The 62,818-nt window shown below is 37.0% G+C and overlaps 1 protein-coding gene across 1 annotated transcript; it reads right to left on the bottom strand.

The window, feature by feature from the left end:
* Nucleotides 1-2,081: 2,081 nt before the first annotated feature.
* Ermp1 (endoplasmic reticulum metallopeptidase 1) lies at nucleotides 2,082-45,701 on the bottom strand. Its single transcript, XM_053743300.1, is given in 22 exon segments — nucleotides 2,082-4,554; nucleotides 4,556-4,651; nucleotides 4,735-4,829; nucleotides 4,832-4,897; nucleotides 14,299-14,414; nucleotides 14,934-15,160; nucleotides 17,155-17,307; nucleotides 20,156-20,220; nucleotides 20,223-20,345; nucleotides 20,811-20,840; nucleotides 20,843-20,908; nucleotides 20,911-20,983; nucleotides 23,867-23,985; nucleotides 23,988-24,086; nucleotides 25,567-25,725; nucleotides 25,728-25,778; nucleotides 27,621-27,713; nucleotides 28,399-28,545; nucleotides 38,419-38,524; nucleotides 39,137-39,264; nucleotides 43,588-43,889; nucleotides 45,290-45,701. Coding segments are annotated over 22 exon segments (2,718 nt in total). The 5' UTR covers nucleotides 45,625-45,701; the 3' UTR covers nucleotides 2,082-4,485.
* Nucleotides 45,702-62,818: the final 17,117 nt, after the last annotated feature.

Here is a 62,818-nt window from a genome sequence, read left to right as displayed (position 1 = left end):
GTCTAATTAATAAATTAAAAATTTATCATGGGTGTGTATATATAGGAAAAAACAGTTTAAATCAAGTACCATTGATGAAAAATGAAAAGGTCATTTATTACTGGATTGCATGAGTTCTTGCTATATTCTGGATATCAGGCCCTTATCAGGTATATGATTTGCAAATATCTCTTCATTCTGTCTTTTTCCCATTCTCAATGGTATTCTCTGAAACAGCAAGCTTTAAGTTCATATGTATTTTTGGTTGCTTGTGCTTTTGTGTCATAGGTAGGAAACCACTGCCTTACTCAAGTTGCATTTAGGTTTTCCTATGAGAATTTTATAATTTTAGCTTATACAGTTAGGTTTCTGATCCAATTTTTAGTTCATTTTTGCATGTGGATATTCAATTGAGCACTGTTTATTGAAAAGATTTTTTTCTCTGTGAATTGCCAAAAATCAATTGACTATAAATGCATAGGTTTATTTCTAGACTTTAATTAACAGTGATCTATGTGTTATAATGATCTAAATGTTTAGCCTTACAACAGTAACAGGCTTTCTTGACTGTTCTTGCCTTCTAGGAAATTTTGAAAGTGTGAGCCCTAAATCCGTTTTTTCAAAGCTGTTTCAGCTATTCTGGGTCCCTTGAAGTTCCATGTGAATTTTAGGATCAGCTTGTGATTTCTGCATTAAACAAAAAGTCAGCTGAGTCTTTGATAGGTGTTTATATCAATCTACAAATCAGTTAGGAATATTGGTCTTCAGTTTCTTTTAGCAATGCCTTGTAGTTTTCAGTTTAAAAGATTTGTGCTTTTGTCACATATTCCTAAGGGTTTTGTTCTTGATGCTCTTGTAAATGAATTCATTTTGTTTATTATGTATAGATAGAAAGAGATGTTGAGGTCAGTAGTGGTGCATTATCTAATAACCATAAGGTTGTTCCATTTGTGTGTGTATGTATGTAGATTCCTTAGGTAGATTTCTATATAGATTGCATCATTTGCTGCTAGTTTTAACTATGCCCTTTTCAATCTGGATGCCTTTCTTTCACCAAATAGCCATGGCTAGAGCCACCAAGACAACAATGGACATCTTGTCTTCTTCCTGATCCTCAGGAAGATTTCAGTCTCTCATCATTAGGTATCATGTTAGTTGCAGGTTTTTTATAACTGACTTTACCAGGTTAAGCTGCCTCCTGAGTTTTGTTGGGAGTTTTCTATCATTGGCAGGATTTTACATTTGTAAACATTTTTGTATCTACTGAGATGATGTGTTTTGCCCTTTACTCGTGTATTATATTGATTTGACTTTGAATATTAAACCAATCTTGTATTCCTACTTGGTATGATGTAGAGCCAAATTAGATAAAAGAAATGGAGTTTTTGCAAATCAAATATGGAAGTAATAAAATAAAAAAAAATTGATGTACTTCAAAATTCCATAAATATTTCAACTAAAAAACAGATACAAGACACAAGTACATCTTGACTTAATTAAGAATAGAAGTTGGGCTGGGGAGATAGCTCAGTCGGTAGAGTGCTTGCCTTGCAAGCATGAGGCCCTGGGTTCAATCCCCTGCTCACCGCCAAAAAAAAAAAAATAGAAGTTGTCTGGCCATTTCACCTTGAAGGAATACACTTGGAAAACCTGAATAGAGTTCTTTGAATCAGAAGTGTGGGTTCTGTTTTGGTGAGTGGTGCTACCCTTCCCTTGGGTGAGATTAAGTGGTGGGTTACTTTCACTGAAAATTTCTTCTCTCTCTCCTAGCCCTACCTCCCCACCATCATTTGCCCTTTCATGATTTTTTTTTTTTCCTTAATGGAGATAAAGCTCCTAAATATGCTACAATTCAACATTTATCAAATGTCATTTCAGTTTCTATGAATTCAGATGCACCTTCATTCCAAGATATAAAGATTTCAACTGAAGTAAATCGAGTTACTCATATCACTCATTGAAATAGTAATTATATCCACATAAATCATCTAGGTCTTTCAGCAGTAATTAAAGGCTATATAAACATGAAATAACTATGAATATGGGGATAAAGCATAAGCAATTAATAAAGATGTTTTTCTATTAAGAAGTATACCAACCAGTATGTTAAAAAGTTTATTCAGTAACATTGTAAGGCAACAATTAATCCTCAACAAGTCAGCAAACCAGCAAAAAACATGGACAGACGCAGTCGTCTTCCTATAGCTTCCTGAGTCAGCAGGCTAGCTTGTGTGCCCCACCCCACCCCCAACCCTTGGTGGTAACATCTAGAGTATCCTACCATGTTAATTATATCTGCTAAACTGGGGGAGCAAATACCATGCAACAGTCATTCTAGATCACATAAGAACTACTTTGAAATCAATTCTTCACACTTTCCCTGAATGTTACAATACTGTGCTACTTTTTAAGTCCTGTAGAAAATGCTTTTGTTAGAGTTTTTAAAAGACCCTTTTAGAAATAAGTTATTCAACTGATCAGATAAAGGCAGGAGTAGATCTAACAAGTTTATTAGTCCAGAGGTTGCTACATGATACACTATGTTTACTAACAGGACCATGAACACTGTAATTACTTAACCATTTCTGGCATTAAAACAACCTCCCAGAATATTAAGCAGGCAGTAAGATTAAGTGAGCATCTTGTTCCTGGCTGTGCACAATATCAGAGTTCATAATGCTAAATGAAACAATTGTTTGCATAGAGAAACAACCCCAAGCAAAGAGAAAAACCATGATTATTACTAAAGGAGAAACAGTAGCCTTCCCCAAAGGGGGGGAAAAATCACAGAGAACAACTCATAGTGTCCTCAACATGGTGTTTTACTTTTTTCTATAAATAATTTCTAATACTCTAATATTAATCTATTTCAGATTAACCACAGGGACAGACTACTTTATTTTGAAATTCATGGAGATATTATTACTGTATTATTTTTTCTCCACACTATGATTCTATACAAGCTATAAGCCCTGCACACCTTATGTACTACATGGCATATGCAGCAGCCAGACACTTCTAGCACTGATATTGATAAAATGATTTTTACTAAGTCCAGGAAAGGCAATGACTCCAGTGTTAATGCACATGAAAGTTCTGGCCAAAGCCCTGCTGTCTGCATGGGCACAGTTTTTTAGGAAGTCATAAATTAGACATATGAGGAGCATGATTTAGAGAGCATATCGTACACTCACACAAGCATTTTCAAAGAAAGTCATCTCCTGTGATGCACACTTAGTATGTACTTGCTACTCAATCTCAGGGCCACTTTTCAAGAAGCATTCCTCTTGTTCCTGCATCACCTGAGAAGTGTTTCTTTTTTGTTTACTATGGCTTTCTTTCAACTGGTATTGGCCTGTGCTTGCTAATACAGAATTTGTCCAACATGTCTTAATGGAAAAAAGCTTTTAATTTACCAGTGATCTCACCAAACCCTACTGCTGCTGTGTTATATACCTCACAAGGTAGACCACCCCCTGTCTTCAAAATGAAAAGCACATTTAAGACCTAGTGCTGCCATGATACAGGATTTGAACACTAACAGCTCTAAGTACAGTGGTCTCATTTCCCTGTGAGCCACAACTTCAAGTCTCAGGAAAGCCAGTCTCACTGGACAGTAGTTACCAGGAAATTATGCAACTGACTAGAAAACAAAAAGGACCAGTGTATCAATAAAATCATCCTAAAGGATTAACTTTGTATAACAGAAGACTCCTACAAAACAGAATATTTGTAAAATACCCACAATTCCCCATTCTCCCCACAGCTTGCACCCCAGGCTACATGGGCAATTCAGTGTTCTGAGGAAGGATATTTCGGGCTGTATACTTCCACAATTTTTCTGAACCAAAAGAACCCATAAAAACCTATAGCAGATGCTCCCCTTCTCAAATTGTAAAGATGGAGGCAGGGAACACATTCCAGAAGACAATGGGAAACCACCTCAGGAAAGTAGCAAGGCAACAGTCTGTTTGGCCAGCTCAGCCTAGGGCTCACACTTTCACAAAGCACACTCTAGAGGCTGCCTGAAGAAATACACTACTTAGGCTTCCAGAGTCCCACCCTTCTTCTACAGTCCTGTGGGAGTCATTGCGAAACTAAATGGTATTTTACCTACCTCCACTCATAAAACAAATGATCTTGGGCTTTAACTAGAAATTAACTTTTGTCTTATTAACAGTGAGTCTGACAGTCTAAATTTTGTTGATCCTAGAGGGACAGCTACTGAACTGGTGTGTTGGCTCTTGTCCTTAAGGTCATATAAAATGACTATATGTGTGTAGTGGCTATACCCACTTGTGAGTACCAGAAAATGGCATTTTTGAGCATCAAATAGATACACCTCACATCCAGTTTAACCCACAGAGTGCTTGACCCTAAACAGTGTTAACCCAAAAAGCTTTTTGAACATATGCTCATTAAAATTCATTGACTTACGTTACAAATATCCATGTAACTGTCACATGGAGTATCCCCTGGGCATGTACTTAGAGCTCATCCACAAGATTAAAACACAAAGAGACTGTAGGTGCACACCCAGGCAGAGGGAAATGTCCAATCTGGGAACTTCTCCTTCCAGAGTGTCTAACTGAGGGGATCTCTTGTCTTCCCCAGATAGATAGTGGGCAGCAAGGGCTACAGTAACCATTCCTTCAGGCTGTTCTTCTAAGACCTGCTGAAGAAAACCAGTTAGTTCTTTTGAAGCCAGATTACTAAATTCAAGGTTCTTGTTAAATATCATATGGAAATTCCCACCTGCACTTCTATCCAGAACTGCCATGCAGAGGCCTGGAGTCCATGGGAGTAAAATACAAAATAGTCACCTCCTTTGCTTGTGACTGGGGTGCCATACCAAGAGACCACTGAAGAAGTTTTGACCCTTTGAGGGTTCGAACATAGAATGACATATGGCTTGGTCCTATAAAAGAAAGGAAAAAAGAAGGTTAGATTCTTTTAAAAGGCATCAAGAAAAAGCAATTAACCCACCTCCCAAACCATACTACAAAGATGCCTGCCTTTTATCACTTTAAGTGTATTCACTACAGACCTAATGGAGGCCTACCCGTTTGGACATATGAGTTGTTATCAATAAGGTTAAGAAATGAAGCACAGCAGAAGAAAGGGCAAAAAAATCTAAACAAGAAAGCTTGTTGTTACATATTGACACTGTTAACTGCTGCATGACATTAGGAAGTCACTTAATTTCTTCATCTATGAATATATTTTTGAGAGGAATATATTAGAAAAAGCATGTGAAAGTTGGGAAGACTGCAAAGTGCTATAAAAGTACTGAGTGAGGCAATTATGAATTGAGTTGTAATTTTCAGCAGTTGATATTAATACATTAAAATAGTTCATACTAATTTTTCCACTTAAAGCAGTACATTGGAACAGCACCAGGTACTTCCAAGAAACTACAACAGTGGTTGTCAAACTCAAACTACAAATAAAACTTAAAAACTATCCCTTCGGCCAAACGTGAAGATAAAGTCAACTCAAATTTGACGTAACAATAAATAAATAAATAAATTCACATGCTCATGCCTGCCCTGTTCCTGCTACAAGTCTTTGTGGCAAGCAAAGGCAGGCCAAGTAAGTCCACCCTAAATCTGAGAAGAGCACATATCCAATTAAAGCAAGGTTTATGGGAAGCTACTTAATTTTTGAACTGATATTTGAACTAGCAGTTTTCAAAAGCAAAGCTTCTATGGAGAAATAAAGCAAAAAAGAAAGAATGCAGGGGTGGGGAGGGTGGTGGTGAAAAGATAAACAAAAAGGGCAGATCTGTGGTCCAGCAAAACCAAAGGGAAAAAATTTAAAAAAAAAAAAAAAATGGGAAGAAATAAAACCCATCCATACCAAACAAATTTAAAATTTTACTAAAGAATTTAAACTTGGGTTATACTGACAGAAGAGGAACCCACTGGCTAGGAATTTTACCCAATAACCACAAAAGTAAGGAAGGAAAAGACAAACAGGTCTATACAGCTATTAGAAAAAAAACAAAATGAGGACACAGCTCAAAACAACCATTAGGTAAAAGAAAACTAAGTCAACATTCTAAACTAAATATGGTCACATTTGGAGCTGTAAAAACAACACTATAAATCAGAAATTCTAAATCTTAGAAGTATACAAATACAAGGAAAAATTTAAAAATTGATTGAACTTATTTCTTTCTAAGGTCTAGAAAAAGAAATGGAAGAAAAAGTTAGACTAAATTACAACATGCCCAACGTAAAACTGACTCCAAATCGAAAGAAAGGTAGCAAAGTACTAAGAGAAGGAAAAGGAAAAGCAAGAAACAGAGGTCCAAGAGGGTAAGATGGAAGGCAGGTCAAAAGAAGCAACATTCATTTAATTTATATCACTAAGAAGAAAAACAAAACAATGGAACATAACCAATATTCAAATCTATAATCCAAGAAAAATGTCACAGTAATAAAGACCGTTTACACATTAAAAGATCTTACTGATAATCTTATAATAACCCAGACTGCAAAGACCTAGAGACAAAATTTAGCAAAACCATTAGTTTTCAAAAAAATGTTTTTCACCGGTCACTATGGCATAGGCCTGTAACCACAGCAATTCGGCAATTGAGACAAGATGGCAACTTCAAGACCCACCTCAGCAACTTAGTGAGAAATAAACCTGACAGCAATAAACTGCCTTCATACTTAACAAAAAAATAAAAAAAAAAAAACAACGTGAGAGGACATAATAATAGACTGTCCCCAATGAACAATACCAACAAAATCTAGATGAGGAAAACTTTAAAACATTCCTGTAAGACATAAAACAGATTTGAACAAAGGATAAGACACTCCCAATGGATGGCTAGGATGACTCAATATCAGTTATCCTGAAGTTAATTTATGAATTTATCATAGTACTCCAAAAAATAACAATAAGCAATAAGTCTTATATTGGAGTTAGACAAATTATTACTAAAGCTCATGTGGGAAAACATGCAGAAATAACATGGAAATAATGAGGGGAAAAAACTACAGCAAATTTAACTCTTCTAATCATTAAACTTTATAAAGTTTCTATAATTGAAAGTGTGATAAATGGTGCACAATTAGATCCATGCAACACAGTCAAATAATTGTTGACAAAGGCAATAAAGGAACTCAATGGGGAAAAGTGTTTCAAACAAATGGTGCTAGGACAACTAGATATCCATAGAGAAAAAGGCCTTGAACACTACACCTCACACCATACACACAAAATTAAGTGGTCAGAGGCCTATAAAAGCTAAAGCCATAAGCTTCTAAGAGAAACAGTCTATCTTCATGGCCTCTGAATAGGCACATTTTTTTTTACCAGAGAATATCCTGATAAATGGGGCTTCATAAAATTTAAAATGTCTGTACATCTAAAGACAACATTAAGAAAATGAGTAGAAAATCTTCACAACATTGTGTATCTCATGAAGGCTTTTTTATCTAGAAATACAAAGTCTTACAATAGCAACATAATTTTTCAAAAATGGGAAAAGACATGAAAGAAACAAAGCAAGGTATATGAATGGCCAGTAAGCACTTGAAACATGTTCTACACTATTATCAGAAAAATGCAAGACATACACCCCACTAGAAATAATAAACTGAAAAAGATCATGGAAAGGCGAAATTTCATATATTACCAGGTGGCAGTGAAATATAGAACAACCTAAAAAATTAAACGTAAGTCTACCTTATGAACTCAGCAATTCTACTATATATTTATCCAAAAGAATGGAACACCCTATTCCCCCACAAAAGCCTTATACAAGAATGTTCTTAATAGCTGTAGTCGCATTAACCCCAAACTAGAAACAATTCAAGTGCCTAATACAGGGGAATAATAAAATATGGAGACCTTTGTACAATGACTACTACTCAGCAACAGAAAGGGAAAATTAAACACATAGCTGAAACCTCAAAAGCCTTGCTTAATGACTTAGACCCAAAGAATTACATACTGAATGATTATATTTAAAGTTCAAGAATGGGCCAAACTAACCTATGAAGGGTAAAATCAGAACAGGCATTACTAGGGTCAGAGACTGGAAACATGCATTAAGGAACTGGGCAATGGGAATGTTTTGTATCTTCATGGGAATGAAGGTTTCATGAGTAAATATATGCTTTTACCAAACTAATGAAACTGAATAAAATCTTTATATTTTCAAAGAAGAACTAATGCCAAGACTCCTCAAAGTATTCCAATGAAATAGAAAAGAAGGGAACCCTTCCCAACTCATTCTATGAAGCTAGTATTACCCTGATAACAAAAGCAGACAAAGATACATCAAGGAATGGAAACTTCAGACCAATATCCTTAATGAACATAGATGCAAAAATTCTTAACAAAATCTGGCAAATCACATACAAAACATATAAAAGATAGTACACCATGATCGAATGGGGTTCATCCCAGGGATGCAAAGTGGGTCAACATCCAGAAATCAATAAAAGTAATTCATCACATCAATAAAGTTAGAATCATATGATTATTTCAATAGAGGTGAGCAAGAAGCATTTGATAAAATACAGCACCCCCTTCATGCTCAAAACACTAGAAAAAATAGGGACAGTAGGAACATACCCTCAACTCTTGTAAAAGGCTATCTATGCTGAGCCCAAAACCAACATCATTCTAAATGGAGAAAAAACTAAAACATTCCCTCTAAAATGGAACTAGACAGGGGATGCCCTCTTTCACCACTTCTATTCAACATCATCCTTGAAACTCTAGCCAGAGCAATTAGACAGACCAAATAAAGGGATATGAATAGGAAAAGAAGAACTCAATATCACTGTGTGCAGATGACATGATTCTATATTTAGAGAAGCCAAAAATTCCACCATAAAACTTCTGGAATTCAGCAAAGTAGCAAGATATAAATCAACACTCATAAATCTAATGCATATCTATTCATAAGTGATGAATTCTCTAAAAAGAAGAATTAGGAAAACTACCCCATTCACAATGTCCTCAAAAAAATTAAAATACTTGGGAATCCATTAAACAAAGAGGTGAAAGACCTCTACAATGAGAACTACAGAACACTATAAAGAATGAAATTAAGAAAACCTTAGAAGATGGAAAGATCTCCCATGTTCTTGGATAAGCAGAATTAATATTGTCAAAATGGCCATACTATCAAAGGTGCTTTATGGATTCAATGCAATTCTGATTAAAATCCCAATACATACCTCATAGAAATAGAGAAAGCAATCATAATATTCGTTTGGAAAAATAAGAGTACCCAGAATAGTCAAAGCAATCCTGAGCAGGAAGAGTGAAATAGGAAGGATTCACAATACCAGACCTTCAACTATACTACAGAGCAACAGTAACAAAATGGCATGGTATCGGCACCAAAACAGACAGGTAGACCAATGGTACAGAATAGAGGACACGGAGACCAAACCACAATAAATACAGTTTTTCTCATACCAGACAAAGGTGCCAAAAACTGCAATGGAGAAAAGATAGCCTCTTCACAAATGGTGCTGGGAAAACTGGAAAACCATATGCAGCAAAATAAAATTAACCCCTATCTCTCATCCTGCACAAAACTCAACTCAAATGGATCAAGGATCTTGGAATTAGACCAGAGACCCTCACTAAAGAGAAGAAAAAGTAGGCCCGAATATTCATCATGTCAGCTTAGGATCAGACTTCCTTAACAAGACTCCCAAAGTGCAAGAACTGAAAGCAAAAATCAATAAATGGGATGGATTCAAACTAAAAGCTTTTTCTCAGCAAAGGAACAACCAATAATGTGAAGAGAGAGCCTACAGAATGGGGAGAAAATCTTACCACATATACTTCAGATACAGCATTAATCTCCAGAATTTATAAAGAACTCAAAAAATTAACACCAAAATACAAATAATCAATAAATGGGCTAAGGAATTGAGCAGACACTTCACAGAAGATATACATTCAATTAACAATACATAAAAAAGTGTTCAAAATCTCTAGTAATTAGAGAAATGCAAATCAAAACTACTCTTAGATTTCATCTCACTCCAATTAGAATGGCTATTATCAAGAATACAAGCAACAATCGGTGTTGGCAAAGATTTGGGGGAAAAAGATACACCCATAATCGCTGGTAGGATTGCACACTGGTGCAGCTACTCTGGAAAACAGTATGGAGATTCTTCAGAAAACGTGGATGGACCCACCATTTGGACCCAGCTATCGCACTCCTCAGTTATACTCAAAAGACTTAAAATCAGCATACTATTGTGATGCAGCCACATCAATGTTATAGCAGCTCAATTCACAACAGCTAGATTGTGGGACCAACCTAGATGCCCTTCAATAGATTGACATGGATAAAGAAACTGTGGTATATATAACAACAGAATATTAATCAGCCATAAAGAAGAATAAATTATGGCATTTGCAGGTAATGGAAGGAGTTAGAGAATACATGCTATGTGAAAATAAACCAGTTCCAAAAAACCAAGGCCAAATGTTTTCTCTGATAAGTAGATGCTGATATGGAATGGTTAAGGGAAGAATGAAGGAACACTGGATTGTGCAGAGGGAAATAAGAGGCAGGGGAAAGGAAAGATGGTGGAATGAGACAAACATCATTACCCTATGTATATGTATGATTACACAAATGGTGTGACTACATCGTGTACAACCAGAGAAATTTAAAGTTGTACTCCATTTGTGTACAATGAATCAAAATGCATTGTGCTGTTATGTATAATTAAATAGGAACAAACAATAAAAAAGATTATTTTACTGTATGTAAACCAGGTCTTGAAAATACATATAAATAAAGGAGAAAGGCATAATTGAAAATACTTTTCAATCATGAATATTCTAGGCAACTTTTTTTTTAATTGGTACTTTCTAGTTATACATAACAAAGCAACTTTCTACCATGTGAGTGGTACTCAGTAAAGAGAGTACAGAGCAGGGTTGGGGATGTAGTTCAGTGGTAAAGTGCTTGCCTAGCATAAGTGAGGCCCTGGGATCAACTGCCAGCATTGCAAAACTTAGAAAAGGAAGTACAGAGTAAACAGCTATTACAAGTGATCCTAGAAAAACAGAACCAACTGAATGTATATAGAGGCCAAGGAGGTGGGTATTTATTTTTTTAAATTTGTTCACCTGATTGTGGAGGCTGGCAAGTCCAAAATTTGCAGGAAAGGCCAGCAGGAACCCCAGCATACTCATGCTGCAGTATGAGTGTAAAGGCAGTTTGCTGGCTGAATTCCCTGGTAGTGATCTCCTTAAGGATTTCATTAATTGGATGAGGTCCTCCCACATATGGAAGTCAATCTGCTTGACTCAAAGTCCACTGATTTACATGTTAATCTTATCACAATTATTTATTTTACAGAAACATCTAGAAGAGCTTTGACCAAATCTCAGGGTTTCATGGCCTAGCCAAGTTGACACATAAAGTTAACTGTCACACTTCCCAAATGTCACTAGAAAGGGAAACAAACAATCCTTGTTTGCTTATTTTCAAAAATACCTAGTAGTCATGCAAAGTCTGTCAGCTTCTGAAGATGAGACATATTTCCTGTCATATATTTCTCTTCTTTCTCAAGTATCTGTCTCCCTACTAAGAGAAAAATGCTCCTGTAGATTGCTTATTTAGGAAAAATAAAACTGCCAAACTAAATTATTCAGTGCATCTGGAGTGTCCTTTATAGTACTAACTGGATGCCAAGGATAGACAGAGAAACCACCCATATCTGCCTCCCTTGAATTCTAACAGAAAACAAAAACACAAACTAAATAATTAGTGCTACCACAGAACTGTACAAAAGGAAGAAAAAGTGGAAGGATGGCACTTGCTCACTTTGATAGAGAGGAAGACCAGAGATATCTTCATATCCCACAAAGCAGAAAGGGTAGAATTGGGGTAAAAGGTGCTACCAAGAAAGTATCATTCACTGAGGTCTTGGCGGGGGTGGGGGGCTTCAAACATACACATAGACCAGTCTACTAAAGACATGAACTGCCAGAGTTTCAACCTGTTCAGCAGGCAATGGAACTTCAAGTTTAAGTAAAGAAGCAACATTATGAAATCTATTTCTGAAAGGATAAACTGTCAGCACCATAAAGGATATCCTTGCAAGAAGACTTGCCAGCAAAAACATCAACAGAGAAGGTGAAAGAGCTAACTACTAGTTTTAAACATGGAATAGGGAAAAAAAATGTACCAAGAAAGGTAAACAAAATCATAATATCTATCTATGCCAATTCAAATGCTATTATGGATCTAACAATGAACCAATATCTGACACTACAAAGTTTTTCAACAGAGTTCCCTAAAAGTCGTAACTAACCTCATTTTCTTTTAGGAAAATTATAAGCTCCTAAGTTGCCAGTTATTGTATAAATTTGATGAGGAAAACCACATGCAACTACTGTAAAGTTTAAGTGATGGATCGAAGAAAAAAGTGTCATATGACCTACCTGTGCTTCAAAGGTCAAGTTCATAGAACCCCAGGGAGGAAGAATCAAGAATGCTATGTTATAAAGCATCAGTGCTACCCAAGCAGTCCAGTGTTATTTGAATGTGGACTTGCTAAAAGCTCTACAGCAACCACTAATTAACATGGATATAACTGATATTCTAAGAGAGTAAATAAAAACAGAAAATACAAAATGCTCAATTAAAAAACTTCAGAAGACAGGTATAATATAGGAGTAACTTAGAGTAACATAAAGGAAGAGCACTGGAAAAGAAATAAGTGAAGATAAAAATTTTCTCATTTTTCTTATTTTAATTGATCTAACAGATAATAGTTTGTTCTACATAATAGTGGCAACAATATATTTTGTTATGTATGGTTACATGATTACATCTGAATGACAAAAATGATACAGGGGAAACACAGGAGAAATTAGGATTATTTTATTACAAAATACTTATACTACCCATGGCATGGTAGAATATTATTTGAAAGTGGGTTTGGATCAGCAGTAAATGTACATGGCAAACACTAATGCGACCACCAAAAAAAAGCTTAAAAAGAAGTATAACTGAAGCCAGGCATGGTGGTGCACTCCTGTAATCTCAGAGGCTGGGGAGGCTGAGGCAGGAGGATTGGAAGTTCAAAGCCAGCCTCAGAAAAAGTGAGGCATGAAGCAATTCAGTGAGTCTCTAAATAAAGTACAAAATAGGGCTGGGGATGTGGCTCAGTGGTTGAGTTCCCCTGAGTTCAATCCCCAGTACAAAAAAAAAAGTACAACTGAATGCTAAGACAAGAAGAAAATGAAATCATATAAAATGCTCAAATTGGGGCTGGGGATACAGCTCAATTGGTAGAGTACTTGCCTCACAAGCACAAGGCCCTGGGTTTAATCCCCAGCACCGCAAAAAAAAAAAACTCAAATTAAAACCACATAAGGGGAGTCGGATGGTGGCTCAGTGGCAGAACGCTTCCCTAGAACGTGTGAGGCACTGGGTTCAATCCTCAGACCCACATTAAAAAATAAAAAAATTAAAACAGTATAAGGCAAAAAAAAAAAAAAAGAATGGAAGGCATAAACAGGAACAAAGAACAAGGGCAATAAATATAAAACATAACAATATTATTTATATCCAAATATCAATAATCACTTTGAATATCATCTACATGTACCAATTAACAGATTTTCAGAATGGACAAAAAACAAGACCCAACAAGAAACACACTTAAAATAGACAAATAGATTAAAAGTAAATGAATAGGAAAAATATACAATGCTATTATTAATCAAAAGAAAGCTAGAGAGCTATATTAATTTTAGACTTCAGCACATGGAAAATTATCAAGGATAAATAGGGGCATTATGTAATAATAAAGGGTCAGTTTTATAAGAAGACACAATCCTTAATGTATGTACCTAACAACAAAGCATCAAAATAGGAGAGACAGGATACAGTTGAACTGAACAATATCAGCAATCACATAGATCTAAGTGACATTCATAGAATCTTCAACCAATAGTAGAATACATTCTTTCTAAAGCACACCTGGAGCGTTCCATAAAAGACCACATCCTCACTATGCAGCACACCTTAGCAAATTCAGAATAGAAATTATGCAAAGTATGCTCTCAGATCACAATGAGATTAAATTAGAAATCAATATCAGAAAACAGCTGAAAAATCCTGAATTATTTGAAAATAAAGAACATACTTCTAAGTAACAAATGGGTCAACAAACGTTGTCTCAAGGGCTGGGGTATAGCCCAGTGGTAGAGCACCACGGGGTTTGAGAGGAAAATATACATGCAACTTATTAAAAAACTTAAGAAGTGAAGGAAAAGAAAAAAAACTGAAATCTGACTTACCTGTTGCTTCAAATGTCAACTTTATAGAATCCCAAGGTGTCTGTTCTTTGGATATAAGTCTGAAATGAGCAGGATTTCTTGGAGAAACTTCAGGGGCAGGCAGATACCAGTTTTTCCTATTTGGAAAGAGAGCTTCAATATTTGGCATGACTTACTAGTTGACAGCTTCTATAATTCATGAAGGATTCATAATATATGAACACATCCTTAGGTATGGAAAAAAAATGAAAGATATGATAACACCAACTCATCTGAACCCAGATTATTATATAATAAAACTTTCCCAAAATAAGAAGAGAGGAGTTACATAACTGATCTTGAATCCATGATGCACCCTATTTCTTCTAATCTTTTCCTACCAAATAAAAACTTCCTAGAAATAAAATCTGAGATTGATACTTAACTGCTATCTATTAAATTAACTAGAAGGGTCACCCTTTTTCTAACTACTCACATTTCTAAACTTTTTAAATTTGAAAAAATTTAAGAAGAGTGAGAAGACTCTTTATCTGACTAAAGAAACAGAGAAGTTTTATAATGCTAAAAAAATAGTATAAATAGCACTTGACTTGTGGGTTGAAGATAAAAGTTTATAACAGGGTGCTGACAGGACTTGAGAGCAAACTAGCCCCTACTTAAGCAGGAAAGTAATGAACTAACCTGATCAAAAGTGCACTGGAAGATACCACGGGAACCCACAAAGGGGGGCATTCTCCTCACAGTGAGCCCGAATGGTGTCATTGATTTCAGGAACATGAGGGGTTATGTGAGACATTCCAGTATAATCAAACCCATTAATCCATATTCCAGAGTCTCTTTTAACTATGTTTCCTTCCAAGTCATGAAATGTTCTAGTCATATGCTGCAAAGAACAAGACTTATAAGAAAACTCTTTGAATAGTTCACCCACATTCCCACTCCAAATTAATAAAGATTATTAAGTATGACCACACCAAGAAATGTAGGTAGCAAAACACTGCAGAGGGGTGAGGGAGCTCAGGGTTACTAAGTTACTGCTATTTTTTTTAACTGGATGATGAATATTTAGATGATTTTTATTTACATTTATTTACATTTATTTACATTTATTTACATTTATCTGGGCTGGGGAGATAGCTCAGTCGGTAGAGGGCTTGCCTTGCCCTGTGTTCAATCCCCAGCACCACAAAAAAAAAAAAAAAAATACATTTATCTATTTAAATTTTACATTAAAAATGTTTTGGCTGGGCACATGGTATGTGCCTACAGTACCAGCTAAGGAGACTTAGGTGGGGAAGATCACTTCAGGCCAGTTCAAGATCAGTCTGGGCAATATAATGAGATACAGTCTCAAAAAACAAAACAAAATTCTAACCTATTCAGATTTAAAAGACTTGAATTACTAGAACTCATTTTAGAAAAGGATTTAAAACAAATACATCCTAAGCACATTCACATCCACACTCATTTCCCCTCAGTGTGTTACATGAAGCTAATCCGTGCACACAGTAACAAGAATCATAGCTCAACACTAGATGACAAGCTTGTGCCTAATAAAATTCTATGAAAGGGCACCACTCTCCATTTGGAATAGCTCTATTAACAGCAGTAATCAGCCTAAAGAATATGAAACAGGAAAGAAAAAGGGTTGCATAGGGCAAAGTGTGAAAACTGCAGCTAATGGGTAAAAATAACCACCAAATAAATAAAGTTCTATGGAAACAGTCACACTCACTAGCTTAGGGTATAGCTGCTTTTGTTCTATAAAAGAAGAGCTGCAGAGACTATGTAGCTGACAAGGCCTAAGATATTTATTACTTGCCCCTCATAGGAAAGTCTACCAACTTCTAGCACAGAGGGAAAAGAGAACCCCAAAATGAATCACAGCAGGACTTTTTAAAAATAAAATCTGTTTTTTCCTAAATACTACTGACATAATTATAAAATAAGCATGTCACTGAAAACCACAATGAACTCCCTAAAAATTATTTGTTCTTCACTAAATATTTTAAATTACAAAATTCATATAAAAATCCATCAGTGTGCCCTTTAGGACTATAAAAAAAAGAATGTTTAACCCCTTTTAAAAATTGCCTCTCTTAACTTCAAGTAATTTTAATTTTTCCAGTCCTTGAATAATTATCCAGGTTGTGACTCCATGGGCATTCTGTTCAGTCACTCCACCACCTCTAAGGCAGAGAACATGTAAATGAAGCTACAATCTTTATACTACAAGCTCTAAAAAGTTTAGAGAAAAACCTGAAATCTTAACATTCTAAATTTCAATTTAATAATATCAAAGTTATTATTTTCATCATTACATATTACTTTGAATGCTATTTAACCTCAACTTTACTAGCAATTTTTAACTATTTTATTTTGCTAGTTAAGAATTTAGTTTTAGGGGCTGGGGTTGTGGCTCGGTGGTACAGCACTTTCCTGGCATGTGTGAGGCAATGGTTTCAATTCTTAGTGCCACATGTAAATAATAAATAAAATAAGGTTCATTGACAACTAAAAATACATTTAAAAAAAAAGTTTAGTTTTAATCAGCCTGTAGACATTTTTGCAATCTGTATTTCTAAAAGCTCATTATTCTGATATATTTGCTTGTTTTTGAGTAGTTTTACAATTTGAATAGTAATAAAAACAACAAGCAAGCATTTACAATTCTACCTCTTAGGAGAATCTAGCTAATAAGAATGCCCCTTGATGGTCAGTCTCTTCCTCACTACCCAAATACACCAAAGTCAAGAACAACTAATTAGGTCAATAGCAGAAAAGTCAGTTGAGTTTCCTGTTCCCTATTGAAGCTCAAACACACAACGTGAACTTCCTCTCCTGAAACTCACACCATTTGTGCAAAATTGTTCTTACCTGAAGAAAAACTCTTTTGGGCTTTGGATTAGCAGGATTGGAGCTGTACGGGAAAAAAGTTCCACTACAAACAAGGAGGAAGGTAACTATACACACCAAAGTTAGAGTTAGCATGGTTTTTTTTGTGCTTCTGGCAAGGTAAATGAAGTTAATCTGAAACAAAAATAGAAAAATTAAAAATTCATATCACTGGCAGAAAGGTGTTTTTAACTGTATTTTAACAAGTATTATGTAACAGACAATGAAGAAAATTTATCAGCAAGTGATAATATACTCTAACACACAATTTAAAAAAGCACTAATTCTAGTGAATTCCATCACAAGTCAAAACCTAGATAATGAACAGATGCCTCCAATTAGCCAAGATGGTGCCTTTTGACAGGTAACCAGAAAGCAATAGGAAAAAGATTGAGCAGTGTTCCTGTGCTCACTCAAGCCAAGAGAATGTAGATCTGACACCCGCCAAGTCAGTACCTTATTTTATTTCTGAGTCTATGAATGACCTGTAAAAGTTAACACTGCACTGCAGACACCATTGAACTGTACCAAATGTTATGGTATCAAGGCTTTCACTAAAATACCAAAGATAAGCTTTTTAAGATTAAGTAGTAAAGTTTCAATAAAACTCAAATTCCACCCATAATGCTTTCATAATGTAGCAAAGAGCTAGATTCACATAAAATAGTATTTAGATGTACCTTCAAGGACCTGCATTTGAGGGGGAAAAAATGCATTACAAAGCAATTCTGTCCCTTTGTGTTTTTCAACACAAAACAACAAATCTGAACTTGGGCAGTAAAAGTGAATGGCTCAGTCTTAAAGCTGGCATCCATAAATACTAAATAACTTAGCTTTTTCATTTTAATCAAGTCACTGAATGAAAAACTACAGAAAACACAGAGACTCAGATAGGTCCACAATTCCCTCAGGGGTTTGAAGTGATCTAAAAGTCATGTGGAGAAACAATGACCTAAACCCAGCTGTCACTTTTGCTCTATTCATCTTATTGCCCACCTCCAGGTTCAGTAAGTAGGGAAAAACATGAGAGTAAAAACATTTTTGTTCAGATGAAAATGAAAATTTAAGGCCAGGCAAGGTGGAGCATGCCTATAACCCCAGTGACTCAAAAGTCTGAAGCAGGAGGCACACAAGTTTGAAGCTGGTCTTGTAACTTAGACCTGTCTCAAAATATAAAATTAAAACAAAAGGGTTGAGGATATAGCTTAATAGAACACCCTTGGGTTCCATGCCCAGTACTGGGAAGAGGAAGTGAGAGGACTTTGTGATTAATTCAAGTATTTGGGACTAGGTAAGTTCAGCTTAGTGATATTACAGTGCTTGCCCAGCATGCATGAAGATCTAGATTCGATCTCCTGTATTGTTAAAAAAAAGCCTTAAAAAATAAAGAAAAATTAAGCAAACATTCATAATCTACTAGGCAGAGTTAAAGAATTTTCATTTCTATGGTATTCCAATACCCCATTCAAGGTAATTTCCAACAAAACAGTTCCTTTCCTAGGTGAAGGGAATTGCTTATATACTGTGAGTACAGAAATAAGACAAAGCACCCTGGAATTAAAGCAGTGAGCTAGCAAAACACAATTTGTAACCCTGTTTGCTCCTCTACCACCTAAGAGACAACAATATGTAAAATGCATTTCCTTAGAAAGTTTCAAATATCCTGCCAAGTAACAAGTTTCCCTCTCCTGGAACTCCCCCCACCCCGCTGTGGCTGTGGTTTCTGCCATTCTCAGGTCAGCTACTACCAAAGTTGTCCTAAAACTTCACTTCAAGCCATCATTTCCACATTCAAGTTCCCTCTTGCCTAAATCACAAGGTTCATCTTCTGCCGGTTCCCCATCTTCTACAACATGTTCCCCATGTTTCATCATGACAGTAAATGGAATGGCAATCACCAAAGAAAGAAGAAGAGGAAATCCAAATGTGTTTGGATTTCATGGTTTCGACTTTAACAGTTCTATCTTAAACACTGCACTGTATGTCACTTTAGGTTCCTAAATGGGTACAAAATAAAATAACAAGAAGCATAAGAAGGACCCTGAAATGTCAAATGTGTGCTGATGACTAAGCTGTTTCTAAGTCTCCTTCTGATCCCATTCCTAGAGGCGTCCCATTTCCACTCTCATCCAATCAATATAACTATAGGGGCACAGCAACGTGTAACCTTAGGAAATCTAATTAACTCATCACTTGACAGGAATTTATTGCTTCCTAAAATAATTTATTAAATCCCCAAGGACTGAAAGAAAAGTTCTCTGAAATAAGAACTATGTTCAATTCTCCATTAATCAAGAATAAATTCTCTATTAATAAGCCACTACAAAAAAAAAAAAAAAAAAAACCACAGTGGGCATGATGGCAAAACACCCATAATCCCAGGAGACTTGGGAGGGCAAGTTCAAGAACAGCCTCAGCAACTTAACAAGGCCCTGTCTCAAAATAACAATAAAAAATAAAAAGGGTTCGGGATGTGACTCAAGTATTTAAAGCACCCCTGGGTTCAATTCCCAGTGCCAAAAAAAAAAAAAAAAAAAACAAAGGCCACTGTTGTTAGTACTGTTGATAATACATAAGAAAATGAAGAGAATGATAATCCAAGGCATCACAGAGCAGCAGGGTGGTGGTGGTGGTGGTGATGGTGGTGGTGGTGGTATTAGGATTGAACCCAGCGGTACTCCACTGATGAGCTATATCCTCAACCCTTTTTAGTTTAAAGACAAGGTCTCACTAAATTGTCAAGGCTGGTGTCAAACTTGGCAATCATCTTACCTCAGCCTCCTGAGTCATTGAGATTATAGGTACATACCATCATGCCTAGCCCATTCTACATTTCTTACATAAATGCATAGCCATTCACCATTCTTTTGCCTAGACCTTTCTCAAAATATAAGCAACATTATTTCACAGAATCTAATATGACTAAACTCATCACATATTCTCACATAAAAATAAAGAAGAAAAAGAAACATTTTTTTCTTACAAAATAGGAAGAGAGAATCATGGTACAACCAGCCAAAATGGATGCCAGCACAATATCAGGTGGTATTCCGAACCGCTTCTCCCAAGGATAGGAGTAAACATCTCAAATACTGCCCAGATGAGATACAGTGCATAAAGATAAGGAATAAACATCCCTAAAAGGTAAAGGGCAAGAAATTTTCCTTGGGCACCTAGGGGCAAAAAGAGAAATAAAACATTTATCTATGAATTGTAAGTGAGATGCAGATTTTAGTACTAGTACGTCTTGGCACCTAACAAATTAGATTAGCTGTAATCTTATCCTTTAGGTACATGTTGTCTACTGAGACAAGACACTTTCACTCAAGATAAAATACACCTAAGTATTTAAATATACAGGTAATATATTAGTATGTGTTCATAAACATGCTAATGGGTTGGGGGTATAAGGTATAAAATAAAAATTTGCCTGGTATGAAATTTTTTAAATTTTTATTTTTTACAGACTGCATTTTGATTCACTGTAGTGGTATGAAATTTTTAAAAGATAGTAACCACTTGAAAAGCCTATTCAATAAGACAAAAAAAAAAAAAGAAGAAAGAAAAAAATAGTTTCTGAAAGTTTTATATATTTTAAGGTATTTTCCCCATTTGTATTAAAACTAAAAATACCCTACCATGCTGTTTAAAGTCCTTTTGCAGGCAAGCTTTGTGAGCAATGGAAACGCTACCCAGACTGCACTGATGAATGCAGAGCAAAGTCCTTGATAAGTAGGGTTATGAGAAAACCACAATGCACAAACAATGAGATGTCAAAGAACACTTCTCCCAGATACTGGTCATTGGCAGTCTGAAAGAAAAAAAAACAATAATAATAACTAGTAGTCTCATTCATGAGTCATTCATAAGATCCTTATTATGATACAACTTCTATTGCTTCAGAGAGCTACATTTTGTTTAAGCAGGGTCTATTCTTTAAACTGAAAAACTTGATAAAGGTCCCTCCTACCAGGAATAATAAATTATTGCTGCATAGGAAAGGGCAATTTAACAAGATGAAGTGAAAGCACTATTCCTCGTATCTAATCTGTGCTTTTCTTCCACCAGGCAAATAAAACCTTTGGAAATTTTCCAGAATTAAGAAAGGTATCTCCTGCAAACAGTCATTTTTCTAAGCTTTTCCTGTTCATGGCAACTTCCAAAAACTGTTCAGGCAAACTAGAGAAATGACCTGACCTACCAAGGAATATTATCAACTGCTGCAGCACCACCAACAGCACACTTGGAAAACTGCATGCCCTTTGAAGCAATAGCCACGTTGGGTTTGCCTTGATTTTCCTGAGTCTTTTCTATTCCAACTTATCACTTTGCCCCTTCTTGTATTACTGATGTTTTCACACTATAAAATTTGAACCACCATTTTCGTGAGACTTGAAGTCCCAGGACTCCTATACAGCACCTGCACTCTTTAGAAGGTTTCCTTATGAACTTATACTTAAAAGTGAGTGCAAGAGGGATTCTATTAATGCAAACAAAAAATTATAATTACAGTGCATAATTACCAAAATGAAAATACCTATCTTTAAGTTTCTTTTTGCCTTCTCATTTCTGTTTATCCTAGAGCATGTTTGTTTAAGGGACCCTACCTTCCAGAGTTCAAGATTTCCTGGCATATGTTTCCCAAAGAAATGTGGTTCATTTGACAACTCCCTCTTGCAAAAGAAGATAGGCTATAGTTGTTGAAGACTTAGGTGTTCAACAGTGTTGATCAGAGACTTGGCATTTAAAAAAAAGGAAATGATTCTGAGAATTCAATTTGAAACTGCCACTCAAACATCAAAGAGCTAAGCAATGAAAACTGAAATAACTGAAATATTTTACAGTAAGTGCCTAAACTACCAAAAATAAAACAAATATCCCTCAAATCTATTTTTATCATCACCTCTATTTTCACTACCACTCCTGCCTTATTCCAATCCACTATATATACTGTCAATCAGAATTTTCTTCCTAAATCACAAAATTTCTCTGTTCTGCTAAGAAAATTTTAATGGTGGTCACATTGATTTTTAGGGTCATGCTCCAACTTCACACTGGCCAACTTTTCAGTCATTATGCTGTAATATTCTCTTCACCACACTGGACTTTTTACGGTGACCCAAATTATCAGGTCATTCCCATCTTTGTGTGCTCATCACCTGTTCACTATCTAGTAAACTTCAACTCATGCTTCAAAAACCTCATCAAATGTCATGACTTCCTTCATGACTTCTACAAGCAAAATTCATCTCTTCTGCCCTGTATTCTTCTAGCGTTTGTATTGTCACTCTATTTCACCTTGTCCCACAATGGACTGCAATCATAGTTCCCATCTATTCCCAAATAAAACTGAGCTCCTCAAAGAAAACAAATCACATTCTCATGAATCTCTACATCACCATGCAGCAGTATGATACCATGCCCACTGAGTGCTTAAAGAATATCAGTGAAATGAAAATGAAATACATTATTCTTCCATTGTGTTTTCAGCATCAAATATTATGATCAGACCATTGAAATTAGTGAAAGTAAATAGACTCTTATTAAGCTTTCTATCCCACTCCTGCCCCAATCAATAATATTCACTATACTCTGGTTATACACACCAGCACCAAGAATAAGATGGGAAACTAAGCCCCATGGTATGATTCTTTTGGAAACCAAACCACTAAGACAAAAACATGAGCTCAACTGTAGCAGATGGCTATCCTCAAAGAACTTTCTTCGATAGGCCCTGATAACATGGACGGGTTCCTCAGACCTCTCACAACATTTACTGAACTCAGGCCAAGGTTCAGAAAACAGACATCCTAGTGGAAGGCTCCTGGACTGTAGTCTTACATATCTCCTAATCCCCCCACCAAGACAAACTGAAGGAAAAAACAAACAAAAAAAAGCAGTATCTACCAGTTATCTTGAAAAAAGGAGCTAAGATTTTTTTTCCCTTTAATACACTTAGAAAATCGGAAACCATGACTCTCAATGTACTTCATTTTTAGTAATGTTATTTCATAATCCTAATTCTCATTTTACCAAATTTACACAGTGGAAACCATAACACTATGACAATATTTTCTGTTAAAATCTGTATAAATCATTTGGAACCCTATTTCCCTTCCCTTTTTCCATTAGTAATGTGTCTTTAACTCTGATAACATACATGCATGCCTTAAAAATTTTACATCAGCAACATACAAGTAAAAGAAAAAAATGAAAACTTTAGGTGCAACACTTTTATGCAACAGTACTTGCTGTATGTTAATGCTGTATGTCAGACACTGCCTAAACACAGGAATACAGCAATGAATAAAACAATTTCTGCCCTCGTGAAGTTTACATTTCAGTGGAGAACAGAGATATCCAAACAACCATAACTGGTGAGCCCAGGACAGGTTGGTAGCTATTAGAGCACAGTTACAAAACTGCAGAAAATGCAACAGAGACAGAGTGCTGTACAAACAAGCCTTGTTGTCACCACCATCCTAAACACTGTTTATGGCACAGCTTTCATTTGAATTCTGTACAACTTAGAATAAAAAACCTTCTAGCAAATTAACACAGTTGTGGAAACATTTTCTGTACCATGCTGAACAATTTCTGAGAGTTTGAAAGACCAAACAATGAATCCCACTTGAGTTTGTCTTCTTTTCCTGAAAGCAGCAAAAAGAAATCAATAAATATGCCTAACACTTACCACATAATAAAATCTTTTTGCAAGGGTATGTATGAATATTATTTTGGCTACAGCTGCAGTTCCATACAGACAAACGGAGACATAGAAGTGGTTATACCATGAGAGAGACTGTCCAATAAAGAGATGAACACTGCTATAATGAGCACCGTAACAAGGCTAGTGAACCAGCTAATGAGAGTGATGCCAAGTCCACACAAGAAGTCTTTCGTGTAGTTAACAGCTAATGAAGAGAAAACAAAAAGTTGAGGTCACTATCTTCATCAAGTCAATTACATAACCAGTTAGCAAGCTAAAGGGGCAAATGTTTATAAATTCACCACCATGAGTGAAAATTACTGGAATGTCCTAGTGTTGAGGACTGTTAATTAAACACTAGAACTGGGAAAAAGATCAAAGAATATCATCAACAAATCAGATATCTTCTAGATTCATATATACCCTTACTAGGGAAATAGGTCGTTTTAATTTTTTTTTTTTTTTTTTTTAAACTGGGTATTAAACCCAGAGGCATTTAACCACTGAGCCACATCCTCAGCCCTTTTGATTTTTATTTTGAGACAGGGTCTCACCAAGTTGCTCAAAGCCTCACTAAGTTGTTGAGGCTTATTTTGAATTTGTGATCCTCCTGCCTCAGCCTCCCGAGTCCACTGGGATTAAGGTGTGTACCATCGTGCCTGGCAATTTGTTTTAATATTTTAACACCTGAGGGATGCTTTGTGTACCAAAATATTAACCAGGATAGTAAAGTTCCATATAAAATTTGGCTAAAAGAAGCTAACAAAAGAAAGGGAAATAGCATGGGAAAATAGTTAATAATAAAAAATTATTTAAATTGTTGCTAAATATTTTATTTTGTAACAGTATGTGACACCTTAGTCTCAAAAACATTTCAAACAGAAACATTTCAATGAGAAGGAACCAATTTAACCAAAATAATTTGTTCACACTTCAGAACAGTATACTCTTAGTTGACAGTGTGGTAAAGACTTTTTATATAATGAAACTTTTCATTAAAAGTAAATCTATAAACAGAGCATGGAGGCACACATATAATGTATAATCTCAGCTACTCAGAGGTTGAAGCAAGAAGAATACAACTGGAAGCCAGTCTGGGCAACTTACCAAGACACTGTCTCAAAATAAAATAAAAAAGGGCAGAGAGTGTAGCTCAGTGGTAAACACTTGCCTAACATGCATAAGGATCTAAGTTTAATCCCCAATATTGCAAAAAATAAAAAAGTCAATTTCAACAATCATTTTTTAAGAGCTCCTATGTGACACCTTTATAGATTACGTTTATGGAGTAAAAATGTACTTCACCAAGACTTAAAAGCAATATCAATTAATTAGCAATATCGATTAGCAATCATATTAGCAATAATAGTAATTAATACTTAATTAGCAATATCGATTTAACATTTATTTAGCTATCTCTTATAATATAAATTAAGCATTATTTTAAGATTTTTTTAAAATTTTTTTAAATTGTCAATGGATCTTTTATTTTATTTATTTATATGCAGTGCTGAGAATCGAACCCAGGGCCTCACACATGCCAGGCAAGTGCTCTCCTTCTGAACCAAAACGCCAGCCCCTTTTCTTAAGATTTTAATGTCCTGGAAAGATATAAGCATAGTAACTAAAAACAACTTTAAGCAAATCCTACAACAGTATTTGCAGTTTTAGAGGCAAATACTTACTCTTATGTTTGGGTTGCCACAATTTTTTGCCAAGGTAGAAAACAACAGCCATCACCACCATGTAGTTTATTATTGAGCCAACACGAGATGGGTAGGCAATGACAAACAGGCCAAGTACATCAAAGAAGACCATGTTTCCATGTTGATACTCAGAAGCACAGCCAGCATATCTGATGTAGCTAGATATTTAAGAACTGCTAAAATGTTGTCACCTATTAGTAAAGAAAGATAACAAAGTTGAATCAACTATTTGAAAGCAATTTACATGTAAAGCAGAAATAAGTTATCTTATTATTTGAATAATGAATTAGCTAGGAGTCTGGCACTGTGACCCACATCCATAATCCTAGCAACTGAGGCAGGAGGAACCCAAGTTTGAGAACATACTCAGCTACTTAGCAAAACCCTGTCTCAAAAAATAAAGAAACTTTTATCGAAATATGACAATAAATTTTATGGATTTACATCTATTAAAAATAAATAAATAATAAATAAATAAAAGGGCTGAGATGTAGGTCAGTGGTAGAATGCCCCTAGATTTAATCCCCAGTACCACAAAAAAGAAAAAAAAAAAAAAAAAGTAGCTGTGCACACATCTGTAATCCCAGCTACTCCAGAGGTTATAGCAGGAGAACCACAAGTTTGAGGCCAGCCTCAGCAACTCAGCAAGACCCTGTCTCAAGACCCTGATGGCACATGTGGTGCAGTGGTAGAATGCTTGCCTAGCATGTATGAGACCCTGGGTTCCGTCCACAGCACTGAGAAAGAGCAAGAAAGCAGGAAGGAAGGAAGGAACTGGTATGAAGTGAATAGACAGTTTCCTACCATCCTACTGCTCACCCCCATTTTTCTTACTAAATTTCAAATAAGGTCCATATTCCCTGCCTCTGAATTTGAAAGCAGTCTTTGTCTTCTATTAGAACTATTCAGTTTTGCAAAAAGCTCTAACACAAATTTGTTTCATCAAGCTAGTTCAAAGACCCCTGCATCTTATCTCTCAGAACTCAAGGACTGCTTTCCCTCTCCACTGCCAATATAAATAAGAATCATTTTCCACCTCCCACCGTAGCCAATGGCACCACATTTCCCATCAGCTAGGCTTTATACTTTGTCATCTTTGCTGCTGTCCACCTGATTTATCCCTTCTATCCAACTTGTCAAGTATTGCTGAATTTACATTTTAAATGCATCTAATTTTCTATCCTTCCCCTTTTGTTTCTATCTTTTGTCAACATAGTCTATGTCCTCTACATTCCACATGAAACACTGTCCAAACAGTTCATCTCCTGGATCCTTCACACTATCCACAATGTATCGCCAGATCAGCAACATTTAAAACTGTCTTAATGAGTTTATTCATGAACTCAGGACTTCAATGACTCCTCATCCTTTGGGATCTTCTTGATTTTTAAAAAGCCTACAATTTTTCTCTTATAAACTTACCTCATCTCCCTATTTCTATTTGAAAATACTACTTCCATTCCAGTCTGATAGCCTCCTCACCAACAGCATCCCACACACAAACATATTCCACTCATGTTGTGCTTACTTGGAACATCCTCTTTTCTCTGGTAGGCCAAATCCTACCAACTCTATGGCTCAGCCTCAGATTTGTATCTTCTCACTCTGGATCTTTCCAGAAAGCACTTTAACTCCCTGACTTTTAAGCCTGTCACCTACATGCACTACCCAACCCAAATCATGAATCCAAGTAACTGTTTTCTACACTGGGCAAGCTGCTCACAGCTATGTCCTAATGCCACCCCCAATTTATAGTTTTTCACCCACTTTGGCTACAGATTTATTGCTCAGTAACCTTACCATAACCCTGTATCAACTCCCTTTGCAAATCCTTGCAATGAATATTCTATGTTCTTAACTGCTAACCAGATAGCAGGACTAAAATTCAAGTCCTCATCTCTCCAATTTCAAATCCCTATCCTTCTACCACATACTGCCTCTCTAATGCTCAGGCCACATAATATTTACAGGTTTTACAGGTCCCCTAATATTTCATCTTATTGCACATTGAACGTAGAATTTGGAATACCAACCTGCTCTCTGAATGGAATCTGTTAAGATTCTGTCTGCTGTGTCATACTTGGTGTGATAAATATATCCATTCTCAATAAAAGCTAAGTCTATTCCTAAGACATAAAGAAACAACAAAAAAAAGGTCATTTTGTTTTAAATATCAATGTTGCTTTAGGCCTATTTGTTTAACATATTAAAGTCCTAAAAGACAAAACATCAAAGGGATGAATGCTTCTGTCACATTTATTAATGAATGATATAAATTCTCTTCTACATTCTTAAAAACTCTGTATATATGGTACATAATTCAATACATAATGACTGAGGAAGTATACTACTCCATAGGAAGGCATTAAGTCACACAGCAGGAGGTAGGAATACTGAGTTTGGGCAGTCATCAAAACGTTGCCATCTATATCCTTGCTGGGCCAAAGCCAAATTTTAACTTCAAATAACTGTGTAAGTCTCCAAGGGAGTTGGCAAAGCAAGACAACAGTGAAAGTCAAAGACCCCTGAAGAATCTATTACCATCTTTTGGGAATGAAGTGCTAAAATAGTTCCCCCTGTTTCTTCTGTCACATTGTGGGCAAGATGATATATTCTAGAGCAGGCAAACATTTAAATTAGTATTAAGTTTTAAAAGGAAAACATTAAGAACTCTACTTAATGAGTCAGAGGGCACAAATCACATAGAGAATATATTCTCAGAAAATGTTGCTTACTCATAATCTTTCAAGAGGTAAAGCTTGCCTTTGATAAATCAGTGTTGCACAATAGCCTATAACCATTAACAAATACCTGGAATGTTCCCAAAATCCCTGAAGATACGGAAGTCAGTATCTGAAGGAATGATTCCACTCTGAAAAACCTCCTGACCCACCACAGACGCAAAAGGGTGTTTAGCTGCTGTAACATAAGCTTGAACCAACCAAGGATTTTCAGGACCTGAAATGAAATATGACAACACAATTCAAGGTTAACCTAGTATTTTTTTTTCTTTTGTCATAGATTACTAATTTTTCTCTGTTTTTTTTTTTTTTTTTTTTTTTTGGAGGGGGAAGCTGTGCTAGGATTCTACCCAGGCCCTAGTGGCATGCTAAGCAGGCACTCAATCACTGAGCTACATCCCCAGGTATAGCAGTAATATTTTTAACATACCCAAAAAAGTAACAGTAGTGGCTTTGTAAATATATCCAAAATTTATTTTTAATCCCTTTTCTATATTTTCAAACGTTTATTTAAATATATATACATACACACACACACACACCACACACATACATACATATGAGTTTTAGAATGAAACATAACCTTTTATAAAGATAAACTTACTTTAAATCATAAAATAACAACACTACACAAAGCTTGAGTCTGAAGCTGGGTTGTGGTACAAACCTATAATCCCAGCTACTCAGAAGGCTGAGGTAGAAGGATTGCAAGTTCAAGGCCAGCCTGGGCAACTTAGCCAAGACTCTGTCTCAAAAAATAATAGGGGTAGGGATGTGGCTCAGTGGTAGAGCATCCCTGGATTCAATCCCCACTACTGTAAAAAAGAAAAAAAAAAGAAAAAGTTTAAGTCTGAAAATGGAAACATCATTTATAAGTCTATCATCCTAAGATAACTAGTATCAATTTTATATCTTCAATTTTCTAATGTATGAATGTGTATACACAGCAACAAAGTACAGAGTCAAAGGGTATACTTTGTACATAGCTCTTTCACTTAACATTGTATCAATTTTCCTATGTTGCTAGATATTACAATAATCATTTTAATAATTCCTATAACATTTTACTGAATAAGCAAAAAAATTCCTTATTACTGCTTATAATTTATCATAATTAATAATTCTGTATTCAATAATCATACATAAACAACCTTTTTCAAAATTGGGAGTTTTTCTTTAGGATTATGGGATAAAGTACATTATTGTTCCAAATTATTCACTCTTCCATCCCTGAAAAAGAAATACATATTCCTAACCTTGGTACATATAACTTGTAATACCTCTCTGTGGATTAGGTACATCCTCTTGGCCACATGACTTGCTCTGGCCAGCAGAGTGTGAGCAGGAATGACATAACCCTCAACACAGCAGGCAACCTAAAAGTCATTCCATTCTGCTAACTTTAGCCATAGGTCACTACATCCCTGATGGTGGCCTCTCCTTCAGCCTGGATCCCAGAATGAATAAGACACATGGAACATAATAATCATGGAATATTACTGCAGATATCCAAAAATGAAAATGTGACATGAACAAAAATAAGCCTTTGCTATTGTTTCACTGAGATTTTAGGCTTCCTATTACAAAACTTAGCAATACATTGGTTTCACAGATAAAATAACTATTTCAGGGTATCTGGGAATATTGTCTTCATAGCTTTATAAACAGGTTATCCTCATTTAAAAATGACAAAAAGGGGGAAGAGCACTACAGGCACACAGAAGATTCATACTCGAGTTATCACACATAGATCTTTTAATAATTATGATTAATATGCTAAAAGCACAAAAAGAAAAAGGAATGGAATATACAGAAACGTACATAAGAAATATATGGGATCATTGAAAAGTCTATCTAATGCATGATTACCTATAGTTCTAGAGAACAGGAGACAAAATTGAGCAGAAGCAATGTTTAAAAGGTAATAATAGCCAGGTGCAGTGGTGCACACCTGTAATCCCAGACTCAGGAGACTAAGGCCAGATTCCAATTTCAAAGCCTGACTGGACAACTTAGGGAGACCCTGTCTCAAAACTTTAAAAAATAAATTTAAAAAACTGGACACACAGCTCAGTAGTACAGTACCCCTGGATTCAGTCCCCTGTACCTTAAAAATAAATAAAATTAAAAAGTAATGACAGTAATACATGTAGTCTACAAAACAAAATACATGAAATACTGAAACAAATACACAGACACAAGAGAGAAAGGAAAGCCTTCCTTCTAGTTTAATTTCAACTATTTATTATAGATAGAATGATGAAGGAAAAAAAAACCCAGTAGGTAGTACAAGTAGTAAAAATTTCTTGGGGTAAGAATTATCAGTGATTACTAAAATTAGGATCAAAGTTTGGTGAGAAATAGGATATTTATTTACATAATCTCAAAGTACTTACTACAATTTGTACAATTTGTACAAAGAGAACAACAGTTGAAAAACCCTAGCAAATACCTTAATCAAATGATGAAAAGTTAACATTATCAGTAGTAAGACAAAATGTGATGCACTATGGACAAAAATACAAATGGAAAAAGAAAGCAACAGTTGGGAAACATACAAGACCCTACATTAAATACTATTATAGGACTGAGGTTGTAGCTCAGTGGTAGAGGTACTGGGTTAGATTCTCAGCACCACATATAGATAAAATAAAGGTCCACTGACAACTAAAAAATATTTTTAAAAAAATCAAAACACTATTATAATTAAACCATTATTAGTATTATAATTAGATATTGGTAACTAAAATTATAATGAAAAACAGGTAAAATTGTACCATGAAATTTAAAAGTGATCATCACTAACATCAAAATAATTACTCTTAGATGGGAGGGAACTAAAGTTCAGAATGCCTGCTTAGCATGAGGAAGGTCCTATGTTTGATCTCTAGCATGAAAGGAAGGAAGGAACTGTATTTAAGAGGAAGAAGTGAAAAATTTCTGGGGAAGAGTGGCAAGAGACTACACTTGGTCATGAGGCAGAGTTAGAAGGGTATTTACCTTATAATAATTTTTACACTTTGTGTGTTATACAATGTGTGTTATACAATGACTATGTATATTTAATAATACATTATAATAAAATGTTATGCTTGATATTCGATTGGAACCCAGATTAAAACAACAAAAACTATTAAGACAGTTAGAATGCCTGGAGAAAACTGAAAATACATTTCACTAGATAATAGTTTTATATTATGTTACATTTGTTAAATGTGATAAATGTATTGTTATAGAAGATATCCCTATTCTTTACTTACTGATATACTGAGATTACCAAGTGACATTTTTCTCCTTTATTCTGATAATGCAGTGAATTATATAGATTTTCAAATATTTCAAATATAAATCATCTCATTACTCAACTTGGCTGGAAAGTATCTTTTTGTATGTATAAACTGCTGGATTCAATTTGTTAATTATTTAGGACATTGCATCAAAGTTTGATGTTATACACCAAAAACCTCCACCAAAGTCACACACATGCATACCTTATAACTCAGCAATTCTATTCAGAAATGCACATACATATACATGTGTACCAAAACACATTTACAAGACACTTAGAGCAGCACCATTCATAAGATGCAAAGACTGGAAACAAATGAATGTCATCAGTAGAATGAATAGATAGTTGTACACTTATTCAGCAATGAAAAACAATGAACTACTGCTAAACAAAACATAGCAGAATGATGAGTGAAAAAAGTCATACACAAAAAGCAATATGATTTGACTTATATAAAGTTCTAATACAAGTAAAATTAAATCAAGTTATGTTGATATGTTCATAACCTCTGGAGGCAGAAATGTCTGGGAAGGGCCACAAGGTACTTATCATATTCTCTGCCTTGATCTGGGTGGTGCTTACATAATTATATTGCATTTTTTAAATTCACTAAGCTGTGAGTTTTTCTTACAATATAATAAGAGATGAAATAAAGATACCAAAAGATAATCTTAAAATTTCATTTTATGCTCTCAACAATAAAAACTACTTGAGAAAAACACAAGACCCATTAGTAGGAAAGGGATTTACAGTTTTAAAGATTCACTATCTCGTCTCTAACCCAATATAGAGATTTCACTGCAATATCCAAGTATTCTAGCCCTACTCCAGCTTTTCATGGATCATCCACTGAAGTCTATAGGTCATGGACAGGTAAACTTTCAGTATAAAAAGGGAGGTTGGGGAGACTGGTAGACGAAGACCGCTCAGCTCCTGAGTAACATCCCCACGATATAAACAAAAGGGAGCCCCTTAAATGAGAAATTCTCTGCCTTGATCTGGGTGGTGCTTACATGATATACCTGAAGATTTTATACTACATGGTTATTAATCATAAGAGGTAGGTACAAACAGTATCCCAGTTTACAGATGAGAAACTATAGCTTGAAGCAGTTATATAACTTGTCCAAAGTTCAGTGCTTAGAGCTTGCTGCCACTAAGGTTGTGAGGTTTGAGCTTATGTCTTTTAATTACAGAACCTCGGCTCTTCATCACTCCCATATCTCACCTCCCCCTAAAAGCTTTTATCCTAGTTATCCTAAGAGAAAGGTGCCAGACACATTTAGAAACATTTTCAATTTGCATTCTATGTCCTGCCATCATCTAAATCCTACCATGCTTCCAGGTTGTGTGTATCTGTTAAATACTTTTAAAGAATAAGCCCCTGCCTGACACAGTGGCCCACACCTATAATCCCAGTGACTCGACAGACTGAGGCAGAAGGATAGAGACTCTCAGCAACTTAGCGAGACCCTATCTCAAAAAAATATATATTTTTTTAAGAGGACTGTGTATGTAGCTCAGTGGTAAAGCACCCCTAGGTTCAATCCCCAGTACCAGAAGAATATATGAGTCACTTTTTTCATGCAAAAAGTATAGGCATGTGTGTTGTTAAAGGGAGCTAGAATTCAATAGAAGAATGAAAAGTCAAAGCTGCCTACAATGGAGAGAAAGCAGAGCCACATCAGTCCCACAGCTCTACCACTTTCCGCCTTTGGGTGGTAGCAATGGCACCCAAAAGAAACAAAAAGGAAATCTTAATAAGAAGCAAAAATAGCAAATATTATTAATGAAGCCAAAAAAGAAGGCTTGAAAACTGGCCATTGACTATGCCACAGTGACCTTATTAACAAGAGCAGTTTTGGTGGGAAGGTTAAAGCTGACAGAAGCAGAAGCAAAGACACTTGGAAAAAAACAATTATAGATCAGTCTCAAAGAATTTTGCAGTAGATGATCAGAGAAATAAGGCAGTAGGTTGAGGTTGGAAGGAAAAGTGGTTTTCTTTAAGATGGGAGAAAGAGTTCATTTCTGTAGAGAAGGGAAAATGAATGATGAAAAACAAAAAAGAACTTAAGAGAATTAAAAATTTAAGTCACCATCTATAGCCAGTCTCCTACTCTCATGAACCTTGAAGTTGTTTCACTCATTAATAAAAAGCCACGCCAGGTGTGGTGGTACATGCTTATAATCCCAGTTACTTCGGAAACTAAAGCAGGAAGATGGTAACTTCCAGGCTAGCCTGGGCAACACAGTAAAACCTCCTCTCAAAAAATGAAGAAGCCAGGCACGGTGGCGGGTACACACCTGTAATCCCAGCAGCTTGGAAGGCTGAGGCAGGAGGATAGAGAGTTCAAAGCCAGCCTCAGGAACAGCAAGGTCCTAAGCAACTCAGTGAGACCCTGTCTCTAAATAAAACACACACAAAAAAAGGGCTGGGGAGTGCCCCTAAGTTCAATCCCCAGTACCAAAAAAAAGAAAAAAAAAAAAAAAAATACTATATAATACTTAGCTCTATGTGTCCATGTCAACTATTTCTATAAAATAAATTCCCAGAAATGGACCAGTTAGACAAAAGAATCTACATTTCAAAAGTAATACATATACCCTACTGTCATGTATATCTAAAAACAACAACACAAAAAAAGTAATACATAGGCATGCGGGCACATGCCTGTAATCCCCAACTCCAGAGACCAAGGCAGGAGGATCACAAGTCCAAAGCTAGCTTTAGCAACTTAGCAAAGTCCTTAAGCAATTTAACAAGATCCTGTCTCTAAAGAAAAATAAAAAGGGTTGGGGACATGTCTCAGTGGTCAAGCATCCCTGGGTTCAATCCCCAGTACCCAAGGGGAAAAAAAAAAAAAAAGTAACACATATTGCCAAAATACATCATTCTACATTTCTACCAAAGGTGTAAAAGATGTCTGTTTCTCTATACACATCAGCTAGCTACATTCTTATCATTTACTCACTTTTTTTGCCACTCTAAAATTTTAAAAAAAAAATTCTTTCTGTTACATGAATTTACAATTCTTCTTAATTACTTAGTTTAGGCACTTAGTAATACTTAGTAATTACTTAGGCATTTTTTTATAAAGTTAAACATAAACATACCATATGACCCAGGAATCACATTCCTAGATATCTACACAAAAGAAATGGAAATAATGTGCTCACAGACTTCCACATGAATGTTGACAGCAGCAGTGTTCATAATAACCTAAGAGTAGAAACACTCTAATGTCTATCAAATGAAAGAATAAACAAAATGTGATAGATCCATATACAATGGGTTATTCAGTCATTTAAAAGAAATGAAGTACTAATACATGCTGTAATATGGATGAAACAAAAACATACTAAGGAAAAAAAGCCACATATAAGACACCATGTTATCTGCTTCCATTAATATGAAATATCTAGAACAGACAAATGTGTAGAAAGAGAAAATTGATAGGTAGTTGCCTGTATTTAGGCCAAATGGGAATGAATACTAACAAGGACAGGGGTTTTTTTCAGGGTGATTAATACTTTTTAAATTATGATGATAATCACTCAACTCTTGTGAATATACCTAAAAGCCACTCCATTTTACATTTTAAAATGGCAATTATGGGGTCTGTGAATTATATCTCAATAAAGCTCCATTTTTTTAAAAAAAAGGATGCATTCTAAAGAAAGATAAAGCAGAGTATGATCCTATTTTTTATTATATACACCAAATATATACATACACACACTAAGGTATTCCAAAAGGATGTAGACTAAATTACATTGGTTTGCTCTGGGTGGTAGGACACAGAAACATGAATATTTTCACAAGAGAAAATAAAAGATTCTGTGATCCTTTTGTTTATGAACTCTCTTGCGCTCAAAGTTGGTAGTATTGAAATTCTTTTTTCAATAAGGAACTTATATTACTGAACTAATCTATCTAAATTTTAAAAGGTTGGACTTTATAACAAATCCACAATTATTAAATCAAGTCTTCCCAACTCATTAAATCACTGATCTGATAAATCAGCCTTTCTGGCCCTTTTAAAAAAAAAATTAGTAGTAATGATTATTCTAGTCACTAAAAACCCCCAAATAAACATCTCTCTGAAGTGACAATGAAACTAAAGAGTACAGATTGTTTTAACTGAAAAGTTTCCAGGACAGGGCATGTATTACCACACAGAAAAACTTGTTTAAAACGCAAAGGACAGAGTCATCTGGCTTAGGCTTTCAAGCACAATTCCAAATGTCAGGGGGCAGGCAGGGGGGTGGGGAGGATTTATCCTCTTTTAGTTAAACATGGAAACAACACTAACTAGCTTCAGAAAGACATACTACAGAAGCTAGTCTTCGTAGGCCACTGGGATCAGAAGTGAAAGCAATACTGGGAAAGGTACTGGAATGTCAGAAAGTATCCAGGAAGTTTTCAGGTATGTAGTTTAGTCACAAAAATAAGCTCCAAAACTGGGAGGAAGGGAAACAGTATAAAGTTTCAGAAAAAGGGGGGGAATACTTCATCCAAGTCTTTTGTTGATGATCCTTCAGAAAAGTATTAGAAATATGAGGTTTTAGAATGAGTAAAACATTTAAATGATATACATATACAATATATATATATTCTGCTACTGAGTTCTTTAAGTCACTTTTTACTTTATTATTTTTTTAAATACTTTTTAGATGTTGATAGATCTTTATTTTATCTTTTATTTATATATGGTGCTGAGAATTGAACCCCAGCGCCTCACACATGCTAGGCAAGCACTCTACCACTGAGCCACAACTACAGCCCCTTTACTTTATTATTAAGTAACATACGCAGTGCAAAACTTTTTTAAACAATTCAGAAACCATAAAGGATATAAGTAAAGTGGGTAGTGACAATTCTGGTCTTAATTTCATGAAGTAAGGTAGATCTCAAACTGTTTTTTTACATTTTGCTCCCTTCTCCACTCCAGGCACAACTACCTAGTTCCACAGCAAATCCCCACTACCTAATTGTGACCATTAGTAACTTTATTTATAGCCTTCCAGAAAATGTTTAATTATTTCTAAAGCTATGGACTAGCTAATTCAGGTAGCTGCAGAATTTTTAACTAAAATATATACATTAAGTCAAGAGTAAAGACTTTGGGCTAGTGAGACCTAACAACAGTGAGTAAATTAATATAAATAAATAAAGGAAATGCCTTGGGACTGAACCTGACTAACCCTAGGTAAATGTGCTTTCACTGTTTATGCTATATATTTGTAGAATATGCTAATATATATACATACAGAAAAAAATTCAGGAAAGCTACAGACTAGCATATAAAACTGGATTTATACCTGGATAGGAGTATGGGGACAAGGTGCTGTGATAATAACTACAAGCATGAATATAAAGGCACATAGCATACAGTATACTTACGACAAGGAAAAAATACAGACATGCTGCTGCCCATGTGAAGCCCTGAGATTTTCACAAGAGGAAAGACTCAGAGTCCTCTTTGTTTACAATTTTTCTCCTACTGCTTTTTGATTTAGCCAGAGTTGAATGCTTTCGTCCTACCCTGAATGACATCCTAGAGGGCATGAATAAAATGTAGTAACTACTTACTCCTATGTTAGAGTCCAGCTTCTTATTAGTTAGATGAAGAGGAAGCAATAAGATGTGAGAGCTGAAAAGAGAGTAAAAACCTTGCTGCTTTTAACCTTATGACCTTGAGATTCTCAAAGGCTTAGCTGAAGTAAAAAAACATATCCATTTTGAAGCATAAAAACTTAAAGTAAGTTTGATGAACAATAAGTATGGTACTGTTCAGGCTACAAAAACATACCTAGCATTTAATATAACTTAATACCATGTCTCTCACCAATCTCACCCAACACAGTACTCAATATTAAAACTTAAGGCAAATGTTTTGTCTGGATAAAATGTACAACCAAAATTTCTAACAGAGCAGGGAAAAGGCATGGAACTTCCAGTGTCAGATTTTAGTAGACCCTGACTAAGTCAACCTATGAGTTTTGAATTAAGAGAGATGATAATTAAGTTGATATTTATCAACTGTATCTTGTTATCCTTATTTAAAATATTTCACTGGGTATGGTGGCACACCCTGTAATCCCAGTAACTCAGGAGTCTGAGGAGAAGCCTCAGCAACTTGGCAAGGCCCTAGGCAACATAGTTTTGAGACCCTGTGTCAAAAAAAAAAAAAAAAAATTAAAAGCACTGGGGATGTAACTCAGTAATAAAGTACCCATGAGTTCAATCCCCAGTACCAAAAAATAATAATAATAATAATAATAATAAAATTTTTAAATATTTCTCTGGTGGATTAAAAATTACTGGATTTCTTTTTATATTCAAATTATTTCAATGATAAATTTAAATCCCTTAAATACAGGTAAATTTCCTCATTTTAATTCATGAAATGATTCTCGTTTAAAATTATTTATATCATAATCATCCATAATGGATAAAAAGAACATTCACTACCTACATGACATTCTGGTTAGTGATAAAAATAAACTCTCTGAACCTGAATTGCCTATATTCAAGTCTGCTGTGCCATTTATCAACTGTGAAAACTTAAGCAATTTATACATTTTTATATTCTAGTAAGAATGCTCATTCAAGATACTGTTCATCAAAGAGGGTGGGTATATTCCACAGTGATAAGAGCACTTGCTGAGCACAAACAAAAAAACGAAAAAAAAAAAAAAAAAAAAAAAAAAGTATTGTTTAAGGAATTACTTAAGTTCAAAAACTTTCCACTTTCAAAAAACTCGGAATTGCATTAAAATAGTACACAGTCTTGCATCCTGTTTGGAACACAAGTTCTTTCCCTCCTACACCAGCTGCCTCCAGGTTAATAAATGCACGAATCAGGCTGGCCCAGGGGTGCTGAGTAATAAAACCATGACTGGCCTTAATGAGAAGGAAAGTAAATATAGGTTAAATGATCTCAGCAAAGTTTTTACTGTAGTTATTTAAAGCACAGAATGGTTATATTCATGAGGTAAAGAATATAAGAACAAAAAAAAAATCATTTCTCAAAGGCAGTCTCTGAAGACATCTTTGTTTCTCTATGTCTAATTGCTGTGTTCAGTATGTTGAGTTTTAGAAAGTCATCTATCAGAAAAGCAGGCTGATCACCATGAGTGGTGCCAAACAACATCCTTGGCAAGTGTGAGGCTGTGCAAAAGAAAGAAGAGAACAGAAGTAGGGAAGAGACGATTCTTATGGCGGGGCATTCATGCTATACGCCCGTCTGAAAACATCTCTGAAACTCCAAAGAAAACTGAATAAAAGTAATTAGCATCATAAGAATTATGACTCTCATAAGAATCAAACACTGCCAAGATGAACTATTCTGAGTTGAGTTCTTCAGATACTGAACATGTTAACATCAGTTATAGTATGTCTTTTGCATACCTTTTTATAATACTACTCAAATGAATAATAAAAATGCATAAGTGTTATTGTTATTATTCTCATTATTATTCAAATAATAATAATGGTATTTAAAACAGTTCTCACCTGCAAGACATTTTCTTCAGCACCATTGAAGAGAAATACCACAGCATGCTGTAAGGATTCTGAAGATGCTGACAAGACACGAAGGACTTCCAGCATCACTGAACAGCTAACTGCATCATCACTGGCACCTTCAAATCAGAAAAACAGATTTGCTTCTCGGATTTTAGGACGTTTACATTATAACTGTAATGACTAAGAATGGAATTTTTCCCTCAGAGAAGCATCACAAAGCTGCATGACCAGAAGCATAACTCTGTCATTGTCAGGTGACCACTATCCCTACTACAGATAAACCTCACGAGGATCTTTGTCTAGTTTGCTCATTGACTTACAATCAAAGATTAGAACCATTCCTGGCTCACAGCAGACAGTATCTGCTGAATAGAGCAAACAGATGAGACCTAAAGTCATACTGAAAACTGGTATTCCCAGCAACCCAAGGCTATCTGTGTCATTCTTTATCCTTATTCTACATTCTCTATATTCTTATTTCTGGTACCTACTGCTTCCTTCATCCATCCCTTCTTGTTTATTTTCCTGCCAAAATCATAAAAGCTACATATCACTACAAATCACTCAAGACCTATAAAGGGGACAATCTAGATGGTGTAGTATTTTTTAAGGTTCTTCCAAGTGAATCAATCATATGATGGAAAAGCACAATGAAAACATTTGTCTAGTAGACACAGTAGACTAATTACCTCAGTGTATCCCTGGTCCCAATACTGACAAAGTAGAGGATTTAGTCAATCTTCTAACCTCTTATATCAGAAATTTATATGTTGATTAAAGGAGATTATAAAAAGGACTCTAGTGCCTTGTTTTTTAAAAGCACTATAAGGGGTAGTTAAAGGAACTGACTAGGTATTTGACAATATTCAGGAATTAGTTAGGTTTTATAGGTGATTAACTCATGGTATTGTGATCATGTCAAAAAGGGTCCTTATTTTTCAATAATACAGAATGAAAAACAGAGGAACCAATATAGCTAAGATCTGCTTCAAAATCATCAATGAATAGAAGAGTAGAAGCAGAAAAGTAAGATTCGACCTCTAAAATTGAGTGATAGGTACACTGGTGTTCATTAAACATTCTCTTTTTCAATGTATTTGAGATTTTCCATAATAAAAAGTTTAAAGAGTCAGGGTGGTAGTACACTCCTGTAATCCCAGTGGCTGGGGAGGCTGAGGCAGGAGGAATGTGAGTTCAAAGTCAACCTCGGTCACTTAGGCCCTAAGCAACTTAGCAAGACCCCTGTCTCAAAATAAAAAAAATAGGGTTGAAGATGTGGCTCAGTGGTTAAGTACCCCTGGGTTCGAACCCTGGTACCAAAAATAAATAAATAAATAAAAACAATTAAGTTTAGAGAGTATTCAAAGTAACTAAACACTATCATAACCCAAGCAATAGCATTTCTGGATCTATGTACTGGGAGGCAGGGTGCTACAGTTTAATGGATATTTTAGAACAAGGAAAACTTGGAAATAAATTTTAGCTCTTGCTTTACTCCACTATTTTCTGGAATAGGAAGAAGACTAATGACATCCACCTCACAGGTTTGTTATGAGGATTATACAAGACAAACCTGGTATCTAAAACCTGGGAGGCATTCCATATTAATTTTTCCTTCTCTTAGTAAACTTATTCCATTAAGTTCCAAGTTTTCAATTCTGGGAACAGAATATTCAAATATCATTTCAAAGTTGCCATAAGTGGTATATTTATTGCTCAATTTAAGTTTCTATAGCTGTTCCACCCCTGACAACCACAAAGAGTGGGTTAAGGAAGCTAGTTAAATAAAAATGTTTGGGCTCTATTAAATTCTAGATCCAATTCCTACTCAAGAAGAAACACTATTAACAATTCTTGTCTTTGTAGTTATTACTGAATTGTGGTATTAATCAAAGTGAAACAAAGTAATAGTTATCTAATTACTATTCAGCAAGAATATGCAGCCATCAGTAAAAAGTGCACCTTTTAGCTAGTTATGGAGGCAGGAACCTATAAGCAGGAGGGTGAGACAGGAGGACAATAAGTTGGAGGCCAGCCTGGGCCACTTAGCAAGACCCTATCTCAAAATAAAAATAAAAAATAAGAGTTGGAAATATAGCTCAATGGTAGAGTGTACCTGGGTTCAATCCCCAGTACTAACCAAAAAAAAAAAAAAAAAAAAAAGTACCACCTTCCAGAAAAATAATTTTAAAAACATTTGAGACTGAAAATCTTTTTTAAAATAAAAGCAAACAATAAATTTTTCTTCATTAAAAGTAAAAGGGAAATTACAGGGTGGATTAACAAGTTAAGTTGTCCATTTATCTTCCCTTATTTGAATGGTTCTGATATCTTAGAAGAGAGAGTAGTGACCAACATCCCTTTCCATTTAGAATTAACTCTGAAATTGAAGCCACCCTCAAAATAACTTAATAACTCTTCTACCAATGACCTAGAACCTCACAGCAGACTCAAAAAGACAATTAAGACTTTTCTGTGGGTAAAATTACTCCTAATTGATATTAGTTCCTGAGTTTCAAAACACTGCTCAGAAGAACTTTTAAATATTCATGGGGTTTGGGGTATAGTTCAATGGTAGAGCACTTGCCTAGCATGCTCAAGGTCCTGTGTCCAATCACCAGAAACACAACATACACACACACACACAAACCCTCATGCTTCAATTAATTCATCCCACAAGAATAATTCAGGTAATAGCCTATTTGATGAATGTGCAAAACACTATTTTTAACAACTTCTTGACAGAAATTTCCTTGAGACTATTGGCATGGGTATTCTTATAAAAATTTAGGTAAAAATGGATTCTGATGGTTCACAAAAATACCATTCTTTAATTACATTATATGTAATTCTTTAATACATATGCACTGTGTAACACCTGGCACCAAGAGTAACAGAATACGCTGCCCCAAAACATGCCACTTTGGCATATGGATTATTTTGAGTTGAAAGCAACTGAGAAATAGATAAAAGCTCCTTGCCTTCCACCTATTTGCCTAAAAGCAGAAAATAAATTTATGGAGGAGTTCTACCTTCCCTCTCTACGAAGAAGGACAAAGGCTGGTCACCAAAGATAATTCTAGAACCCTTACCAACCTAGAAACAGCAGCAGAGACATCTAGATGACAACTTTACTAATTAGCTTTTATCTACAATATATTTGCCTTCCAACAATTTGCTGACCATCAAGACTCAAAGTCCTTTTCCTATGTCTTAATTCAAAAGGCACCTTTTTTTGTTGAAGATGCTACATAAGTTAGAGTTCTAAGCCACCTCTTCCATATTTACTCATTTTTCCTGGGAACCTCCCTTATATTCATGGTAATAAACTTCTTTTTTTTAATCTATCTTCTAAGGCTGGGGATAAGGTTCAGTGGCAAAGTGTTTGCCTACCATTCATAAGGTCCTGGGTTAGATCCCCAGTACTACCAAAAATAAATAAATAAATAAAAGTCTTTTTGTAATTACAGGGATCCAATCCATCTAAGAACTATGAAGGATGGCGGGAAAATTATTTTTTCTTGGTCTACATTTACTTATATACACGTATTTCTTATATAAGGTCCTTAAGCAATTATAGTATTTATTTACCCCTTCTGAAAACTGATGTTTAATAGGGGGTGATGCTTGTTTTATTACTGCTTTTGTTGTGGACATAAGACTACTGGTTTTCCCAGCATGGAGGAAGGTACTTCTGCTTTCACACAACAAATGTGTGCATACTGATTTCTGGAAAGGCAAAGTACATTCTAAATGATAACATTATAATGTTATTTTCTATTTAGCCACTTTTCCTACTCTAACTATTGAAAACATTTTTCTGAGGAACCTTATTTTACAAAATGAAAGTTCAATTTAGGGGATTCTTAATCATTTGGCAAATATATATCAGGCACTGTCCTAAATATCAAGTATTCTATTTTGCCAAGTATTTCAGAGCAAGATTTTAAATTAACTGAGTACTCTAACAGCAATGGCATAATCCCAATGGACCAAAATTCTCATTTTATGGGTCAACAGAAACTGCCAGAAGTGGTACTCTCCAAACCATGAATCCCTTAAAGGCAAAGACTGTTCTTTACCAAATGTCCCCACTGCTTTTACAATACCTAGCTGAGTAAACACTTGAAGTGGCAGAACCTGACTGCAGGACATAAGACACACACCGTCTGGAAAGAGTGATAAGGCTGCTTCAGTCTACCTAAAACACTTCATGATTGGGTTACTAGCATTGACATTAAAAAAGTAATAATAATGAAGCGCATAAGAGAAAACTGAATGGTTATATCTTAAACTGATACTAATTATCCTGCCTTCCATCACAATGAAAAAAAGGATTGTCCCAGAAAATAGTTCCCAAAACTGCCCAAACATCTTGAGGTTGTTAATAAACTTTCTTAGCTGTAATATCTTAAAATTACTGCAAAACAGGTACATACCTGGTGAATTTGCCACTGAGTCAAAATGACAGTTAGCCAGGACAGCATGCTGGGCTCCATCTTTGGGTTCCAGCTTTACCACAACGTTGGTTATGTTGTCATAGTAGCTTGTAAAACCTCCTAAGAAGTCAATGCTAAAGGAGCCTGTGGGTCGCTGTACATCTACTGAAATCTTGTGAAGTCTATTGCTTTGAACTTCAATCAGTTTAATCTGTTCCAAAAGGTAGTGCACTGTTAGAATTTCATTTTCTGGACTTCCTGTAGTCCTGGGGCCAATGGATGTTATATGTTCAAGATAATCCCTGGAAGCAGTCAAAAGAATGATGATGACAAACACTTGTAGGCTTAAAAATAACAGCATAGAGCAACTTTTCTACTACATGAAACTTCTTCCCCAAATAAGTTTAGTTCTTTGACTTCTCTTATTAAAGAAAAAGACTGCCTTGATATTAAATCAAGCACTTATTTGCAAGCACTCCACCACTGAGCTATAGAACCCTATAGAAAAATCATTTGTAAAATTCCATCATTTTTCCTCCCAAGAGTTCATGCCTTCACAGTTTTCTCCACACGATCTGGCTCCCAGTTTCTCCCAATTCCCATAACAAATCAATATAAAGAGAATTATATTCAAAATGTGAGACAGGAAGGAATACAACTTCAGGGTGCCACACTCCTGAGGGTTATTGATTCTGGGTTTCCAATTCTAAGTGGCAGAAATCAATGAGCAAAGACAATCAAGTCAAGAGGGTAAATAAGCAAAGAAAAACATTTCTTTGAACTCAGGTGAGGAACTCAGTCTTCCTACTGTGCACACAGGACCTAATAACTTCAATTCAGGTCACAACAAATCTACCCTACAAAAAAAAAAAAAAAAAAAGTTTTCAATGCACTACAAATACGAAAGAAAAAAAAGCAAAAAAAAAAAAAAAAAAAAAAAGAGGGGAGGTTAGGGGTGTTCCGGAAAGTCCTTAATAAGCTTTCAGCACTTTGAATTCAAAAAAAAAGTTTTTAAAGCACAATTGTTGAAAACTGCTGAATTATGATTTTGTGAGCTTTCAGACACTTAAGTTACAATACCTTCAACCTCATCACCTTTCCAGCATACATAAAGGTCTTTTCAAAAAAAACAAAAGGTTAAGACTTACAGTCACTAACCTAGGGGACCCCCAAAGACAATTTGTGAACTTCTGAAATTGTGTGCAAAGTTTCGAATGGGTCTTCCACTGAGAGTTCATAGCTTTCAGGTTTGGGACTGTGAACCTCAGAAAGAACACTACACTAGCCCCTTCCAACAGTGCCTCCCTCCCCAAAAAACCCAATTTATAGTGCAGTCTGAACACATTATTTCACTCTCATTCATTTAATTTTAAAAGTAGGAAAGCTAATCAGGGCAAAAAGTGGAAGTTGCTCCAGAAGATGTGGATACCACTAACGACCAATCATCTGCAAGGAGAGGAAAATAAGTGAAAAAGGAGGCTCAATCCACCTGGCCACCCCCACTCTGCACCACGAGCTAAACAGGGGGTCAGGCAAGTGCCCATCCCGGCAGTTCGGACCCCAGAAGAAGAACACCCAAGGCAACCCCCTCCCACGTGCCTCCGCGACCTGCATGGTCGGATGCATATAGGTACCCTGCACTGGCTCCCTGCAGGGAACGCAAAGGGGCCCGCGGGCCGTGCCAGGTTTAAACCGCCGGTACCTGGCTTGGCGCGCGTCGAACTCGCCGGGGTGGCCAGAGGTCCCCCGCAGCACGAGCTGCTGCAGCGAGAGCTGTACAAGAGCCCGAAGAGCTAGCAGGTAGAGCGCGATCCCCACCGCCGCGCGCGCCTCGGACAGCCCGGTCCCCGCGCCTCGGCTGGCGCCGCCGCTACCCCCGGAGCTGTTCTTCCGCGTCCTCGGGCCTCCGGCCGCGTCCACCAGGGACTCCTGCGCCAAGGCCTCCCTCTCCGGTTGCGGAGAGGCCGCCAGTCCTTCCCGACGCTCGACTCCGACGCGATGTCGCCTCACAGCAGTCAACTCAGAGCTCCGGTCCATGGTCACTAGCCTTAGCCGCCAGCCCAACAGACCCAGCCCGCGACGGCCCCGGCAGCCGCCGCCGCCGCCGCCGCCGCTGCCGCCGCAGCGCCTCCTAGTGAGCGGACGGAAACTGCAGAGGGCCAAACTTCTTCTGATTGGCCAGTCCGGCCGCGTCGCGACCAGTTTGTTTGGGCAGATCTCTGGTAGGGCAGGCCCAGGTTGAGCGTGGTAGGTATACCTTCTCCTGCATGGTTTCCCAACCTGATGCGGAACAGAGATTTCCAAATGGAAGAACTCCCATAAACCTAGAAACGTGAAACCCCAAACAAAAGAAGATTGAGAGCTCTTTTAAAAGAATGCCGGTGGCTTTTATGGAGCACCAGGTGGATGAGGGAAACAATGGCCCGACTTTCGTAAAGAACATTAGAACAGGCTCAGAAAAAAGTAGGTCCCTGGCTCTTAAAATGATTAATAGGACTAGGCAGAGAAGGCCCAGCCTATTGCTTTCACATGAATAATCTAATCAGATCTTTGTAACCCCGTGTTATTTAGGAATACCTGCTGTGAACCAAGCACTATGCTAAGTGCTTTAACAGTGTCTATTTAATTCTTCTAAGAACCCAGAAAAGGAAATATTTCTATTCTTATTTATATCTGAGGAACTTAGAGGCAACAGATGAAGAATTGAAATCTACGTGAGCTCCCCAAACAGTATTCTGTTCCTCTATTACACATAACTCTCCGGAAAAGAAGGTCCAGAAAAGTTATTCCTCTGTCAGTGTCACCCTCTGTGGTAAGAAGGATAGCCTTGGCTTTGGTGTGGATCCTAGAGATTAGTCTTCTTCCCACTTGTGGTGCAGTGAGGCTTTCTGCTTTGTTTGTGTGTCCCAGGCATGCAGTTGCTACAGTACCATGAGCCTTACCTAGAACCAACTGGGAAAGCACACTGCATGATTTTTGACTTAATACAGATGTCAGCCTACCTCTCAGGCTTCTCTGCCATCAAATGCTTGTTCCCAGCTCCCCAACTACACTAGCCTTTCAGACTTCCTGCTCACCATCTTTCCTTCTACAACAGGATCTTCTCACATACTATTTGGATTACCTAGAATGTTTTTCCCTTTCCCCATTGCCTAGTTAACTTCTACTCAGTCCTTCAAACCTCCGTGTAAGTGGTACTCGCTCAAACAAGAATCACCAAAAAAAAGTAAGCCTATCTTCCCCTATTTGCACCAGGTATACAAAGGATTATTTAATGTCTCCCTCATTAGACTGTAAGTCTAATGAAGGCAGGAATCCTGTCTCTTTGCTCACTTGTCTGCTCTTAACACAAAATTGACATGAAGTATATAGTCAATAAGTAATAAATTTTTTTTAGTTTTAAGAAAAGATATCACTAAGTTGCTTAGGGTCTTTCTAAGTTGCTGAGGCTGACCTTGAATTTACAATCCTACTACCTCAGTCTCCTGAGCCACCAGGATTATAGATGTATGCCACCACACCCAGCAATAAATAATTCTCTTTTTAACACAATTTTTTTAGTTGTAGATGGACACGATACTTTTATTTCATTTATTTATCTTTATGTGGTGCTAAGGATCGAACCCAGGGCCTCATGCGTGCTAGGCAAGCACTCCACCACTGAGCTTCAGCCCCAACCCAATAATTACTGAGTGAATGAATAAATGAAAACAACCATTTTATGGCAACAGCATAATTTTAGCTCTTTGAGATTTTTCTAGTCTGTAAGCTCCATGAAGCCAGACAATGTCCATCTTATTTATTCATCACCACATCCATAGTGCTTAGCTCTGTGCCTAGCCCATGGTCATCACTCAATATATATTTATTGAACAAGAGAATGAGTATATATTGACTTCTGTAAGAACCAGCTGTTTTTGCTATTAACTTCTCCCAAAACCTAGACTTTCTACCATCTTTGAAAGACCTCAAAATCAACTGCATCCACTGTATAACAAGATGTGGAGTTTCTAGTACTTAGAGGAAGATCACAAATGTCTCAAAGTCTTTTTGCTTTACTTATTTGTGCCATCACTTGCTGGACTGATTGGTATCAGAAATCTAAAGACAAAGTAACTCGCAGGAGCTATGTGATTAGGTAAATCACTTGAGCTCACTCTTTCTAAATGAATACTGTATGGTAAACATCTCTTACCATATTCCATGGGAGACTGTGTCATAATGGAAAAAACTTGGCTGTTGGATTCAGGAAGATCTGAGTTCCTGGATCTAGTACCTTCAATACACATGGCATTATTTAAGTTATAATTTCACCAAGACCAGGTGTCCTTACCTTTGCTAATGGATATACCTGCCTTAATGGAATTCAAGGAGGATTAATCAGCTAATATATGTGAACAATTCTCACACAATTCTCATTAAAAGCTATTTTAGAGAATTTTCCTTAAACAATCCTTTATAGTTTAAAAGTCATTTCCTATCAGATAATCATAGAGCCCTGGGTAATGCAAATAAAGCCATAGTTGAGTTCTTAGAAGGCAGCTTTTCTCTTAGACTTAGTTATACTATGGCATTTATATCTGAATATTTTTGAGCTACCATATGTGAGATATCTACTCTGTCTGTTACTGATCAAAGTGGGGAAACAGAAGAACAAATCAATGTTTCTGCCTTCACAGAGCTTATGTTTTAACAAGGTAAGAATAAGCATGTATGTAAGTGTGTGTGTATGTAAGTGTGTGTGTGTGTGTGTGTGTGTGTGAATAAAATGTCAAAGTACTACAAGGAAAAGAAAGCAGGGAATTGAGAATGATAGTAGCTGCTGTTTTATTTCGGTGGAAGGTCTTTCTGAGTAGATGACATTTGAAGTGACCTGAATGAAGTGAGAAACAGGGCCACGTAAGCCTGGGAGAGAAGTTCTGAGCAGAGGGAAATGAGCTGATATGTTCAGAAGCAACAGTAAGAAAGGCCTGTGATGAAAACAGACCAAGTCACAGGGGCCAGTGGGAGAAGTGAGGTCAGAGCAGCAGACAGGGACCAGAGCAGGGAGAGCCTCCTGGTCACAGCAAGGACTTTGGGGTGGTTTTGAGCAGTGAATGTTTGTGCTCTAAATGATGTTTCCTAAGATCACTCAGTCTTATTCCCAGGCAGAGCAGCAGAATGATCACACCTGGATCACATAGGCTAATAGACCTTGCAAATGCCTGGCCTTTGAAGTTTTTGAGTTCACTTTGATGTGTAGTTGTGTGTGGAAAGATGACCACAGTGTGTTGAAATGTACATTTTAGTTCCCACATATAAAATTGCTGATGAGGACAAGATGGATATGAAGGATCTGGCTGCCCCTCGTGGTGAACTAATGATCACTGGAGCTGAATCAATTCATTTGGCTTGTCAGACAAATATGTTTTTCTTGTGTGTCCCTTCATGACAAAGTGAGAACTAAACTGACTGACAGGCATAGAGATGCCCCATGACCCTTCCCTCTTGGCATTTCTTGGATATTTCCTAGTAACTTAGTCAAAATGAGTGGAAAGGCATGTGATCTGTCAGAATTCAGGTGAATTGCCAGCCTCTGGCTCCTACACAGGCCATTCCACAGTTGATGTGCCTTGGAAGGAAACCATAGCCTATGTGCCTCCTTCCTTGGAAGAGGGCCTACCAGGGCACTTGGTAAAGTTCCCTGGGACTGAAGCCTTTTACCTGATGTACACCTACATTGAAATTAAGTGAGGTTCCAAGCCAAGAAGTGAGAAGAGAGTTCAAACTAAATGTAAAAATTGTCATAAAGAGAAAGACAAAGTGAGTCAAAAGACTGAAAAAACAAGAAGAGCAAGGGTTACAAATGCAAGTAAGATCTTGTGTAAATATTGTAGACAGTTGCTATTGCCCATAGCTGGGTTTAATGTGCTCACTTAGATAGTGTAAGGATGGACCAGCTTGGTTTAAGGGACCAGGGATGGAGCTGGTTCAGGAAACACCATTCATTTTTTGGTTGGTTGTTTGGTTGAGATCTATTAAGGCTGAAGCTGAGGCCTCAGGGTGGTACTGGACAATTGATCTTCCTACCTATGAATCTAAATTTTCAGGATCTGTCCACTACAGGGAGTACCCCAACAGGTCAGGCTGCCTAGGAGCCAGCAGGAAAGGGCATTTCAAAAGGCACAGAGCCAGATCTACAAATCTGACTTCTCTTTAGAGGTTTGCTACCTGCCCCCCATGAGCTGAACTGTCCACAGGGCCTAAGCACACCACTCTCACCTCCCCTGCAAACTTGAGTTGGACCCCCACAGTCTAGTTCCCTGTATCTAGGAGGGCAAGAGGAGTTAGAAAGCAAGTTCAGCTTTGTCTCCCTGAACTATGGAACCAGACTGGGTGTCTATCAGTGATTAAATGGATAAAGAAAGTGTGGTCTACATACATAATGGAGTTTTATTCAGCCATAGGGAAGAATGAAATTATGGCATTTGCTGGTAAATGGATGGAACTGAACAACATTATGTTTGATGAAATAAGCCAAACTCAGAAAGTCAAAGGTCATATGTTTTCTCTCACATGTGGAAGCTAGAAAGGAAAAATGCAAAAGATGTTCATCTATATAAAGCAAATATGTGGAAATGACTTTAGCATAGAAGGAGAAAGAAAAGGTCAAATTATAGTACATTCAGAGTTTGGAATATCATGTAGAATTAAATACAGTATTACCAAAGTCTGTTCAGTATTGTGGGGGAAGTGCTCACATTATAAATACTAAGAGAAAGAAAAAATAAAGGTACAAAATTGAATAGATAAGAGTATACTATATAAATAGTAAATATGTGGCAGGTAATTCACTGCACAATACCAGTGGTTATCTCTGGGGAAGTTTTCCTCCTCTTTATTCATTTTTCTCTTTTCCACCTTTTCTACCTTGAGTTCAGCATTTCCTTTAAAAGCCAGGGGCCTGTGTTCAGACTCCAGCAACTCTGTGCCTAAGAAAGCACTTGTCTATTGAGCACTGGTATTTTAATCCTTAGAAAGACAGTTTATAAATTAGGTCCAACATGGATGTGATACAACAGGAGCATAGAGTCAAAAAGTTAATCTCTAGTTTTGATTTTCCTCAAAGCGTGTTCTTTTTTTTTTTTTTTTTTCCTTCTTTCAGTTGCTGGGAATCAAACCCAGACCCTGGCACATGCTAAGTAAGTGCTCTACTGCCAAGCTACATCCTAGCTCCAAGCACATTTCTACTAAAAAGCTTAGGGGACAGATTCAGTAATTAATCAATTGCTGAACCAACAAATTTTTGAGAGAATTTTCACTTAATTATTGTTTCTTAAACTCAGTCTGTGACATAGGAGAAGAGTCAGTGCACATACTTTTAAATGGCTTCAGATTCTGAAATTTCTTTTCCTCCTTCATAGCACATTTCTTTGTATTAGAGAAGAACCCAGGAACCTGAAGGTCTCTGGGGACTTATTTCAAGGCCACACACTGAGGGTTTTGTTTGCATTTCTCCACTGGGCTGCAGGGGCAGGTGACTTAGGACAAGAGGGTATGACTCAGCTGTTTGGGGGCTGGGGAAGCTGACTCATGAGAATTTGCTCCATGCCGAAACTGGCTGTTTCAGTCTACTAAAACATTCATGAGGGTATGCATTGCCAGAGCTCGAAGCATTTAGGAATGCAGGTTCAGGGAGCCCATCTCTTCCCTACCCCCTTCTAAGTAGCTAAGCGCTTCCTGCACCACCAGGAACCCCATTCCTACACTCTACCCCGGACTGACTTCTCTTGTCCTATGAGCTGTGACCTTCTTTGGGTCTTTGCTGGCCTAAAATAGCCTCTGCAGCTGTTGCTTTTCTAAAGAGGAAAGAAACAACAGTGAATCCATGAAACTGACAAATCTTTTTCAAAATGTGGTCTGAGGCCAAGTGCAGCATTGCACACCTGTAATCCCAGGAACTCAGGAGGCCAAGGCAGGAGGATTGAAAACTCAAGGATAGCCTCAGCAATTTAAGCAAGACCCTCATCAATTTAGGAAGAACCTGTCTCTAGATAAAAAATAAAGAGAATTGGCAATGTCACTCACTGAAACAGTATCTCTGGATTCAATTTCCAATACCAAAATAAATAAGTAAATAAATGCAGTCTGAGGACCACATAATATGAGAATAACCTGGGGACCTACAGAAAATCACCTCCCTGTGTTCTACCCACATACTGCACTAGACTCTCTGCAGTTAGGGTCCTGTAACCTATGATTTATACATAGGCTAAAATGGCAAACCATGGTGTCATCAAGAGGCTTCTTCCACATCTGGTCCACATGTCTAAGAGGACACAGAGGCAATTCGGTGGAACCTGGGCCAGATCCCCCTTCCTTCAGCTTTAAGAATAGCAGGTCTGCATTGTCATCTCCTCCCCATTCGTATCCCTAATGGTCAGAACAACATAGTACCTTGCCACACGTGTTGTAAAACAAAGATACAGTGGTTCACAGCATGGTCTCTGCCCTCAAACTACTTTAGTATGTTTCACTCTACCACTAACCTGCTATGGTTACACTGGTAAATTATTTAATTTTGCTGTGCTTCAGTTTCCATCTGAGATGTGGGGCTACTGGCCCTATACCAGGAGACCTGGTTAAAGCTCAGGATGTGTTCATTGCTATTATTCTGTGGTTGGAGTCTTCATTTGCATGTAAATTAGGAAACTGCATGGTATTAGGAAAGATACCATATTCCAAATCCTCCAACCCCCCTGCAGTTGACTAGATAGGGATGAAAAAATAGTGCTTTTACACCAACTTAATTTCTTTTTCTTCTTTTTTTTTTTTTTTTTTGTATGAAGGATTGAACCCAAGGGCACTTAACCCTGAGCCACATCGCTAACCCTTTTTTTATTTTTTTTTTTATTTAGAGTCAGGGTCTGACTGAGTTGCTTAGGACCACTCTAAATTGCTGAGGGTGACTTTGAATTTGTGATCCTCCTACCTCAGCCTCCAAGCTGCTGGGATTACAGGTGTATACCAGCACACTGACCTAATTTAAAGTTGTTGAAAGGCAACTAGCAGCATAAGCCTGTGGGAAACTTAACTTGCATCTTTACGTTAAGTAAAGGCAATCATTTAATTGTCAAGTATTTCTTCCTACTCTGCTCTCTCCACTCCTGGAAATAGATTCATGTCCCTACCTGTGTATCACAGGACTGAAATGTACTAAATGCTGCTAAATTGTTTACTTTAAACATTTTATATTATGTAAATTTCACCTTTAGAAAGCTAATTCACTGGGCTGGAGCTGGAACTCAGTGGCAGAGCACTTACCTAGCATGTGTGAGGCACCATGTGAAAATAAACAAATAAAATAAAGGTATGCTGTCCATCTACAACTACAAAAAAAATTTAAGAAAAAAAACTTATTCACTATATAGTGTGCATAGCTGACTGTAGTAGGTAGAATTTTTAAAGAATTCTTAATTTCAGAGATAGACATTTGCCCTAGTCCATTTTCAATAAAGCAATTTGCTACTCTGTTGCTATTATCATAAACTGTAATTATAATAAATGCCTGGGGTTTCAGTAACCTCTTACTGTCAAACAATTCAAAGAACTAAATTAGAATTTTTCTCCTTAGTTTTTAAAAGAAAAATCAATAAACAGATCTGTGGCAGAGATTCTGAGTCTTTAGAAAAGGCAAAGGAAATGACTTACTTCATAGCCTAAACTTTTTGAACCATTTTCTCCCAGACTCCTCCATAGTTCCAGCATCCTAGCCAGAGGAAAGGCAGATCTGTGAGAGAATCCTGCAAGGTTGGGAGCCTGAATTGAGAGATTCAGAACAAAAGTCTAAATGACAAACAGACTTTTGCATGTTTTTCTGTCAATCCAAAGTGTGTCAGCAAAGTAGTTGTGACTTATTTAGGAAACAGAACAGAGCATTTACCAATCATTTCCTGATATGGACAGATGAGGTAAGAGAATAAAGCAGGTCAGTTTATGTTGTGAGGAGTGGTGAGGACAGGTGCATCTGCTCTGTGTGTGTGTGAACTTTGTGGAATTTGGGGCTTATAGGAACCAGATTTTTTTTTCCTCAAGAAATGACAGTAATGTAGATATGCATGTGAAACCTTCTGCTCTGTTAGTGTTGGAAACTAATTTTAAAAGAGAAAACCATTGCAAGTGCCAAGCAAAACAGGTCTGCAAACTGGATCCCACCCACCAGCAGCCAGTTTGAAACCTCTGAGCCCTCACCTTTAAGCCCTCAAGGACACACTTGCTAAAAAGAAAATATTTCCGTGTTTGAGAATCAGGTTATAGGCAGGATTCTTATCGCTGGATTTGGGGGAAAGTTGACGGGCTAGAATTTATCAGATACAGTTAACCAGGTCTCTTTCTCTTCCTCCTCTAGGTAGGTAGAAGGTGAGTCTTGTCAAATGCCTCCTTCCCCTACCACCTCTGTGGCACTGCTCGGTGTATTTTGCATGAACAATGATCGAGTAGGAGAGCCCTTTCTGACATTTGTGCTGATGCAGAGCTAAAGATTTCTATCTGCAACGAATGTTCTGAAATGGATTATTCCCTCTCACTCCACCCCCAAACACTGACAGGATGGAACACACTGGGTCCCCGAAACTGAAGCACAGAGTTCCAGCCCCATCCCAACCCCCTAGACTTGGGGCCAAGCCTGGAATAAGCAGCTGTATTTACTCTACTTGTGTGTCCTGTGGGGAGGAAGGAAGGGAAGAGGGGAGAGTACAGAGGCCTAGAATAAAACTGGCACCTATGGAGAACAAGGAGCACTTCACCCAGGGGCCAATCCTGGTAGCACAGACTCTCAATTTGAGGAGTAACCTGTAAACTATGATGGCATTGCCAGGAGGTGAAACTCAATAAAACCTACATGTCAGTTCCCATGTTAAGGAAAAAGCTTCCTTCTTAAGATTAGACTCCCTGTCTTCCCAAATACTGATTTCCTAAATCCTGAGGTTTCCTCCCTGCATTCTTCCAGCTCTTTCTGCCCAGGCTCAGATATAAGTAGCCAAGTAAGTAGTCACAGGTTTCCCAGAGGGGGAAATCAAGCTCAGTTGTGAGAGCTAAAGAGCCACCTCTACTGCCAACCTTCTGAGACTTGTCAAAGAGCCGCTGGATCAGTCTAGAAGGACTCCCCTAGAAGAAACCTGGGTAAATGACATACACCCCCGTCTCCTACGTATGGGTGGTTTATCAACCTTGCAGGAAGCCATAAATATATTCCAAGCTGACACTCAAGATTTCTGGTTGTGTCAACCCAGCTCTTCCAAAGACACCATCCTTTACAGAGATAACAATCAACAAATACCACATTCTTCCCAACTGACCTACCATAAATTAGGACTGGTTTGAGTATGTTGGCCTTCTGGTTTCCTCCAGAGTGTAAAACATATCCTGACCCCTCTGGTAGGTTTCCTGACAACAAGACCAGGAATGCCCTCCCCCTACCACTCCTTCCTTGGAACCCTGCATGGCCTTTGAAATTTAAACTTGCACTTACTGGGTCTGAAACCTGTGGCATGGTGTTTTCTTAGTTTCTGTTTTCATCAGGCAACTTTCAGCATACTTTCTTGTTGTGGTGGTTTTAATTTTTTTTTTTAAATCATTGTTTATTTTTTAATTTTTAATGCCTCTGACCTGTGAACCTGAGAGATTTTGACAATTATTTGTGCTTTTAAAAATGATGTTTCTTAAGGTTAAGGTGTGGAGATGAGAATGTAGAGAAAGCAAGAAAGTGAGAGAATAACTTTTCCAAGTTAATTATCTGCTCTCTTTTCCCTTACAAAACTAACCCCAATTGACTGACTGATTATCCGGGCTCTTTTTGACTCCATATTTTCCTTCCCTCCCTTTGCTGCCAGTGTCTCTTGTTATTACTGCCACATATTCTCATAACTGAGGGAGGGAACAACAAATTGGTTCTCTGTGATTACCCCCAAGAGAGGTTGCAGACTCCCCTCCTAGAGCAAACAATGTAGTCAGATCCAGCCTCTTAGGAAAACATTCTCTGCCAAGGACTTTCGTGAGGAAACTTCCCAGAGTAGACTCTGCTACAAGGAGCAGATGCCAGCATGAGAAGCCTCAAGGGAAAATGAAGGGGAATGAAGAGTTCTGAAGCTATGGAACCAGTGACCTGTAAGGGAAAGTTCTGAAAAGAAAGAGGAAATGAGTGGAACTCATATTGCTCGGGCTCTCACCATGTTTATGCGGGTAGAAGGGAAGAGGAGGAACCACTTGGGAGTATCCATCAGGCCTGCATGGGCAAATTTGATCAAACAGTACTTCTTGAACTTAGTTGTGCACTGGAACTACCTGGGCTCTGAGGCTGGAGGTGAGGTAGGAAAGATGTGGCATTTCTGACATTCTCCGAGGACACTTGTGCTCCTGCTTTACCACACTAGTTAGCCACACTTTGTGAAGTAAGATGGTAGAGTTTGGGGGAAAGTAGGAATAGCTGGAAGGTGAGGCAGGGGGCAGGAGAGAGAAGATAATAACAGTGTGTATCCGTGTCAGCATTAAGGCAACTGATGGACAGTCTTACAGGGAGGCAGTCAAAAGCAGAACCAGAACTGGGTTCAAATCCTGGCTCTGTCACTGATTTTCTGTGTGACCTTAAGAAAGTCATTGCATCCCTCTGAGTTAGTTTCCTCATCTGTAAACACATTTTAAAAGCCTATCAAACATTTCAAAAGATTATTGTGAGAAGTAAATAAAATATGTATAGGGATGTTCTTTGAAGTCATCAAAGAACTTAACAAATGTAACCTATGGTTATGTCAAATTTTTTTCTTCTGTGTAACAGTGCAAAGTTTCACCTGTATTTGAGTAATGGTTACATGTAACTACATTTCCCAGGGAACTGAGTGAGCTGATAAGAAGAGGAACCTGTATTTATTTCCTTATCCTTCAAAGCTTTTGTGACTAGTCCATATCCCAGGGGTTTTTGCCATCACTCTGGTTCAACGTCAGTCATTTCACTTGTTTTATGGGATGATTATCCTCCCTAAAAGGGTGAGGGACTCATTCCAGTTGATGGAAACTCTCGTTTTCTATTTTGGACTAACTCACATTTCACCTACACCCTTGGGCAGAATAGTTGATTTTCCTGTTTGACATGGAATGGGAGGCCCTTTATTTGGGAAACTCAAAATGAATAGACTTCAAAGATGCACTGTAGATACAACTTCCTGAAAACAGGGTCTATTTTTATTTCCTTCAAAGAGCACGATGGCCTCCCTCCCACAAGACTCAGCATATTGTCATCTGCATCTGCTCAGCACAACACAAAGACATCTCATTGGCAGCCCTCAGCTACCTAGAAGTCCATGGGATGGAGGGAAGGAACCGTGAGAGGTGGAATTTGCTGTTCAACTTGCTGTTACATCTGGAAAATGTTTTCGTTTTGAAGGGGTTTGTTATCATCTGTTTGGCTTTGTTGGCAGGCTGGGATTAAAACCTAGGGCCTTAGGCATGCTAGGCAAGTAAGTGCTCTACCACTGAGTCATGTATCTTTCCAACTCTTATAAGTAAAAGATCTCTATAAAACATCACTCTCCAATGTACTACCTTAATTAGAAGACTTTTCTTGAAGAATTACTTAATGTCTTTTGGAGATTAGGGTTTTGCAACATTATTTTTTGAAGATTAGAGTTTTGCAACATCTGACTTGTCATTCTGAATATCTATACTTACACAAGGACACTAGGATGTCAGTCAAAGGAATTTTCAGACATGATTAACTTAAGGTCCTTAAAATGGAGATATTATCATGGATTATATATAAGTGGGTCTCATGTGAACACAAGGGTCCTAGTAAGGGAAAGTAGGGGGTAGGGGAGTGGAAGATGATAGAAGCAGAAGCTGGGTTACGTGGGACCACAGGTCAGACAGCTTCTTGGAACTGGAAAAGACAAGCAAAGGGATTCTCTCCTAGGACCTCCAGAAATAAATCAGCTCTGCCAAGCCATTTTAGACTTCTGATCTCGAGAGCTTCAAGATGATAGATCTATGTTGTTTTAAACCACCAAGTTCGTGATGATTTCTTTGAGCAGTCATAGGAAACTAATATGTATCCTGATCTAAGTAGTAATGGAAAGAAAAAAGTATCAGTAGCTTTCTCAGCGATTCACTTCTATATTGCTATTAGACATTTCTGATTTTCCAAGTGGATTTAGGGAAGTGTAATTACTTTTTTAGTGTTCAAAATCTGAACTCAACCACTAAGCTGAATGACCTCTCTCCACCTCTACCCCACAAAAGACCTCTTGGTGTTTTGTAGCCAGAATTCTGGTTTAACAGTTTCACAATCAGACTTCCACAGCCTGTGGGGGAGAGAAAGGACCTTGCAGATAATCATTCAGTCTTTCATTTTACAGCTGAGGAACCTGGTCTTGGGTGGAGAACTGACTTGGCCAAGGCACACAGTGCACCCGGCCCAGCCCAGTCCAGTCCTTGCTTAGCCTACTTCCCTCATCTCAGCACTGGGTGCCATTTTGTGTACACTAATTGGACATGCCACATAAACAAGGTCATGGTTTGGTTCTATTCAGAAGGTGCTATTTGTAGATAATCTCTCATATCACCAAGTGATACCTAGATTCAGTAAATTGCCCTTTATTTATTAATAAAGCCCCTGCTGTTATAATAAGTTTAATTCAGAGCTATACATACTATAAAAAAGATTATTCTGCTGTTGCATTATTTTGGCATGTTGGGTTCTTATAGAAATGCGTATGCTGGCCGTGGTAAATTTCACCATCTTATGGTTGGATCACATATAAATCCACCTACATTTCGAAACAAGATAGTAGAAACCAGGCCAAAGGGTACTCTTGTATCAGGCCCCAAACTCACATGCATCACTGCTCTCAGCAAATAGCCTTGCAATTAATGAACCTAGAAACTCAGGATATCTATGATGAGACCATGAATTTCAGTCCTTCTCCCTGTACACTCACATACACATGTGCACACACCTCAAGTAAGAATGCATGTCTGGTACCACGAACATTTAATCCTTTCTAATCTGGTTTCCCAAATATGAGTTCATTTCCAATCTAGTTGAGTGCCTACTATGTACCAGGCACTGATCTACATGCCAGGGATACAAAAATTAATTGACCCCCAACCCCGTGGAACTACCATTTGAGTTGGATTTTTTTTTTTAAAGCTGTGATGGGGCTCACACCCAGGGCCTCCTACATGTTAGACAACTGTTCTACCACTGAGCTACATCCCAGCCCTATCCCCATTCTAGTTGGGAATGAACCAGAAATCTTTACAACCACTGGGATGTAGGATGCAGCAGAATATTTCTCTAACCATTTCAGCAGCAAGGAAACAAAATCAAAGCACTTAATAGGCCAAAAGTGTCCCTTGGCCCACTGTGGTCAGATCAGGCTAGAGCCCAGTCTCTTTACACTTTGTGGACTCCTGTGTCTGTGGGTCAGCTGTATCAGAATTCCCTGGAGTTCTCCTTAAAAATATGGAATTCCTGGCCCCAGGTAGCTGGAGAGACTAGGAGGGAGAGTGGCTGAGGAATGGGAACATTTAACAAGGGACTCTGACCAACAGTCAAGCTTTGTAGACCTTGGAGTATGCCCAGCTGTTGGTCATTCTCTACTCCCACTGTACTTACAATTCAATGGAGCATTAAGACAAAATACAGAACCCCGGGTCCTTTCCAATGACCCATGTTCCATTAATCTGGGTGGTGCCCAGGCAGTTATATAAGGTTGTGAAGTTCCCCTAAATAACTCTAATATGCAATCAAAATTGGAAACCCACAGCCAATGTGAATAGTGGGGGGTTGGAGGGGGGCAAGAATGGAGGAAGGAGGGACTGTATAGAGGGAAAAGAGAGGTGGGAGGGGTGGGGGGGAAGGAAAAAAATATGGAATGAATCAAACATCATTACTCTATGTAAATGTATGAATATGCAAATGGTATGCTGTTACTCCATGTACAAACAGAAACAACATGTATCCCATTTGTTTACAATAAAAATAAATTTAAAAAAAGAATAATTAGGATGGGGGCTGGGAAGATAGCTCAGTCGGTAGAGTGCTTGCCTTGCATGCACAAGGCCCTGGGTTTGATCCCCAGCACTGCAAAGAATAGTTAGGATGGTAAATTTTATAATATGTATATTTTAACATAATAAAAATTTTGAAAAAGTAATAAAGTACTGACATAATATGGATAAATCTTGAAAATATGCTAAGTGAAGGAAGTCAGACACAGAAAGCCACATATTGCATGTCGTGGTTTAGAGATGGTAAAAAAAAAAAAAACAAATACTATACCCCTAAAACAGGGTAACTCCTAAGTAAATCAACTCAACCCTCTGGCTATGAGAAGGTAGTGTAGGGCTTAGGAGAGAGAAGAATGAAGAGGAGCAAGCCTAGGTCCTCCTAGAACCCCAGAGCATTGGATCTGCAACTTCATCCACAAATCAACTGGGGTAAAAGCACCCAAACCCTGAAGGTCTCACCAAATGTGATCCAACTCTTTCAGGCCCCTCAGAACTTGTCTCAGATATCTCTCTGCTAAGCAAAGCCTAAATTGTGGACAAGTGAATCCTGTCATTGATTTGTTCTTTGCTCTGTCTGCTGCAAAGCTCAGAGTCAAATCTGAGGTTTGCTTTCAGCTGCTATACAGCACCTTATGACATGGTATACATTTGGTATGACTTTATCTCTGAGCCACATCTTATTTTCTTCCATAGTTTTTCTTTCATTTGTTTCTGTTTACTCAGTTTTGCCAGACAAATACTCTTTTCATTTATTCTGACACGCTATAAAGAATAAATGAAAGACATCTTAATATGCTTTTTTCTCTCTCACTCTTGAGTCAAAGAATGAAAGTAAGATTGAGAGAGGAAGCCCCTGTACACAATCTTTAGACGTATGCAGGGATGAGGGTTGAAGATCATGTGACCCTTACACAGCCTGTGGGATTATGGTCTCCAAAGATGAATCTATCTATCTCTAGGTATTTCACAAGGATTTAAAGGACCCTCCTTTTATAGTCAAACCCTTTAATGTTTTCATTTTTATTCAAAACCAGACAGGCTGTTATATTTGTGGAAACAGGAGTTACAATACCAAGGCCTGGCAGTTGCAATACTGGGTATTGTGACTGTGAGTCATCAAAAAAAGCTGGGGACAGAGCTCAGTGGTACAGCACTTGCCTCACATGTATGAAACCCTGGGTTCCATCCCCAGCACTAGAAGAAAAAAATCCTTTTCTCCTACCCCTTACCCCATCACATATGCTCGCACACACACATTTATTTTAAAATAATTTTTTGAGAAAAAGTTATAATACTGAATCCAAAATGATTTGTAAACCAATTTTATTTAACTGCCCTGAAGTAATTTATTAAGAAATTGGGGAGTTTGATTTCATATAGACTTAGCAAGTCTTTTGTTAAGAAAAATCAAATGGAAACACATTTTATGATCTTATAAATGAAAAAGCTGCCGTTTCAAACTAAAAACTAAATTCTAGATCATACAGAAGTTTATGGTTGCTACACACAATGCACAGGCCTGTTCATTTCCAAGATGCTAACTAAATTTTTGTGACAAATATGCTATTTTTTGAAAAATGCAGAAACTGTATAAAAAATGCATATTCCTAAGGATAATCTAGTCATTGCTAAGTTTTTATTAAGTCTTCACTTTTTTTTTTCTTGGTGGTTTTTGGGATTGAACCCACCACTCTGTGCATGGTAGGCAAGCACTCTACCAACTGAGCTATATCTCCAGCCTGTAAGTCTTTGTTTTAGATGTTGTTATTCCTGGTACATATAAACAGCAGAGTCTTTCATGTGCTCAAACACTGAAATATTCATATTCGCTTGCTACCATATCAGCAAGAAGCTAATCATTTTAAGAATGTTTTCTATAAACAGATTGCATATCCCTGTTCATTTTGTGAAAATCATAAAATGTAAATTGAAAATCACAAAATAAAACCTATGTTAAAAAAAGAAAAAGAAAAAAATAAAAGAAAGCTATGTGGCTTTCGTACAGGCAAGGGAACCAATAACTGCTCTCTGTTTTACATTGTATCTGACATGAAAAGGGCCATGCTACCATTTCAAAACCTGGTTCAGATCAGTTTGTTTTGACTGCATAAATATTTTATTATTATAAAAACAAGATGCATTTATACATTAGATAATAAGTCCATTTCTGATCATCAACACTGTTCCTAAATGTAAGAGAATTAAAGTTATACATTGATTTTTGTGAGCTTTGCTAACCTATACAGATCTGTGATTATAGTTACCCCACACTATGGGTTCTAAATTTTTCTTTAAAAATTAAACATGGTTAATATAAGGATATCACTGTAATTGTGATGCTGTTACTATCTTCTTTGTATGTTAGATGTATTCCTGTTCTCCAGTATAATTTTTTTTAAATGTAAAGTTTAGGAGAGCACTTTACCAGGCTGGTATGCTCCAAACTAAAATTGTCTTAGCAATAGTCTCTTTCAGACTTATATAAAAATGAAAAATTTAGTTGGTGATTTATTTATGTTATTTAATATTTTGTAACTGGGATAAAGGTAACCTGTTAGTAGTAAGTAACAAATAAATTTTTGTGTTACTCTTTACACTGGGATGGGAATTTAAAATTTGGGGCAGGGAGGTACCAGGGATTGAATACAGGGGTGCTTAACCATGGAGCCACACCCTAAACCCTTTTTTATTTTGAGACAAGGCCTTGCTAAGTTGCTTAGGGCTGAAGTTGGCTTTGAACTTGTGATCCTCCTCTGTCAGCCTCCTGAGTTGATGGCATTAGAGTTGTGTGCCACCACATCCAGTTTAAATATATTTTTGAAGATAACAAGGAGAACCTGATTTGTTTAAAGGTTGACAATGTGATACATGGAAACATCTTGCCATTCTTTCCATAAAAAGATTAGATACTCTCTTCACTTTTGTTTGATCCTACTTTCAAATGTATTGTGTTATGTTAACTGATATTCATATAGACTCAGAAAACAACATATGAGAACTTTTTTAAATGATATTTAAGAAAGAAACAAAGATCTGATTCAGAAATAAAACACTTTGCCCTATGATTTGTCAAGAGTCCCCACTCACCTGAGTTAAGACTCCACCTCCCACCTTACGCCATATTAGGATGGTTTCAACATAAGCCAGAATTAAACTGATTTAAAGTTAAGTTCAAAAGATAAATTTTTGT

Source organism: Sciurus carolinensis, chromosome 14, assembly GCF_902686445.1.
Source record: "Sciurus carolinensis chromosome 14, mSciCar1.2, whole genome shotgun sequence".
Taxonomy (NCBI): Eukaryota; Metazoa; Chordata; class Mammalia; order Rodentia; family Sciuridae; genus Sciurus; species Sciurus carolinensis.
This window is presented reverse-complemented; position numbering and strand designations above follow the sequence as displayed.